Below are 72,089 nucleotides of genomic sequence, written 5' to 3'. Positions count from 1 at the left end.
TAAGAATAGGCTAGGTTAGGCCGTGGTAATATACATCCCCCCAAATCTTCAGGCATTAACACAACAAAAATTTTGTTCACACTAAATCCATTGCAGGTCCAGGTGGCTCTTCAGGACATTTGTCCTCCATGTAGTGGCTCACTATTCCAGGCTTCAATCTTGGGTTTCTCCATCTCAACGTGATACTTCTTAGTCTACCAGGAGAAAGATGGAAAATAACACACCAGCATTTAATTGCTTTCCCCAAAAGGGATACATATCATTTTTATTCCTAGCCTATTGGCTAAAACTAGTCACATTGTTTCACCCAACAAATGGAGGGGCAGGAAAACATAGTCTTTCATATGTCTGAGGAGGGGAAGAAAATTGGAAATATTAGTGAGCATTAGTGATGTCTATCACAACCAGTAAGTACACAATGATGGTTTAGTTTGGTACCAGGGCAGCAGAATCTTCTCTAAACCTCAAAAACAACACGATTGAACATTGGACAAGAATGTTATCACACAGAGGTCCGTTTGCCTTGCCTCATGCTCTCATGCTCCGTGGGCATGATCAGTCTAAAGGTAAATAAATCCTCAACATGATACAGCCCAGATATAGCTAGGAATGGCTTTGTGTTTTATTCCTGCACTGATCTTTCTTCCAAAAATTATTCCTCTCATGCTTTTCTCTCTTATTTTTACCCAGTCATAAAGAAAGGTCTGAGTTAACATATTTCTCCTTACTCAACCCCAAATTTCCTTTACACAAAGAGTGTTTGTTCTCTGACTACAAAAACAGCATGTGAAGGGAAGAATCCATTGAGCCAATATTTCCATGCTCTCTAAGAAAGTTCTGTCCCCTCTCCTTCTTGAAATTCAAGAAAGGATGATCATTACACTGACTTATGCAATATTCATTCTTGATTACCCACCAATGCATTATCCATATTGCTTCCTAATCAATGTTGACATTATTAGGTTAGGAAGATATTTTTCACATTAACTCACTATCTCTTCTTTAAAAGAAGAGATTTCTCTCTCTTTTTTTTTTTTTTAAGGTTTTATTTATCAGAGAGAGAGAGAGAGAGGACAAAGCAGACTCCCCGCTGAGCAGGGAGCCCGATGCAGGGCTGGATCCCAGGATCTTGAGATCATGACCTGAGCCAAAGGCAGATGCTTAACTGACTGAGCCACCCAGGCATCCCAGAAGAGACTTTTCTTATAGAAAGTTTTTCTTAAACCAAAACAGATTTCATGTTCTCCATATCAGAAAGCGTAAGAAACACAAATGTACTAACTCCCTTTCTCCCACCCCTTTTGGGCCCCATCAAGCCTTCATTCTCACCTGGAAGCTCATTCAGAGCAAAGTCTACTGTGTCAGAAAAATGCCAAGGTGAAGAGAAAGAAAAGGAGAACTCCTCCTGTCACAACTGATTTCCCAGCAACCTTTCATTTGAATTCTTCCTAATGGTAGACAGAATGGATTTGACAGGTACAAGACTAAAAAGGCAGGGGACAGTTCCCATACTACTTCTCATCTATGTGACTTTGGGGAACTTAATCTTTTGGTTAATCTGTTTACATATCTGTAGAAATGAAAGAATAATAAGAATAATACTGCTGACATAATATTGTCATAAGGAATAAATGAAATTATATATATATATATATATATATATATATATATATACGTGTGTGTATATATGTATGTGTGTGTGTATATATATATATGAGATGGAACAAAGAAGGTAATAAAATTTATCTTCCCTTCCTGAAAAGTTTGCTCCATCTACCCCTCCATCTCCTTTTCTCAATTTCTCTGTCTCTGTCTCTCTCTCTCTCCATTCCTAACCTTTCCTGAGGCAAATATTGAAACACCCATAATGAATTTCCTTTCCCCAAGGCCTAATCCCACTAGGCCTTTAAGACAAATCTCCATTAGACCTTGGCCAGGTGAAATTCCATTAGGCCTTAAGCAAAGGAACACATCTCTCATTATATATATTAGGAGGCGTCAAGAGAGGAGAACTGCTGATAACAAATCTATATATGTACTATTCATTATTCCTCAATACAAGCACATGTGCAGTGGCCCTTTAGCATATCTTCCTGAAGAAAAATGGTATTAATATTAATGTTCTTTCAACTTGAAGGAAAAAGATTGTATAATAGACAGCTAAGGGGGTTCAGGTGCCACATACAGAGGGTAACAAGTTAAATCCTTTTTGAGGAACTCCTATCCTCAGATTTACACACTCTTATTAAAGTACCTCCCTCGTGCTTCCTCCTCATGAATCTCAACCTATCTTTTGGGAAACCTCAGCTCTCCTTTTGGAGTTTGTCCTCAGTTGCAAATCAGTCTCCTCCCACACCCCAATCCAAGGTATGTTTCTCCAAGTCTGAGTAGTTAAGTGTATAACAACACCCTGACCAGGGTTTCAGCCGGAGGGTTAGTAGGGACAGGCTCCCAGCTGCATAGCCCTGCTCAGCATCGGGAGGACACAGACCTGCCAAAGTCAATCAATTCCTTACTTCCCGCTCCATCAGTGTAAACTGAGGTCACATCTATTTATTCTCCCCAATTTTATAGCTAATAATAGTTGGGCTAAACAGACACATCCTCCAAAGGCAGAGAATTCTCATTCATTCATTCTACAAATATTTACTGGGCACCTATGTGTGCCAGGAACTCTCCTAGACTTAGAGAACAGTCGCTTCTCCCATGAAGCTTGTGTTCTAGTAGAGAGGTGTGGTGGATAACTTCTGTTTGCCCTACTAGATCCTCTCTCCCCTCTTTCCAAGCCAACTTTATGCCTTGGAGACTGACCTTTATGGATTGCATCAATTGGTAGTCTTGCCCTTCAGCTTCTGGTTAAATTAGGCCAATGAGGAGGAGCACCAGCAGAAGTCTGGATGGAAGCAGGAAAGTAAGGTCTAAGTGTTTCTTTCCCCTGACACCCTGTCTGCTGGGCCAAAGTCCTGCCAAATGGCCTCTCCAGTAAACGACAGCTCCTCTGTCCAGGTTCAAGGAGCTAGTCCCAGCCCCTACCCCATTCAGGTCTTGGGGTGTTAACAGTTTTCTATTATTTTTGCTATAAGATAGGAGTGCTACCATCACTTGTTCGTTTCCCTTTACTTAAATCTTTGTAAATGATCCTTTTATTCACCTCTCTTCAACTGTTCCATGTGAACGGGATGTTTTCTGTGGGACCTCACAGATGCAGAGAAACACACAATCAAAATGATTCCTGATACTGGCTTATACAACCTAGATGATTGTAAAAAGAGATAGGGTGGGGGTGGAAAGGCATTATACAGAGTAGTCAGGAAGGGCTCTGTGAGTAGGTGACCTGACTAATGAACAGAGTTCAGCAGTGCTCTGGGACAGAGACTTCCAGACAAAGGGAAAAGCATGTGCAAAAGATCCAAAGCAGGAATGTGCTCTGTATATTCAAGGAAGGAAAATGAGGCCAGTGTAGTGAAGGTGGAGGAGTGTGATCATGATGGGATGGAGAAGCAGGCAAGGGCCAGATCAGGTGGAGCCCCGAGCCATGGTAAGTTTAGATTCCATTGTAAGTACAATCAAATGACATTAAAGGGGTTTAAATAGGAGGGTGGCATAATCGGAGTTACATCTTTGACAGAATTCCCTCAGCCTGATCTGTGAGAACAGGTTCTTGGGGACATGGGAGAAAGCAAGAAGATCCACTTGAAGTCTCCAGCAGCAGTTCAGAGGGGAGGTGATGGTGAACCTGGAGTAGAGTGATGGTGGTGGAGATGAACAGTGAACAGTGTTGGGATGTAATACGTTTTGGAGGAAGAACTCACAGGACTTACCAGTGAATGAGATGTCAACAGTGAAGAAAAAGGGAATCAAGGATGACCAGGAGGTTTGGGGCCGAAGCCACTTTGTACGTGATAGTGCCATTTACGGAGATGGTGAAGACTGGGGGCCGAGGGAGAGGGGCGATTTAGATAAGACATGCAAATAGAGATGTCAGGCTAAGAGATGTAAGTGTTGGTGTCATCAGCATATAGAGGGGGATTTAGCGCAGAGGGGCTGGACAGGCTGACTGAGGGAGGGGATGCAGTTCATCAGCACCATCTGAACCTGGAGAGATGAAGAGAAATCATTTTCTAACTGCTCATAAATTTCAAGGTGCTGCTCTCTCAATAGCATCACTGTGTTACATTAATATGCAGAACAATGTTTAGTTTCTTCCCTTCATTTTCTATTTCCAAATTGTGTATGTTCAGGCCTGCAGAAAATCAGAGGCCCAGCTATGAGCCCTATATTTTCAATAACTGTCCCTTAGAAATGCAAAGAGGTCTTGAGCTCATAGGGATGACCTGATTAATTTTTTTTCTATGGACTCTCTCTCTCCACAGTTTCTGTCTGGGGGAAAGGGAGGGATGGCTCTATTCATTCTTGTATTTGGCAAACATTTACTGATTGCCTATGATGGGTCAGTGTCTAAGGGCTGAGGTTAGCAGAAAACAGGGAAGAAAACAAAAAATTCTCTGCCTTTACAGCACTTACCTTCTAGTGGGAGTAGACAGAAAATAAACAATGAATATAATTTTTAAATTAAATGATAGAACATCTTACAAACTGGTAACAGCTATGGAAAAACTAGATCAGAATAAGGGTCATTCAGAGCATGGAGGTGGGTTCTGATTCTAAATAGGGAGGTTGGGGGGTCTCCTTGGGTAGGTGATATTAGAGCAGTGACTTGGAGGTGAAGAATTAGCTAAGCAGATTAGGGGATAGCGTTCCAGGTAGAGGAAACAGTAAAGGTCTAAGCCAGCAATGAGGCTAGCATGTGGGAGGAACACCAAAGAGGCCCGTGTGACTTAGGTAGTCATGCCTAGAATGCCCTTCCTTTCCAACACCCAGTGGGTACCGCTTGTCCTTCAAAATGCTATTCAAATCCTATCTCCTCCACAAAGCTCTCCCCAGAGCCCACAGTTCACACTAATCATCTCCTCTCCAGAAGACCTCAGTACCCACAATTGAGATCACACAGCTTAGAAGTTGTTTGCAAACAGCTTTATTAATTTTGCTTCCACAAGTAAACTCTGGAGCTTTCTGAATTCAGGGGACCATTCTTTGTACTCTTTAAGTCATTCATGGCACATGATAAGTAAATAATAAATATGTTTTGATTTATTGACTAAATGAGCAATTCTTAAATCATTTATATTTGATTCTGAAATGCAGGCACATAAATATGCATACACATATGCCTAGAATCTTCTCCCTGTCTAGTACTGACCCCTTTCCAGGATCTGGCTTTAATATCAAAAGGTTGGGAACCAAGATAGACAGGAGGGATGGAAGAGTGAGGAAGCTTCAGGCAATAATGACTTGTCTGAAAAATGAATGCTTGAGCTACAGAATTCAAGAATAGATTTTAAAAACAGTACAGGGCAGGGACGCCTGGGTGGCTCAGTCGGTTAAGTGTCTGCCTTTGGCTCAGGTCATGATCCCAGGGTCCTAGGATCAAGTCCCGCATCGGGCTCCCTGCTCCGTGGGGAGCCTGCTTCTCCCTCTGCCTCTGTCTCTCTGTCTCTCATGAATAAATAAATAAAATCTTTAAAAAAATAAAAATAAAAATAGTACAAGACAAGAAGCAATAATCCTGGTGTCTGAAAGAAGAACTGAACAGTAGAGGGAAAAGGTGAAAGGGAGATTTCTGTAAATTTTCAAACTTTAAAACTTTTAACCATGTGAATGTATTATTTCTTCCAAATAAAGAGAAAAAAGAAACCGTGTAGGAGAGACTATCTTAGTAACAGTCTAGGTTGGCAAAGCTGACAAATGTTGCGCTCTTCAATGGGTTTTCCAAAGTTGAAAAGGAAAGTTGACATCCCTGGCAGTCTGCAGCATTAATTAGAAAGATGCGATTTCACTTTGCAATTAGACGTCACATTTTCCACTCGACTTGGTGCAACCCAAGAAATAACTGTGGGCAATGTTATAGGAAGAGCCCTCTTCCATCCAACCCCATGTTGTCACCCTATGCTATGGACAAGACTTCATCTCTTGTCCTCTAGGGGAGTGTTAGGGAGAACACCTGTACTTCCTCTCTGTCCTCTATCACTGGTTCCTCTCCACAGAAGAGGATAAGACTGGAAAAAGCAGAGTAGTCATGGGCACACTATCCAGGAGCCGGAGTCATTCTGGGCCGTGGGGGCCAGCTATGGCCCACCCCTTTCCATTTGCACTTGGCCTCTCAGATCTGCATGTGCTCAACAACATGGATAGCTGTTTCCTCTCCCAACCAGTTTCTGGCAGGCCTAGCCAGTTCTCAACCTTTCCAAATGTGGGCTGAGAATGGTTAGGTCAGGACTGGGAAAGTCGAAGGTTCTGCTTTGGAGGAGGAGGAAAAAGGCTTTGCCACATCCTCCAGCTCCTAGTAATAAAGCTGATCATCATTTTGTTCCTTGTGTTCTCAGTTGGTTCTTAACCAATTGAAAGGGAAGGGGGATTAATTAGCACCCTCAGACTTCCAATGTAATTGAATTCTCCTGATGACAAGGCATCTTAGAGAAGTCCCTGAGATATTTCAACATTCAAACACATAAGCACCATTCTATCGAGTGATAAAGACTAGAAAGATGACTCCACAACCATTCTTCCAAGAAATGGTGGCAAATCTTATGGCTCTAATGTTTCATGTAGTAAGATTTTCAAGGAGATTTTTCCAACTAAATACTCCAGAGTCTTCATTTTAACAAATAAGAAGACTATTAAACATATATTTTAGTGCAGATGAAAATTTTCGAATTGGCATTGCATATCACCTGTGTTGAGGCCCTGAGAAGGACACAATATCACATCAGTGGTATTCCTAACAAAAATGCAGAACTTGAAATAGGTCATAAGGAAACAATCAGACAAACCCAAATTGGGGGATGTTTTACAAAACAAGGGGCCAATATTTTTCAAAAATGTCAATGTCAAGAAATAGAAAGAAAAACCAAGGAATAAAGAAACATGGCACCTCAATACAATGAGCGATCCTGGAGTGGAAAAAACAGGTGTCAGAAAGGACACTTTTGGGACAATGGACAAGATTTGAATATGTACTGTATGTTAGATAATGGCCTTGTATCAATGTGAAACTTTCTAGATTTGGTAAGTTCATGATGTTGATGCACTTAATGTTCTGGGATAATGTTCACTGATCTCTATCATGATCTCTACAATTTACTCCCAAAGGTTCAGCAACAGATAAATAAAAGGTATTATATATCATACATCATATCATAGATATGGGTAGCTAGAGTAAAAGTGACAAAATAGTAGTAATAGGTGGATCTAGATGAACATGTCTGGCAAATCATTGTATCGGTCTTGTAACTTTTCCATAGATAGGAAACTTTTCAAATTAAAAGGTGAAATTTAAAAAAAAGATACTCCCAACAGATACCATAATTCTTACATATTCTTCAAACTTTGAGAAAGGATTAAATAAGTCTTGAGGATACCATAAGAGACAGAAAATCATTTTGTAACAAATCCCCCGTGTCTCAGTGTACTGAGCCTGTAATTCAGGTCACCTCACATGGGGATCTAACCGTCTGAGCCACTGCTTTCCAATCTGCATGTCAAAAACAGACCCAGGGTAGAAAGTGGTGGCCCATAAATTGAGACCTGCTCCAACTTTTTCCATCTGTCAGCCCTCTTCATTTCCATCCTTCTGGGCTTGCTTCCTTCCATCTTCCCCAGCCCTACTTCAGTCTGTCACTAAATTAAACACCACAACTGTGCCTTCATAAGGGCATTAAAAAAAAAATTTAAAAATTACCCTACACTCAGACTCAGCAATATCGCAGATTGTGTTTTTTAAAATATATTCACACTGCCCTCAGGCCTTTGCCAAGGAAATAGATGTGAATAAATGCACTTTATGGCAGGCCTTTTTGTAATACCATTTTTTATAAATTTCCTTGCAAAGGGTCCAAGACAAACATGCCTTATGCCAAATAGTGTTAAGGTGAGGTTTCAATGTATGATTATGACTATTTCATATAATTCATTTCCATCATAAATATCAGGTAATTTGCAATTTCTATACTGGTCACACAGCTGGGATATCTCCCCCTCCTCTTCATCAGCCCTTCCCCAAGGCGATGCAACATTTATGGGCCCTCAATATGTGTCAGGCACTGTGCTCCATAAATTATCTTATTGGATATTCATTACATTATTAAGTATATGATATTATCTCTATCTTAAAAACAAGAAAATTGAGGCTCAAGTGTAAGTCCCTTGCCCAAAGACTCACAACCTGTTAATAGAAGAGCAGAGCCAGAACCCAAGGCTAGAGCTACCTGACTCCATATTCCAAGATCTTAACACTATTACATACCTATCTCCCAGCCTCTGCAAAGCACCACCTTGGATTCATCAGACCTCAGACCAATATAAGGCCATGCAGAGACTCCAGAATCTTGTGAAAATTTTAGGAGATGCCAAATAGGAAAACAAGGACATTCCCTACCATAGGAGGAATAAAAGACTTTTCTGTATAAATCTTCATTTTTTTTCTGAATTGCTTGAACTTCACACTCCTAGGGAAAAGAAAAGCCAATATTGCCATTTGTGGTCTTACTGAGATCTTTCTGGACAATTCAGGATGGTCTTTTGAACCAGAATCAAGTTCTTCTGCCACCCATCCAAAACTTCAAAATGCCTGTTTTGCACAGACTACACCAAAAGCTTCAGGACATAATTCACACATAAAAAGTACAATACTGAATGTGAAAATCTGAAATACACACTGCATAAGTAATGGCAGTAAAAAGCCAATGATATTTTAAAGATATTTTAAAGATTTAGTATTTATCATTGTAACATAGCTTTTATGTTTGATGTTATACAAAGCTATGAGCTCACTTCTGAATCAATGCTATTTTATTGCTTGCTGTTATATTTATGGAATGTTACTGTGAACAAAGCAGAAGAGGCCAAGTCTATTCCCAACATAACCTATAAATAATGTAAGTAAATAAACTAAGCAAATCTTCATGAAGCAATGCATTATTTACTATTCCTTGTTGCTGAAATATGAGTTTAAATTTTGGTTACATATTAATGTAAGATCTTAGCCATTTCTAGGTCTCCCTAGGGAGTCGAATCCTAAAGTTTAACTCAGAATTAACCTTGCATGCCTTCCCAACTCTGTAACTAAAAGCCACACTCCTCTCCAGAGCCAGAAGCTAGCCTATAGAAGCCATATCACCATCATAGGCTAATGATCTACAATAAGACCAACAAAATCTACATCAGCCTCATAGTGTAACTAACCCAACCGGGTGTTCTTGAGTCTTTGGCCAGTGGGGTTTTGCAAGACAAAAATCACAAGGACTTTATATCTCCAACTGTGGCCATTTTACTTTCACATATTATACTCCGAATGAGGGTAACTCAAAATTTCTTCAAGTTTCAGAGTGTTTTTAAAGATTCATTCATTTGGGGCGCCTGGGTGGCTCAGTCCTTAAGGGTCTGCCTTCAGCTCAGGTCATGATCCCAGGCTCCTGGGATCGAGCCCCGCATCGGGGGATTGCTTCTCCCTCTCCCACTCCCCCTGCTTGTGTTCCCTCTCTCGCTGTGTCTCTGTCAAATAAATAAATCTTTAAAAAAAAAAAGATTCATTCATTCATTCAAAAAATATGAGTTGAGTCCTACTGCAGTGCTAGGATATCACAGTGAACAAGACAGGTAAGGGACTCTACAGAGATCACAGTCATAAGGAAGTAGAGAATTAGCTAGCAAACAAGTACACAAAGGAACAAGATAATTTCAGGAGTAAGGAAGAAAATAAAAGAATAATATAGAAAATGATGGGGTCACTTTAGAAAGGGAGGTTTAGAAAGGGAGATTAGAGAATGTTTCTATAAGGAACTGAACTGAAGCATCCTAAAGACTAGCAACTTTTATCAGAGTTTCTCCTTCTTCCTCCTCTCACCCCCTTGTTTTTGTATGTTCAGTGCCAGCTAAGGGCCACTGATCCATGAGCAAGGGGCAGTTCAAGCCGTGGAGAGAAAACATCCCAAGGTAAGCTCAGGTGGAGTCCCCTTGCAGAAAGGAGGGGAGAATAATGGTAGGCAAGTGCCAACGAGTGGACACCCATCCCTCACAGAGAGGAATGGTGCCTGGGAACATCATCCAGTGGTGAGAGATGGGTCGGTACCAGGGGGTCACAACAGAAGTAGGGGTGGAACAGCAGAGTTGCAAACCAAAGGTGCGTGCAACCATGGGCAGCTTGGGAGGACTCAGGAGGAAGGGTCTGGAGGATAGACACTATTGAGCTGAAGGCAGGATGTTCTGACCTAGAGGCCAACCAGATTCCATCACCTTCTTCCTTCATTCCTCCTTCCTTCAGACCCTTGCTTGGGATCACTCGCAACACACGTGGTCTCACTTACAGCCCCAGGATGCTGGAGGTCTTACTTTCCTGACAGCATTGTCCTCATCTCCTACCATGCTTCCTGATAGACTTAATTATCTGAAATGAAAAGATCAGAAAATATCTCCAGAGGTTTCCCAATTCTGCCTCTAGACAGAATAAATGAACAAACTACCCAGGACAGAGATTAAAAGCTTAGTTAGATGACCAGGCCCTAAGCAAATTTGTGAACGGGGTGAAAGTTGCCTTTCTACCTACAATTACAGTACCCTTCACTGTGTGAGGGTAATGGGTCATCTTTTCCTCATGCCTAACACTTATTTCAAGCTGTCTGCACCTGTTTTATTAGGCTGCCCCCCCACCTCAGTAAAGTATCAGGTGAAAAAGACTCTAATAAATGAACTCATTCTAAATAGTCAAGGACTCAAAAACAGTTTAATGCTAACCAATTGTAATCCCTTATTAAAGACTTACCCGGAGGATGAAAGTGAGATGGGGGAGGAAGAATGGATGCCATCTACCAAGGACACTAAATAAGCCAATTAACGAAAAGGCAGGTAAGAAAAGCATGAGAAATTGATTATTTTTATTTTTTATTGACATATACATAAGAAAAGTATGCTTATCATAATTATACAGGTCAATGAAATTTTTGAAAACTGAACATGCTCATGTACTCCACACTTAGATCAAGACATTGAGCATGACAAGCACCTCCCCTCATACTCCTTCCTGTCACTCCTGCCCCCAGGGGCAACCACCTTCCTGACTTCCAACACTATTGATGAGTTTTGCCTCTGTTTTTGAAATTTATGTAAATGGAATCATGGAGTGCACTCTTTGGTGTCTGATTTCTTGTGCTTAACATTATGTTGTGAGATTCATTCATAATGTTTCATGTACTTACAATTCTTCATTATTATCGCTGTATAGTATAAGAAGTCGTCTTATAAATGTCAATATTTGACCCTCAGGACTGAATTCTAAGCATACTTAAAGGGAAAAAATATAAACTCATCCCCAGAGTAAAATTAGCTCCCTTGGCTGAAATCATTTTTATTTTGTTCATTGAGCCCTGAGCTCATAATGCATTCTCTTAGACTTTCTTATTTAATTTGAAATTTACATCTGAGCTACTCTTAACATCAGGATACAGACAAATGACTTCAAGTCACAACCCTTTCTCACTACCAGAGAAATGAAGCCAAGCTGTTCTCTTGCTCCAATTTTATTTCTTCTCTCACAAGTAACTACGCTTGAAGATACACCAAGAACGGCTGCCAACAACCCATCCTCTGGGACGCTCATCCAGCTCAGCCAGTCAGTCAATTAGTTGGCATGTGTGCATAGGTTGCAAATATCAAAAAGTGCTTGTGATCATTATTGAGGGAATTCTAAGCTTTGCAAACACACATACACACAAAGACCTGGGCTACAATGCTCTCTAATTCCCGAGAGTGTGCTTTGTCCATGCCATCAGCTTGGGTCCCCTAAGTAATTCAACCCACATCAGACACCTGGGGAATAGCAGCATTGCACCAAGAGATGCCCAGTTCTCAATGGACTGCACACCAGCTCTGGTTTTCACTAGGACAGCAGTAAAATGAAAAATGAGACAGATAGAAGTTGGTGTCAATTTGACTTTCGGTGTCATGCCAGGTCTGGCAGGAAATGGTCATGGCCGGCCAATGAAAATTTCTATTTACTCAGTATCTCAAAAACCAGAATTCCAAACAGCAGAACGTTTTGATACTTATGGCTATATGATAATGATGGTTCAGTACAAAAGCCTGTAAAGTCCTCAAAGATCTTCTAAATTGGAGGGGGGGATTCCCATTTGGAATAGGTTTAGTGCCCTTTGCCCATATTGAGAGGCAGTGTGGGGCAGTAGCAAGAACACCAGATGCCAAGTCAGATATGAGAGTCAGAGCTTAGCATTACCGGCGGTGAGCCTGGTGTCCTTGGAGAACTTCCAGGTCCTAGGCCTCTTCCTTTTGGAGGCTGACCCCATATAATTTCCCAGCCAAAGTGCTTTTTATTTATTTATTTTTTTTTTTTAAAGATTTTATTTATTTATTTGAGAGAGAGAATGAGAGAGAGCACATGAGAGGGGGGAGGGTCAGAGGGAGAAGCAGACTCCCTGCCGAGCAGGGAGCCCGATGCGGGACTCGATCCCGGGACTCCAGGACCATGACCTGAGCCGAAGGCAGTCGCTTAACCAACTGAGCCACCCAGGCGCCCGCCAAAGTGCTTTTTAATTGAACTTTTATAAATTGTTCTTACTGTCCAATGTATTTTTTTTTTTTTTGGAACCCAGGTAATTTGAGTATAAAGGAAAGAAAGTGCTTGGGATTTGGGGATCTGGGATTTTAGGGTTCTTTGGGAAGGTATATTTCCTACAGTATATTTGGAAAAATATTACCTAATTACATGAGAATTGGCCCATTCTCGGGGCGCCTGGGTGGCTCAGTTGTTAAGTGTCTGCCTTCGGCTCAGGTCATGATCCCAGGGTCCTGGGATTGAGCCCCACATCGGGCTCTCTGCTCGGCGGGAAGCCTGCTTCTCCCTCTCCCACTCCCCCTGCTTGTGTTCCCTCTCTCTCTGTGTCTCTCTCTGTCAAATAAATAAAATCTTTAAAAAAAAAAAAAAAAAGAATTGGCCCATTCTCAATAAGCGAGTTTTCTATTCTCAGGCAAGAAGTAACGCCTATCAGACAGTTCACCTTGTGTCCACTAACTCATTTGGTCATTTTAACATTCTTAATGATTTTTAATTTTGAAGGGAACGTGTGCTCATTTTAAACAAGTGACAAAATCTAACAATATACAAACAAAAAAATATGTACCTCCCTCTTCATTTCCCTCCATCCTTGCCTTCTTCCCAGAGAAAACCAATATTAAACAGCCAGCTGAGCACTTTAAAACCTTTTTTGGTATATATAAAATATAGATACAGAAATTGGATCATATTTGTCACATAATTTTGCAGTTTCCTTTTCTTTCCTGAATTACCAACAGAGGTGGAATTCATTCTTTCAAATGGCTGCATAAAATTCCAATGTATGGATCTCTTTATTCAATAATTCTGTTGATGAAAAGTGAGGTTGTTTCTAGTTTTCTTGTTTGTTTGCCAATAAAAGCAATGCTGTAATAAATATTAGTATACATGTCCTTACATACCAGTGCTTTATGTCTATTGGCTAGAATCCCACTCACTTTGCAAGGTCAGAGCTTAAGTATATTACTCATTTTAATAAAGACTGACATATTACTTTCTTTAATCCATCCAGACTTTATTTTTTATATGATGAGGTAGGGATTATAAATTTTGTTTTCTTCCACATGGGTAGCCACTTTTGCCAGCACCTTTTATTAAATAAACCAGCCTTTTAATAAGTTGCAATACCACTTTTTTTTTTTAAAGTAGGCTCCACACCCAGCATGGAGCCCAACCTGGGGCTTGAACCCATGACCCAGAGAGATCAAGACCTGAGCTGAGATCAAGAATCAGACACTTAACCAGCTGAGGCACACGGGCACCCCACAATACCACTTTTGATACATGGTAAGTTCTCATAAACACCTGGCTGTTTTTCTGGAGTTTTTAATCTGCTTCTCTGATCTATTTATCCGATTTGATGCTGATAGCAAACAATTTTTATTACCATGGCTCTGAAGTTAGTTTTAATATCTAGTAAGTTGTCTTATTATTCCTTTGCATAATTTTCTTGACTATTTTAAGATACTTATTCTAACATTTGAACTTAATTATTTCCTTTTTTAAAAAATCCCATTAAGATTTTGAATGAAATTGCAAATATGTGTTTACTGATTTTGAAAGAACCGAAAATTTTAGTTTTAAGTCTTCCATATAGATCATTGTGTGTCTGTCCATTTATTCAATAAGTTTTTTTCGTTTTTTTTAAGGAAGAGAATCTATAAAAGTATTCCTATGTATTTTAAATTTTTGTTTTATTATAAATGGAATGTTTTCTCAAAATCTATTTTAGTTGACTAACAGTAGTAAAAAGAAAAACTACAGGGGTGCCTGAGTGGCTCAGTCAGTTGAGCATCCGACTCTTGATTTCAGCTCAGGTCATGATCTCAGGGTCCTGAGATCGAGCCCTGTGTTGGGCTCCAGGCTCAGCGCAGAGTCTGCCAGTCCCTCTTCCTCTGCTCTTCCCCCTGCTCACTCGCTCTCTCAAATAAATACATAATCTTTTTTTAAAAAATTACAGATTTTATATATTTATCAAATAACCAAACACCTTACCAAAAGCTCTTATCAAATCTAGTATTTTTTTTTTTTAGTCTCATGGGTTTGCTAAGCATCCAGCCATACTATCTCCAAACATGGCAATTTTATCTCTTCTAATATTTATACCTATTATTTACTTCTCTCATTTCATTTGCTACCACCTCCAAATCAATGTAAATAATTGTGGTCTTAGAGGGGAGCCCTATTTTGTTCCTGATTTTATGTTTTTTATAAAGATTCTGTTTATTTTACACAGAAAGAGAGTGAGAGAGCACAAGCAGGGGGAAGGGCAGAGGGAGAGGGAGAAGCAGGCTTCCCTCTGAGCAGGGAGCCCGACGGAAGGACGTGGGGCTTGATCCCAGGACCTTTGGATCATGACCTGAGCTGAAGGCAGATGCTTAACCGAATGATCCACCCAGGCATCCCTTGTTCCTGATTTTAAGCAAAATAACTTTATCATTGGATCATTTATTATATTTGCTAAAAGAATGTGATAATCTTTTCATACTTGAGTAAATTTCCCTATATTCCTATTTTGCTTGTAGTCTTATCAAGAATGGCTGTTTAATCTTATAAAATTACATTATAGTATCTAATGATTTAATTCCATGATTTTTCAGTTTGTTGAAGAACTATCATGTAGATTTTCTGATATTAAAACACCTTTACATTACAGAAATAAATCCTACTTAGTCACGGTGCATTATTCATTTTATATAGGGCTAGATTTATTAAACTAAGGTTTTAGTTAGACCTTTTGCATCCATATTTATAAGTGAAATCAATACATAATTATCAGATTACATTGGCTTTGTAAAATGAACTAAGGAACAATCCACTTTTTTCCTATGGCCTGAAATTGTTAAATAACAGAAATTTTCATTTTGCTTTATGATAACATGGAAAGGTGTTGTTAGGTATTATTAGGGAGGGTATTATTGTTATACAGTTTTTAAACACGACAAGAAGTAGATGTTCAGCAAAGTCAAGCAACCATTAAGGGGTAACGCTAGGAATGGAACATCAGGCTTCTGATTTCAGGCCTGAATCTTGATCTACCATGTACCATTTTATCTCTCCAGGTAGGAGCCTCAAATTCAGCCCTAAACAGAGGTTAGCAGAAATCCCATAGCAGAACCAACAAAAGAAAGCTGCCCTTTGGAGAACACCCAATAGAGTAAGCATAAGACTTGCAAAGAAGAGCTAGGAACTGCTGAGAAGCCAAAACCACAGAGTGATCTTGGTATTTGGTCCTTTGAAATGGGATCACCCAGATGGAGCTAATGGACCACTAACAGTGACTCAAGATGACAGATTCACAAGAGGCAACCATGTAGAACTGTACATAGCTGTGTAAAGTAATGATAACTCACGTATATATAGTCCTTCATAATTTACAAAGAGTAAATTCAGAAAGGTTAAATCATTTGTCAAAGATTATCTCTACCACCCGATAACTCCTTAAATCATGCTCCTTGTATGTTTCCTTCATAGCATTTATCACTCTTATTGCAATTATTTATTTGTGTTATTCTTTGCCTACCCACTCCTCCCCAACCACAATGGAGGTAATATAAAAGCAGAGGCCATATTGTATTACTGCTTTATCCACAGGTCTGAACACAGCAAAAAGACATTTAAAACATATTTGTTATGTGATTGGGAAAATAAACACCATACACCATTTATACCTAAAGTGATCCCTGTTTGAATCCTATATAGAAAGAACACCAGCTTCCTGTCCAGATATGGTGGTACCCCTACACACGGTTTGGAATAACACTGCCGCTGCCTCTCTAAATATAAATTGTGCTATACATCCAAGTGAGAGCTCTCCATATCAATCTTATACAATCACCTTATTTGACAGTGACATTCTTTTTAAAGGCAAATCAGTGTGAACTCTCAATATCCCAAATTAGATCAAGCACACAAGTTCAAATGAGTTGGCCATTAATTACTCACCACCACTGGCCTAAGTTTGAAACCACCAGATCTCATTTTTCACTGGGCTGACATCCTGAAAGGCACCATTTATCAGAAGACCTCCCTTGTATTTTTTTCTTTTTCCTCCATTGTTTCACTGAATTAACCAAAGCAATATTAAATAAGTTGCTAAATACAGATATTAGCTCATTTGTAGCTAATTATTATAAGTAAACGGTGCAGTAAATGAAGTACCCTAACACCCTCCCCGGTCCCCCCACCCTTTTTTTGAAGCTTTTGTGATGTTCTCCAGGTAAATCCCATGCATAATGTAAGAGTGGCAATGTTGTTTGCATAATAAGCTATTTTCTACCACAGAAGCAGAAACATTTTATCGCTATAGAGAAAGCTCAAATTATGAATACATTTTCATATAAGTTGATTTATGTGAAAATTACAAATAAATGCAGAGCTGAGCTGCAAGTGAATTGTTTGTTCCCAGTTCAAGGAGTGGTGTTATTTGAAATTAAAAAAGAAAACAACTCCACCACATCCTGCTAAGAGAAATATTTTTAATGTTATTCAGACTGAAGCACATACCATATGATCCAAGAAGAAAAGCATTACCTGGTCTGGCAATGGGCTTGAGGCTGCAAAACTAAGATAAATGTGTCCACTGATTTTGGAAGCCATCTTTTCATGGATAAAAATATACATGATATATGATATATATACAGATACAGATCCATGATATATGTATTTTTACTTGCACTTGGGGCTGCAAAGATTCATAGCAAATTCTGTAACTACTTCTTTCAATAGTCAAAGGAAGTTGAAGGAATAAAACCATTATCACCTCCGCACAAGTAAAAGCTAAACGTGTGCTGAAGACATGAAAATGGTTTTGTGTAAGACCCAAAGCTTCTAAGACACCTGCAGGGCTCTCAAAGTGGGAAGCACATTTCTAATTCCAGGCAAATCGTTGGAGGGAGAGAGCTTACCTTGCTAGAAGCCCCCCTTAACTACTACACCAGCACATTGTCTGGCATCCAGGCGGTTGATCTGTAATAGGGATATAGAGCTGGCCACAAAGCTTTGGCAAGTGTCTAAGATGTGGAGGAGGTGGGTTTTCTGGGAAAGGGACATCAACATGGCACCTTGGTTATGTCTGCACAGTAAAATAAACGTGACCTGTTTAGCAATTTAGGCAAAATTTCCCAGCCCTTTAAACTTGTCTACATGATCCTCATGATGGGCCATGGTCACAGAAAACACCTTGTCCCAGCTATTGCCCCAGACCTCAACCCACTTATGCTTTACATGTTGAGTAATTTTTTTTTTAAGATTTTTTTATCTTATCTTTCAATTTCTTAGTTCTGATAATGGCCCCTGACTCCCTTCACATTTTGCACCCCTTCCTACCTCCTAAATGGGCTTACTGGACTTTGGTGTCTTATTCAGCTCTTGGCTCTGTGTGCTCCCCAAATTTGGGGGAGCCTCGAGAGAGAATCCTATTTCCAGCCTCAGCCATGTTGCTGAGCACCCACCAAACACCACTTCCTCTCGCCCTCCTCCTCCCCGTGCCACAGGAAGGCCAATCTGAGTAGTAGAGGTAGCTAAACTAAACACAGAGCACAAAAGTCTCCTCTTGCTATTTGTTGTCAAGTCACTTGCTGGTCAAGAGATGTTGCATGTGTAGATGTGACTTTTTGCAAGCCTTCTCTGTCATCTCTAAACCATCGATCTCTGTGTGTGTGTGTGTGTGTGTGTGTGTGTGTGTGTGTGTGTGTGTGGTAAGTGTATTCCAGTCAAAGCACAGACAGGCATCATATAACTTGCTCAGCCTTGTTAGATCAAAGAGGCCAGAGCCGGTCTCTTCTCCATGCCCCAGATTCAGGTATTGAATTACTACACAAGGATCTCTGCCACATCCATTCTGTTTTTCTTTCTTATCTGCATTTCTGCCTTCTCTTCAATACTACGCTAGGAGTCTGGGTGAGATGTGAAAATAAGTAATGTTGGCGAAACGCTTTCTTAATCCCATTGCCTTGGATTCCCACATTCAATAGGTCACACCCTGGAATTTTAGTCCAGCAACTAACCTTATACTTGAAGCTTAACAGTAAGAAGCCTGGAGAAAATGATCTATCCACTTCTCTTCCTCTCCTACTTGTTTCTCACTCTTTCAATGTGACTAGGCCAAGAATAAGCATATTTCTTTTCCAATCGGATGAAGAAAAGACTCACTCCAACAGACACTACCACATAGTCTTGTGTCTCTTGCTAGTTCAGAAGGATAAAAGTAAAAAAGTCTTTAAAGGACAAATACTGTATGAGCCCACTTGTATGGAGTGCCTAGAGTAGTCAAATGCACAGAGGCAGAAAGGATAATGGTGGTTGCCAGGGGCAGGGAGGAAGAGAAAACAGGGAGTTAGTGTTAACAGGTACAGACTTTCATCTTTGCATCCATCTGTGGATGTATAGTAATGATGGTTGTATAACAATGTGAATGTACTTTATACCACTGAACTGTATGTTTAAAATGGTCAGGATGGTAAATTTATGTTATAAGTATTTCACCCCATACACACAAAAAAATAAAGGATATTTATTGAGCCACATTTTTAAAAGTAAAAGGACTTTTAAAAATATTGGCTTTTCAAATTTTAATAGAACAACTATTGAGTCATTGATTTATCACCTACTATGTGCCTTGCACTCTGCTAGATCCTGGGGATACAGTATTTATTGCAAGGGACAAATGGTCTACCCTCAAGGAGCTGAGAACTAGGGAGAAGAGGTGGATATTAAAAAAAAAAAAAAAAATTACAGGGGCGCCTGGGTGGCTCAGTCGGTTAAGTGTCTGCCTTCGGCTCAGGTCATGATCTCAGGGTCCTGGGATGGAGCCCTTCGTCGGGCTCCCTGCTTGGCAGGGAGCCTGCTTCTCCCTCTCCCCACACCCCACTCATGCTCTCTCTTGTGCTCTCTCTCTCTCAAATAAATAAATAGAATCTTTAAGAAAAATTACAGTATGATGAGGACTTTAAAGGAAAAGGGAAAGCTGTGCAGGACCCTTTGGCAGACACCATCCTCCTAACCCAGTCTGCAGGATCAGAAACTTGAGGGATAAAGGACAGTTCACTAGGAGAAAAGCTTCTGAGGGATGCTTGGCCCCATATGTCTCAATGTACCACCTCCCCACTAAGAACTCTTGGATTCTAGATTCCTATGATGCTTGTCACCCAGCAGTTTTCTGGAGACCAGACTCACAAGAAAGACAAACATCTTTCCCTTACTTCAATCTCAAATACTAAAAGGGAGCAGGACCTAGACACTGGGCCAAAGATAGTGAAGAAAGAGATGGTATTTTAGTCTCTTCCTTCACCTCTCCTTTCCAAAGTTCTCATTAGCATCCACTGAATAATGGAATTCTCCAAGGGCCCAGTAAGTTCTTTCCAAAGTTGGAAGAAATTCTTAAAAAGCAAAGTGGTTATCTAAGAGTTTGTCATTAAGAGGTTGATAGTGTGTTACATATTTTAAGCTGTTTCCACATCCTCATGTTTACCAATCACCCATCGTTCTTGATATCTGCATCATCCCAACAAATGCACAATTTTGGAAGCAGTATCCCTCGTACTCGTCCCACTTCAAAACACACACACACACACACACACACTTTCCCATCTCTACTAGATTGTAAACTTCACAAAGGCAGGGCCCAGGTCTGTTTTATTCCTTAATGAATAATCTCAGTGGTTCCTACAACATCACAGATGCTCAATAAATTTTTTTTTTTTTAGAGTAAAGACTCTTCTTTTTTTCTTTCTCTCTTTTTTGGGGAGAGGGGGAGCAAAGGAAGAGGGAGAATCTTTTATTTTTACAAACTTTTTAAAAAGATTTTATTTATTTGACAGAGGAAGCACAAGCAGGGGGAGCGGCAGGCAGAGGGAGAGGGAGAAGCAGGCTTCCCGCTAAGCGGGGAGGCCAATGTAGGGCTCGATCCCAGGACCCTGGGATCATGACCTGAGCCGAAGGCAGACGCTTAACCGACTGAGCCATCCAGGCGCCCTGGGAGAGGGAATCTTAAGCAGACTCCACACCCAGCACGGAGCCTGACTCAGGGCTCGTGATCTCACTACCCTGAGATCATGACCTGAGCTGAAATCAAGAATCAGATACTTAACTGACTGAGCCACCCAGGTGCCCCTTCAATAAATATTTCTTCAGTGAATCCCTCTCTCTGTGCCAGCTTCTGAAATCCCTGTCACATACAGCCGTGACACAGCCCCTGTCATACACAGATACAAAATAGCAAGGCTTTGGGAGTCAGACAGACCTAGGTTTAAATCCTGGCTCTGGCTCTGCCATTTACTAGAAATATGAATTTAGGCCAATTATATTAACACTCCAAACATCACAGTCCACATCAGTGAAATGAGAACAGTGACAGCTCTCAGGGATGTTAAAGGACACAAGGAGATGGCATACACGTGGTACATAAAAACACGGTGAGGAGGCACAGGTGGCTAGTTCCTCTTTACAGAAGAAGCCGTGGGAGCCACTGAAATCACTGCCCCCAGGACGCAACTTCATCAGCTGATTTACTTTCAAGCAAAGTAAAAAGGGTAAATAGTGGAATCACCGAGACTGGGGCTTAGTCCCCATTTATTAGGTCAGTGCAATGTCTCGCACCTCTGAGAAGGGTCTAAAAATCAAATCATATAGAACAATATGAAATAAGCCCAGCAGTGCTTCTCAAACCAAAACACGTGCAAATATCACCTGGGGATCTTTGTAAAAATGCAGATTTGGATTCACTGGGGTGGGAACTGAGATTCTACATTTCTTTCTTTCTTTTTTTTAATTAATTTATTTATTTGACAGAGAGAGAGACAGCGAGAGAGGGAACACAAGCTGGGGGAGTGGGAGAGGGAGAAGCAGGCTTCCCGCTGAGCAGGAGTCCAATGCGGGGCTCCATCCCAGGACCCTGGGACCATGACCTGAGCCTAACGACTGAGCCACCCAGGTGCCCCAAGATTCTACATTTCTAACAAGCTCCCAGATCCTGACAGCTCCCCAGTCTCCTGCAGTCTATAGACCACACTTTGAGTAGCAAGTGTTTAAAGCACTATGCAAAATATTGGGTATTATCACTCCAAGGGCCATACCATTATAATGATAATAGAGAACCATCTCATTTCTGTGCTCTGTGCAATGACTTCCCCCAAGTACTGTGATTTTCTCTCAATGTCTTTTAAATGCCACAAAATCATACTTTGACCCCTGATAATGATCATGATAAACACATCTGAATAAAAAGACCCCCAAGCTCCTGTTAAGCAGTATCTTTAAGCTTAGCGCCATATTGTTTGTAGTCGCCTTAGCTTTTCTCCTTTTCAATCTGCTGTCAAGTCAGTGAACCAGACTCACATCAAAGTCAATTTGAATTCATTTTGTACAATTTCAACAGATACTATTTCAAAGGGTTCTGCTAACTTCAAAAATAATATTCATTACCTGGTCGTTGAAGGAAACTGCTCTCAGGATATTGTACCCTGCCATCCCCTAATTTGGTAATTCTATCAGGAAAAGCAATTAAGTTTGTCTGACATGACTTGTTTTTATAAATCCATGATGCTTACTGCTCTTAATTTAATTCTCCTCTTACCACTTATAATTTCATTCTCATCTGACAGTTCGTATTTTCTCTCTGAGTGATTTTTCCCCCTTTATATTACTAATCATAGAAAACTCCGTGAATAACACCAGCCTTTGGGTAGGAGGGAAATGAAAATGGTGGACACGCACAGGCTTCCCTCAGGGATGGCAGGACTTTTGTTCCTTACAATTTCCACAGCCCTTAAGAGCCGTGTTTGGCACACAGATGGTGCTCAATAAATGTCTGGTGTCACGCACCATGCCAGGCACTGCAAAGGAAAAGGAGACTGTGACCCAGGCCTTTCCCCATGTCTTACATTAGTCAGGGGGCAGACATTTAAAAAATAATAATAATAATTACAAAGCAACTGGGGAAGAAATGATACCGTTAGAGGATTTCCAGTGGAGACTAGACCTCAAAATTTTATTTTATTTTCAATGCTAGTAAAACTTCCATCTAAGATGCTGTCAGCAGTTTCTGCCATATTCATTGGAGACATGAATTACCTGTGATAATGTACAAGTTACAGGAGCACAAACAAGAGGATGGCCATCCATCCTGGAAGACCTGAGCTCAGGGAAAACAACAGGTAAGAGAAGTCCCTTGGTGAGGTCTCAAAGGATGGACTGGGGTTGGAGGACAAGGAGGCAGGAACATGTTTCGTACACAGGGAAGAGTGTGTGCAAAGCCAAAACTTGTGCAGCTATGTGGTGTGTTCAGAGAAGCATAGGCATTTGCTCTGGCCAGAACATAGGGTTCCATGGTGAAGCAGCCAAAGATGGATTCAACTTTAGCCAGGAGCCACATGCTGGAGGACCTTATGTGCTGAGCTTAGAAACTGAATTGCATTAGGGAGCCACTAAAGCATTTTTAAGCAGGGAAGTGAGATGATACGATGTGTGCTATGAAAAAAATTAAACATGACTGGAAGAATTTAAGGGATGGATTTGATAGGGATAAGACTGGAAGCAGGAGAAGAGGTGACAATTGCAACAGCCTAGGTGAATGGTAACAAGGGTCTGAAGCAACCACTACTAATAGGAAATGTTACCATGAATGGCACGCTTATGGTGTGCAGGGCACAGAGCCAACACATTGCAAGCATTATCTTACTGAATTCAGAGACCTTGGGCAAGAGAGGAGGAGGGAATTGAAAAACATATAGAAGGGAGGATCAGCAGGGACCTACTGGACGTGGGGAGCGAAGGGAGAGAGGGAAGAAAGGCATCATTTATTCATCATTCATTCAATGGGGTTTACTTGCACACTGCTGTAATTCCTACTGAAACCTTCCTTGCCCATCAGAATAAGGAACAGATGGATGAAAAACACCCCCTAAAACTGATGGTAAAAAAGATCAATGTCTAGCATTTAAGATTAGCCATCTATTGCAAGTAGCTCACCCTACAATAGTCCAGCAATGTGCTGACTTGGAGGATACTGAAGTATCATGAAAATATGAAACAACCACCTACAATAAATATTGTTATGGTGACTTGCCTAGCATGAATTGATGGACTGTTAGAGTTGAGTGGGAGCATGTGTTTTTCATAGAGAATAAAAATGGATATTGGAGAAAAAATGGCCAATAAGCACATGAAAAGATGAGTAACATTACCAACCATTAGGAAAATTCAAATCAAAACCACAATGATAAAAGACAAACAAAAAAACCCACATGAGATATCACTTCACACCCATTAGGATGGCTGTTATTAAAACAAAAACAAAACCAAATAGAACCTAAGAAGTGTTAGTAAAGGGGCACCTGGGTGGCTCAGTCATTAAGTGTCTGCCTTCGGCTCAGGTCATGATCCCAGGGTCCTGGGATCGAGCTCCGCATCGGGCTCCCTGCTCAGTGGGAAGCCTGCTTCTCCCTCTCCCACTCCCCCTGCTTGTGTTCCTGCTGTCGCTATCTCTCTCTGTCAAATAAATAAATAAAATCTTTAAAAAAAAAAAAAAAAGAAGTGTTAGTAAAGATGTGGAGAAACTGGGACCCTAGTGCATTGCTGGTGGTATATAAAATGGTACAGTCACTGAGAAAACAGTATGGCAGTTCCTCAAAAAATTAAACATGGAATTAACTTGAATTCAACAATTCTACTTCTAGGTATATACCAAAATAACTGAAAGCAGGGACTCAAACAGATATTTGTATATTCATAATCTTAGCAGTATTGACAACAGCCAAAAGGTGGAAGCAACCAATTGATAAATGAATGGATAAAGAAACTGTGATATATACATATTATTCAGCCTTAAAAAAGGAATGACATGCAGGCATATGCTATAACATGGATGAACCTTGAAAACACTCTGCTAAATGAAATAAGCCAGTCACAAAAAGACAAATATTGTATGATTCCACTTACACCAGGCTCCTAGGGTAGTCAAATTCATAGAGAGAGAAAATAGAACAGTGGTTCCCAGGAGCAAGGGGCAAGGAAGAATGGGGAGTTATTGTCTAATGGGTACTGAGTTTCTGTTTGGGAAGATGAAAAGGTTCTAGAGATGGATGGTGGTGATGTCTGCACAACACTTTAAGTGTATTTCCTACCAGAGCACTGTACATTAAAAAATGGTTAAAATAGTAAATTTTATGTTGTGTATATTTTGCCACAACACAACAATGAGTATTGGAGAAGATGGAGTCTATTTTCTACTAAGATTGCCTGAGAGAGAAAAGGTTGTGATTGTAGAGGGCTAGAGATGGACAGGTTTTCAGAAAAGAAACATCCCTAGAAAGAAAAGACCCTTTGTCATGCCACAGCTAATAATACTAATAGAAATACTAACACTACCAGTAATATTACTACCATTTATAATTATTTTTTTAGTAATGCTAAGTATTTTATATATTTTTTTCATTAAAAAAAAAAATTAAAAGTGACTGTCCCTAATTTGTAGACAAGAAAACTGGAGCTCCAAAATGTTATGTAAATTGTCACAAGGAATAAGAGGCAGAGTGAGGATTCAAATCCATGGCATCTGTCCCCAGGGCCCATGCTCTCACCCACTGCACCATGCGTTGAGATTCTGTACCCAACTACCACGCAAGGCTTCCATTTGGAAAATTTTGAATTTATCCAGAGAACTATTAACATAGGAAATTGTTTTCTTCCTTAAAGAGGGAATAATCTCCACCAAAAACTAATCAATAGATATTTGTCCTATGCATCTCTTGGTAGACACAGCATAGAGGAATAGCTGTAATATGGGCTCCACAGTCAGACAGCCTGGGTTCCCATCCTGTTTTTGCCCTTCTGGTTGGATGGCTTTAAGTTACTTAACCTGCTGGAGCCTTAACTTCCTCACCTGAAAACAGGGGTGATTTGCCAGGATTAAATGTGCTAATAAATGTAAAACACATAGAATGGTGCCTGGTCACTAGAAAGATTCAATTAGCATTAACTATGTGTTTTTTATTATTTTAAGCCATTCTGTGCCTCTGGGTGCTAATACTGGATCATCAACCCTAAGGAACAAATTTGAAAAAATCTGGAGGTGCTTGAAGAGTTCTGATGTATTCTCAGGGCCAATCTCCAGCCTCCTCTCTGCAGCTGTCCAGTGGTAACCCTGAGGAACGAATTCAAGCAGAGAATCTACCATGTGCAAGCACTGTGCTAGGAGCTAAAAAAGATGAAGAAGATTTCATCTGGATCCTTGAAGAGATCCTAGGGGGCCAGAGAGATGAGCATAAACAAACAACTGGGATACAATATGCTACAGAGTAAGAAAGGGCTGTGCTTCAATCACCATGGAGACGGAGAGGAAGATAAAGTTGCCTGGGTTCTTATTCCTTCTTTTAAAATATTTCATTGCTTTGTAGGTCTCAGAGTAGGAAAGAACCTCCAACGTCACCAACTGAGTCCAACCTTTACTTTGTGGAAGCCCATAGGCTGTCCCTTAAGAAACGGTCTCACAACTCAGTCTTTTGTTTTCTTCTCTTGCAAGGATGTGGATTGCACATTTGGAATTCAAAGAGAGGAAAGCACCTTAAAAAATAGAAAGGGATTAAGAGTTCACGTATCTTGATGAGCACTGAGTGATATACAGAACTGTCGAATCACTCCATTGTACCCCTGAAACTAATATAACACTGTATGCTAACTACACTGGAAATAAAATACACACATACATACTTCGTCAAGCAAAAAAAATAGAAATGCAAAGTTATTATTTCACAGAGGACAACTTCAGGATATCTATCAGGAAGAATAGCTTCGTGGTTTGAGAAGGAATCTCTACTTGCCTTGTGCCCAGGGAGAATGCCTAGGCTCTCCTCCAGGGCAGATCAGTTCCAAGTGGCAACAAAGCGTGATAATCCCTTAAAATCATAAATATGGGTCACTGACATGTACACAAATGTTCTTAGCAGAATTATTCATGAGAGCCAAACACTGGAAGCAACCCAAATATCCAGATAACAATGGAATGATAAAAGAAATACTACAGAGTAATGAAAAAGAACAAACTATGGCTACACTCAACAATACACATGAACCTCATGGACACAATATTGAACAACATTGGCCAAACACAAAAGAATATATATTATATAAGCCCATTCATGAAGTCCCAAACAGGCAAAACTAATCTATGTATTAGAAGTAAGGAGAGTAGCTACCTCTGGGCAAGGAGGAGGGGAAGTGGTTGGTAAGCAGAAGTAAGAAATCTTCTAGGTTCCTGGGAATGTTCTATTTCTTGAGTTGTGTTTATTTTGTAATAGTTCATTACGGTGTACATGTATGATTGGTGCACTTTTCTTTATATGTATTTCAATATAACTGGCTTATTTAAAAAGAGGAAGAGAAATTACAAGGAAAAAAAAAAAAAAAACCTTAACCCAAAGCAAAGTAAAAGTGCACAAATAAATTAGGCTACTTGCCATCTCAAACACAAGGACCTCCACTGCCTATGGAAAAATGTCCATGCTCTTTGTCATGGAGTATCAGAAAGTCCTTTAAATTCACCAAGAGTAACGTGCCTTCTCCTCATTTAACTAGCATTTGTAGTCACCCTCCTTTACCAAAGCAAGGAGACATGCCACCATCTATGTGGCAGAGGCAGCTGGTCTACCTGTATTCAACCAAGGTTTGCCTTTAACTCACACAAAAATTACTGGCCTAATCATTTGTGGCCAGGGGAGCAGGCTTTTTTTTTTATTTTTGCAGACAAATTTAGCCACTTAAAGGCTGAAATATTCAAGAAGTTTAATACAAGAGGGCATGATGTAGATGCCAGAAATGTGTCTTAGAAGCACTGTATCTATGTCTAGAGAGGTGAAGATCCCTGGGGGGTCTCCTTTGCTGATTAGATTGCACCTGGCGTTCAGGTATGGGCATCAGGCTGTGAAAAGGATAGAAATCAATCAGATATGACCTCAGGGAAAGACCATGATGATGAAAGAACTTGAATGCACATCATGGAAGCAATGACCAAAAGATCTTCCCAGTCCATGTGCCTTGGCATCATGGCGTGCTCAGAATTGTTTAAAAGCTGTGCCTGGAGCTGGATCACTCAGCTCTCGAGCAGGACCTGGAGAACTGAAGACCCCATGCCAGCCAGCTCTGGCCCAGGCAGCCCTGGGAGGTGCCGTGCAAGCACCGTCCAAGCACAGTGGGGCAGGGATGCCTTTCCCAGTCCCCCAGGGGAACACATGAAAAGTGACACTTGGCACTCGCTCCCCAGCCTGAATAAACTGAGCATAACCAAGAAGATCTAGTGTCTCTCCATCGACCTTGGCGGCCAGAGGCAGAGCACAGCTGTCCATCCTGAAAGTGGGGCAGAGATACTGCTGCTGAAGTTCCTGTTCTAGGTGCCCAGAGAGCACCGTTAGCCTGAGTGCTGCGGGTAACAAGTAGGGGGTAGGAGAAGGAACCTGGCAGGTGCTCCAGGGCATATGCCTCGTGCTGTCCAGAGTCTCCTTCTTCACACAGAACAGCTACTTCCCTCTGTGTGTACTGATGCACCCCTCCAGGAAGCATCCATACTGCTGCGAGTCCGCTCTGACAATGTGCGTGCATTCAGCAAAATAGAGCTTCAGCATATTTTGAAATACTTCACATGAAAAAGTTCAGTTGGATGAGAAGTCCTTTCTCACCAACATGAGGAATATCAACATTCTATTTGTCAATGAAAGTAAAGAGACAGCTATTAGAGTTTTTAATTATAATTTTAACTACTATATGTTTTTTATAGGTTGGAAGAAATGGTATTAAATTTTTAATCACGGCTTCCTGTCCATCAAGACTACTGAGAATTCGAATAATTCATCATTAACAAGTTTTCTTTTAAAGATTTTATTTATTTGAGAGAGAGAGAGAAGAGTACAGAGGGAGAGTGAGAAGGAGAAGCAGACTCCCTGCTGAGCAGAGAGCCGAATGCAGGGCTCCATCCCCGGACAGATCCCAGGACCCTGAGATCATGACCTGAGCCGAAAGCAAATGCTTAACTGACTGAACCACCCAGGTGCCCCATCATTTAATATTTTATTTATTTATTTGACAGAGAGAAAAACAGCAACAAGCAAGGGGAGTGGGAGAAGCAGGCTTCCTGCCAAGCAGGGAGCCAGACGCCGGGATCAATCCCAGGACCCTGGGATCATGACCTGAGCCGAAGGCAGACAGACACTTAACGACTGAACCACCCAAGAGCCCCAACAAGTCTTGACCAGGAATCATAAGTAGCCTTTCAAACATAAAACCTGGTATTAAAAGTTATGTTCATGGAATCAAGCTGTTTCATTTTCAAACCTTTGAAAAGATTTTACTTGGAAGCTTTCTACAATTTCAATATTTAACATGTTTCCTAATATTTTATTTTCTTCTCATAATTGTATACCATAATGAAAAAACGTAATGATTTTTTCACCACTCCTCAGACAGACATCCCTAATTCTCGGGTTCACCCCAGGATGCTATGCAAATATCATCTTTAGTACCTGCCTTGGATTTCAAAAGAATGGGAAATACTGGTGGGGAAAAAAGTGTTAACGTAGAAAGAGGAACATCATGGAGAACCAAATTGGAAGAACTGCCATGGGGATCAGAAATTCAGTTGTTCTGAGGGTCCCCAAAGGGGTGGACTTGGTCCTCAAGTGAAGGCTCCAGGAAGATGGCTTTAGGTCAATTCCCAAGAGTCATCTCTGCCCAAAAAGAGAGGCTAGGAATGTTCTGACAGAGTCTGGCTGACCGCTTGTCAGAATGTTGTAGATGGAGATTCAAACTTTGGAGCATGACTCATCTAGGGAACCTATACCACCTCTTCTGACCTTAAGATTCTAGGATTCTATAACAGCCAGTTCAGGAAGTCTTCCAACTTCTCCTTCCCTGACATTTCTTAAATCCCTGGTATAGAAAGACATGAAATCATCAAGAAATGTAAATAAAAAACCATTGGCATGCCATGCCTGGCAGAAAGATACTGAAATTAAGATTAGTATGTTGGGGCACCTGGGTGACTCAGTCGGGTAAACATCTACCTTCAGCTCAGGTCATGATCTCAGGGTCCTGGGATCCAGTACCATGTCAGGCTCTCTGCTCAGAGGAGTCTGCTTCTCCTTCTCACTCTCCCTCTGTGCCCTCCCTCTTCCTCTCTCTCTCTCCCCCCTCTCAAATAAATAAATAAAATCTTTTTAAAAAAAGATCAATATGATACACATAGGATTATCTCTATGTTTACTGTCTTTAACTTTGAGAAACACAAATGGGGACACAGACGTTAACCATGGCTCAGGGTTCTAGCCTTTACTAAACCACCCACTAACTACTAGATACTGGGAAAGTCAATTTCTTTCTAACTTAATTTTCTTACCAAACAAGCAATGGGGATGATGTGGAGAAGCTTAGTTGATTTCTAACGGTCTCCTCAACTGTAAATTTTCATCTAAGATTGTAGATACGATTTCTCTTGGTTTAACTGTTCTCATATATACAATGAATAAATATAGAAGGGCCTCTTTCATGGAGGGTAGTTCAATTCATTTCAATATCTACTAAATAAGCGTACACTGTATGTCAGGCTCTGTGCTGAACACATATCAAACTTCAATAGGAGAGATGACAAAAAGGCAGGTTAAAGGCCAGCATACCCAACGAGGCCCTTGGAAGACTGAAATAACTCAGGTTATATGGAAAATGAGGATGTGGAAGAAAAGAAATCCAAGATGGTGACCATCCAGGAAACGAAATAAGTTCTCCCACCCATCATGCCCCCCATAGCAACACAGCAACCATCGTGTGTGCCTTGAACAAAAAGCAGGCCATTGCTACTTTAGGACCGAGGGCTTTGCTAGAGGTTCAGGAGATAAAAGGCTGGAGGTTGAGTAATAAATAAGCATGGGTGGCACCAGAGGAGAGGCGCCAGTTGGTTCACCCGAGACAACATGGAGACAAATTCCTAAAAAGTTACTGACGGGGCTCTTGGAAGCCAGGAGGTTCTATAATGAGCACACATGCTCATCAAAACCTTGTTAGCCTGCCTGGGAAAGAGAATACACCTGCAGCAGGTGTGGATGAGTTTTGCAGACTGAGATTATCCAAGAATTCCTCCCATGCAAATGCAAGTCACCCACGTTAATGGTACATGGTGTCTTCTGTTCATTCATCAACTTAATGTCTTTATGTAATATAATTTTGCCGTAATAGCATTTGTTCTATATGTCAGATAATCCCGGAAATGCTGGCAAAGGGAGATTTTTCACCTGGCAGTGTTCTTTGAAACAAATTACTTTGGAGGATTCATGAACAATGAAATGGAAAAGAGGAGAAGCTTCACAAAAAGAGTAAGATCCAGTTCCTGCAGTCATGGACTTCAAAAGCTAACGGGGTGCACAGACATGTATTCAACTATCAGTGTGCAAACTTCGTGAGGACAGAACAGGATAACAAATGTTAAGAGCGTCATCAGCCATAAATCACAATACATGTCGCACAGAAGGTGTACCAGGATTAAGGGTGATGGTAGTGGTATCGTCACAGAGCAGTTCCTCATTCAGACCAACTTCCCTACGACAAAAAGGCATAATTTTTCTCTCTGATCATTTGAGCAGCATCTAAACAGTGTCTGTTTCTAAAAATCATTATTCTAGGCGAGGCTATGTTTGTCACTCAGCTGTGCTCTGTCATTTTAACCAAGCGTTCTAACACCACTTCAGCCCGTTATATAATCCCCAGTTTTCCCCCATTTTGAATGTCTCTTTGTTGTTTATTGCTGCTCTCGCACAGAACCTGTCTGAAAGGTCTGGGTGCTTTCAATCGGGCCTTATCAGAGACCACGGTTATTGGAACTCTCTGTATTTTACCGCCTCCATCTCATTAATGCCAGCACTAATTTGTGGTCCAATCCAATACCACCCCCATAAGATCTGCATGAATACACACTGGATTTCAATCTGCCATTCAACAAGCATGAAGTCCTTTATGTTCATTATTAGCCAATCAAACGGCTCCAGTTTTTCTTCTCTGCATTTTTTCCATAGTGAAATCATTTTATTATTATCCCAAAGCAGTTGCTTGGTAGGAAATATTAGGAAAAAAAAACAATGACAACGGTAGCAGCCCTTCTTCCTCTTCCTTTTCTCCAGCAAATGCAACTGTTTTAACCGGTTACTGAAGCCTTTAACTGAGACTCCAGTTCAAATGGAGTCGCCAATGTGTTTGTGAAAATCCTCCTTCCCTAAAATAGCTCCTACCCTGAGATACCTTGCAGTATATTATAAAATGGGCCTATTTTTTACCCTCCAAGAAGCAGGACTGTTGAGATGAAAACGAATTCATGCTCCAGTACAGAACGAAACCAGGTTCCCAACCCAAGTAGACTGATGGACCCAATGCCACATGCGCCAGGGTGAACTCATTCCGATACCCGCCATTTTCTTTTCCTTAAAACTGGGGCCTGGAGTCATTCTCATGGGATGCTCCTTCATTCAATTTACATGGTTAAATGATTTCCCTTTCACATCATTTTCATCCCATGCATCATTATCAGAAGTACTCCATTCTGCTATAATGTTCTGCATTTCCTGTTCCAACAAATGCCTTGTCCTTCCAGTTCCTCAAGTAATTTTCTGTTCTGCAACAAATTTCACTTGCAAAATGGGTTCGAGTAGGTTTGGCTATTCGTATTTTTTTTTAAGGATTTTATTTATTTATTTGACAGATAGAGACATAGCGAGAGAGGGAACACAAGCAGGGGAAGTGGGAAAGGGAGAAGCAGGCTTCCCGCTGAGCAGGGAGACCGATGTGGGGCTCGATCCCAAGACCCTGGGACCATGACCTGAGCTGAAGGCAGACACTCAACGACTGAGCCACCTATGCGCCCCAGGCTATTCGTATTTTGAGATAAATTAAAACCAGGATGGAAGTTAGTAAAGAAAGGGAAACAATACACAGCAGAGTGTCTAGTTCAGCAGAAAGACCTAGCGAATTTCGAAAAGGGTCATTTTTTTTTCTTTCCTTTTTAATGATCAAAGGCAGAAAATCTCAAAAGTGAGTATTTTCTCACACGATAAGGATCTGAGAACTATTTTTTTTCACCTCCCACTGAGACCTGGTTTCACAGGTTGTGTTCCCCAGGAAGCGAACTTTGAGATGCTGATTTAGGTAGAGAGGCATATTTGGGACTGCCCTTAGTTCAATACGCATGGAAGAAAAGGAAGGAAGCAGGATAGGGCAGAGGGAGAAGCTGGGCTATGGAGCAGGTACAACAAGATCTCAGCCAATCCCACAGGGAAGTCTAGAGCAAGAATGGCCCTTCCGAGTTCTCCCCAGCCAGGAGAGGGGGGAGGGGTATTTATATTTCAGCATCACAAGTTGAGGGCTCTCCCCAATGGGGGTGTGATCCGGGCAAGAAGGCTCTTTCTCCACCAGGCGACAATTTCCAGAGAGAGACATTAGCCAACAATCTTCTCAGTAGCTAGAGGACTAAGCCCTTTAATCCTCAAGCAGGGATCTGGGCGATGCTGCACAGCCTCCAAAGAAGGGTAAGGCCTTATAAAATTTGTGATTAACTACCTTAAGCTGCAAGAGGTGAAAGGAGGCATATTTGCTTGTCTGAAAGCAGTGGCATGAGGGGCAGGCAACTAATCTAATATACGAGGGGTCTGCTGAAATACTCTCCGGGATGGCCACAGGCAGCACCATCTTCCTGCTCTCCCTTTGCCTCTTCCAGCTCACCAGGATCACCAGGAAGGGACTCAGACCCTCCTCTGGCACCCTGATTTTTGCGCCGGCCCGAGAGGCACCCCTAGACCGCCTGCCGCAGGTGGCCGGTGGAGCTTACATCTACGGGCCTTGCAGGACTGTAACCAATGGAGAAACACTTCCTTACCAGCTACTACCACCAGGGTACAGCAAGAAGGGCCGTCTTTCTGTGAACAAACTGTAGCCGTGCACACTCAGAAAAGTTCAACTGCAAGTTAAACTGGGACACAAATCATCTGAAGCATCTGGAACTGGCCACTCATGAGCATTCTGTGGAAGCAGGGCCCCGTGCTGAAGAACAAGATTCTAACTCTCCATTTCTTCCCAACCACTTTCCCCACCAGGGATGTCTTTTGTGGCTTGATACCTAAGTAATCTTCCACAAAGACCATCTATGTTGACGGATGCCGACTATAGAATGAACAGAATCCTGCCTCTGAAACAATGTTGTATCTGTAACCTACAAATGAGGGACAGAACACCCCAAAATACAAAAAGGCTACATACGCTAGCATTCAGACTGAAGATTGGGGCCAGTTCATGCACATGTGTGACATAAATCACACTGCCCGTGGTGGACAAAAAGATGCAATGAAATCTTTGAAGTAAAGGATTTCCAAAAAACTACAGTCATAAAGAAATCCAACTTGTCTTGTCACTTATTTTTTTTTTAATTCTTATTTATTCATTTATTTGACACAGAGAGAGAGAGAGACAGCGAGAGAGGGAACACAAGCAGGGGGAGTGGGAGAGGGAGAAGCAGGCTCCTGGCTGAGCAGGGAGCCCGATGCGGGGCTCGATCCCAGGACCCTGGGATCATGACCTGAGCCGAAGGCAGACGCTTAACGACCGAGCCACCCAGGCGCCCTGTCTTGTCACTTATTGACATGTGCACACAAGACTGTAGCCCAAATTTCCAATCTCTGATTGTGAAGAAGGAATTCATTAAAGATAATCTAGTTAAGCTGCTGAATCCCAGATACATTCTGCCATTAGACATTCATAATAGAATCTTAAATTTCATTAAGATTTGGTCACAGCGTTTCCCAGGAGGTATGGATGTCAGTGAAGTGAAAGAAGTGTACCTTGACCTTCTTAAGGAAGGTGTCCAGGTTCCTCCCTCAGATGCTGAGGCTGAATCGGCAAGACAAGAGACTGCTCGGGTCTCATTGACTCCTATTGCACCAGCTCCTCTTTTGGTAATTATTCTCCAGAGCTCTACTATTACACTGGTCCCAAACCAGACTGGACAATTACACAGTGAATTGGATACAGTAAAAATGAATGTGAGGGTGCTGTCCACCATACTGATGCAGACCCACTGTATTCCTGGGTCTGAAAATCATGAAGACAAAGACAGTTTGGGATGAGCACTTTGTAAGATGGGTCAGGAGATGCAGGACAGGATCATGGACCTGCTACTCATGGTAGTGGAGACTGAAGATCTAACTGGAGCTAATTCAAGAGAACGAGGATTTAAATAATGCTATCCTTGGATGAGAGCTTTACTCAAAAACAACAAAGGATTCTGGAGCAAAATAAGAACCAGAGGGAAGATGCCAGTAGCACCAGCGAACATTCTGTCCCATCCTGTGATCTCCTTGACCTAAGTCCCAGCCTTTCAATGCATGGGGCCACTCTGGGAATGCTCAGCACCATGAATGCTCAGCTTTCAGACTTAAAGTCCTGCTGTAACCAACAACTTGAAACCTAGTCTTCATCCACAGGTGGATTTGTCAGCCTCGGTAAATACAGAAACACCCACGTTTACTCAAAGGACCAGCCAAAACCTCACCTGAAGTCCTACATATGAGAGTTTTCCAGAACATTCAAATACAGTGTTACTACTATAGCCAGTTATTCTACAGACCATTCCAGAAACACCGTCAAGCCAGAGACTATCATCCTTGCCCAGCAATCACTCAACAATGACAAAGAATGATCTCCAGCCACCCAATTACTACAAGGTAATGGAGTTTGATCCCTCAGCTCCTGCTGTCACTATAGAAGCTATGTATAAAAAAATTGATGTTTATCACCACAAAAGAGCTGTAAGTCATAGTGACTGTTGAGGTGAAAGTGGATGACTGGCACATTAGCTACATTAGAGGTGCCAATTCTCTAAAAGGTAGACCCTGGGGCACCTGGATGGCTCTGTCGGTTAAGCATCGGCCTTTGGCTCAGGTCATGATCCCAGAGTCCCGGGATCGAGTCCCGCATCGGGCTCCCTGCTCAGCAGGGAGTTTGCTTCTCCCTCTGCCCCTCACCCAACTCATGCACGCTCTCTCTCTTTCTCCCTCTCTCAAATAAATAAAGTAAAATCTTAAAAAAAAAAAAAAAAATGTAGATCCTGGGCAGCTTTGAAGCTCAGAAGACAAGACCTACCTGTGCATCAAAACCACAGTGGAACATTTCTCCTCTGCAATAATGAGAATAGTAACCGTTCCAGAGTAACATTAATGGCTGCTGAGCACAGCACCAGCTTTACCTCAAAAGACCTTGGTTTAACATATACTCACTTAAAACTTCAGCAGAAGAAAAATTCATTGTACTAATGCAAACCAGTTTAGTTATAGCATCTTACGGTTCACAGGCCTTCCTACATTTAGAAGAGAAGACATCACAGCTGTGAGAAGAGTAGAGGAAGATTATTTTATTACAAAATAATAAAACTATGGAGTGCCTTCATTTAACTAAAGTTGAATGTAAAAGTCAATTTGTACTTCTTAACAGATGAACATAGGGGAAGGGAAGGAAAAAGAAAATAAGATAAGAACAGAGAGGGAGGCAAACCATAAGAGACTCTTAACTACAGAGAACAATCTGAGAGTTGCTGGAGGGGCGAGGGGCAGGGGGATGGGCTAAGTGGGTGCGGGCATCAAGGAGGGCACTTGTTGGGATGAGCACTGGGTATTGTATGTAAGTGATGAATCACTAAATTCTACTCCTGAAACCATCACTACACTATATGTTAACTAACTTGAACTTAAATAAAACCTTGGAAGAAAAAAAGTCAATTTGTACTTCTTTATAAACACTCTTGCTTAGAATTATCACTTGTAAAAAGCTTGATGATTGTAGTTTAAGCATATTTCAGGCACCCTGAAGAGGTCATTGGACTCTATATCAGGTTGCCTTTGATTCTTTGTGATTCTCTGTTATTCTTTAAAATGTTAAATGTTCCTTTCTTTCCCCCTTTTTACTGCAATTTAATATTTCTATTTGGTACAAAGACTAACCGGGAAACACCCAGAATAAATTGTGTTTGTTTATGTCACAAATTACAATGACAAATAAATTACCGTTAAAACAAAAAAAAAATGTAGATTCGGCCCATGTTCATGAAGTACAAACTTCTACTACTCCTGGTGTAAAAGAAAGTGAAGAACTGGGTTTATGTCTCAGTTCAGTTACCTCTGCGCCTTAGAGCGACACTGCAACTTCCGAGACTGCTTCTTCGCGGCACGATGAGGCTCGCCGTATCAACTCCCTCTTCCTCGACGGGTTTCTAAAAGAGGCAACGAATGTGAACACACTTTATAAACCACACAGTGCTCCACAGACAGCTTCTAATATTTGGCACGGAGGAAGTGCTCAAAAGATCTCTGTTGAACGGATAAAAGAGTAGGATTCTACTTCCCTCACATCCACCTGGGAGCCCCACGGCTGGCTTCCTTCCAGCACGCTGCCAGGCTGGGGCTCAGTCTAGCAGTCTGAGTAAGAAACAGGAGGACTGAGTGTGAAGCGGAGGCACACTCCGCTGTGACAAACAGCACCGCAGAAAGACAAGAATTCTGTCTCCCGCGGTCAGGGCTTTCCGCTCGCACGCCGGGAGAAGTCTCCGGAAGCAACTGCGCTCATTGCCTGGTGGCGTCTGAAAAATTGCTCTTTATCAGCGATGCCTCAACAGACATGATCCGTATGGTGACATGCTCCAACGCTCCAGTGAGCTCTCACACGTGCTCTCCCTGCAAGCCGACTGGTCTTCAGGTATCCCGGAAACACTCTCAGAGGAGGGGGGTGCGCGGTCCCCTCCTCACCGATCTAAAATCCAAAAAGCTCTGGAAACCAAGTTTCCTCCCTACCCCATTTGGTGGTAAAACCTGACCTGAACTGACAATGCAGCTGTTTATGGTCTGTGCTTAGTCCTCCTGGTGCATTTCACTCAGTAGAAACATGACGGCGTTTGATGATCGGGTGCTACCGAGACCCCGCTGGTGGTGTTTCACAGCAGACAGTGCATGCGCTGAAGGGCCCAGCCGAGGCTCCGCTCTGGGACTACTGCAGATCTGTAAGGTTTGTCAAAATCTATTAAGGAGTTTCTGTGTGTCAGAAACTATTCTAAATCCTTGGCACGGATTATCTGAATCAATCTTCACATAATCTAAACATCTGTCTCATTTTACAAATGAGGAAACTGAGGCACGTGTAATTGCCCAAGTCACACAGCAAGTAAGTAGTGGAGCTGGGGATTGAAACCAGGCAGCCTGACTCCAGAGTCTGCCTCCGACCTTGGCAGCAAACTCATCTTGGCAAATCCTACAGGAGTCAGCAACTTGAGCTGCCCCTTAGGAGACATATTCAAAATCTGTGGTGACCGTGGTATTCAGTAATTTCTACTTGTACTAATTAGGGTCCTCCAGAGAAACAGAACCAGTAGGGTATGGCTGTGTGTGTGTGTGTGTATGTGTGTGTGTGTGTAGAGAGAGAGATTTGAAGGAAGCGACTCACATATTTATGGAGGTTGGCAAGTCCAAAATCCTGAAATCTGTAGGGCAGGCTGGCAGGCTAGGGAAGAGCTGATCTTGCAGCTTGAGTCTAAAGGCAGTCTGGAGGCAGAATTCCCTCTTCCTGGCAGGACCTCTGTCTTTTTCTCTGAAGGCCTTCAACTGATTGCATGAGGCCCATTATGGAGGGTGATCTGCTTTACTCAAAGTCTACGGACTTAAATGTTAATCACATCTAAAAAATACCTTCACAGGGGCGCCTGGGTGGCTCAGTTGGTTAAGCGTCTGCCTTCGGTTCAGGTCATGATCTCCAGGTCCTGGGATCGAGCCCCATGTTGGGCTCCCTGCTCAGTGGGGAGTCTGCTCCTCCCTTGCCCTCTGCCTCTCCCCCCTGCTTGTACTCTCTCTGTCTCTCTCTCGCAAATGAATAAATAAAATCTTTAAAATAAATAAATGAATACCTTCACAGCAACATCTAGAGTGGTATTTGACCAAATATTTGGGCCTAGCCAAGTTGATGCATAATATTAACCATCATGCTGCTCTTAACATTATCCAGTCTGAACTGGGTGGGTTTATGCTTAACATTATCATTTTATGAGATTGAAAAATGAGCAACTTAGCAGATAATTCAATTTTGCCCCTGAAGAAAGAGATGCTTCTGATTGCAGGCTCCCTCTGACCCACCTCTGTGCAGACAGGGTACGGGAGTCGGTAAGATACAAGTTGGGCCCTTCACTTTCACTGGAAAAAGCTGCCTCCTGCATCTACGACATTGCATCTGTTAAGTACTGCTCAGTTCACAAATGACAGAAATCCAACTTGAACCAGATTAAGCAAGTAGAGGCTTATTATCAGGATGCTGGGACCAATGAAGATAAACAGAGCCTCTCCGTCCTCCAATGCTTAGAGTCAAGCAACTAGCAGACATTTCATTAATATCAAACAAGGAAAGGGGCAGCTAAGGAATGAAGCAGAAATTTCTGGCCTCACACAGCTCCTGAATGTGACCTTCAGCCCCCATGCCCTCCAGCCATTCACCACCAACCACCCCTGGCCCATCGGATGCGGGATCAGGGAGTCAAAAAAGTCCTACACAGTAACTACTTTTTCCAAATTAGGACAGAAGTGAATTGAGGGTAGATCTTTATATATCCCATCTTCCAACTGGCGGAAAAACAGAAATGGCTCCTAGGAAGGGATGGATGAGATAGGTGACACCCGTGGCCCATTCTCTCTGCCAGAAATGAAGGTTTCAGGGCCCTTCAATGACTCTAGGGCCTTGGGTGGGGGGTGGGGGGTATATAATCTGGAGTGTAGGGACCCCAGCCCATGAGAATATAATCTACCCTCAGTAGGTGGAGTGAATTCTCATAAACAACATTTGACAAAATCAGATTATAGAACAGAAGATGGGTGTTCTGATAAAGATTTCTCACAGCTTCAACCACGTTTTTTCCCCATTCCCAAGGGTACAAAAAAAGAGAAAAAAAGGCTGAAAGAAAACTAAATATCTAGCCTTCAAATAACTGAGAGTGGGAAATGATGGAGTTTCAGATCCAGTAGAAGAGGCAAGGGGAATTCATTCACAACACACGAAGATAGATAAACATTTTGGAAAAGCTTCTCAGATTAAGGATAATCAAGATGAAATAAGAGGACAAGACACCATTCAAACACAGGACAGCAAAAGAGGAGGAAGAAATGCAAGGGAAGAAGGAGGGAAAGGAGGGAGACAAGGAGGGAGAGAGGGTCTGGCAGGGGAGTCCAGGGATGTTTCCTAACCAGCTGCTCACACAGCAGGACCTGGGCTGGGTTTTCTCAATGCTCTGTCTCCCTCGATTCCTACCCAACTTCTGGCCAGGATTCCCTCTAGTCTTCCCACCTGTGAGGCACCCAACATCCATCTGACCAATTTCTTTCCTGCTTATGTGAACCAAAATTGAATTTCGTTGTTTAAAACCAAGAACCTAAAATAATACAGATGGTGAGCAATTAATCTATTTCAATAGAAAACTAAGATGAAGTAACTGAGGGAACCAGAGATACAAAACAGGTAGAGATGTTACAAACTCTGCCAATATATAATAAAATAATACAATGAAAACAGGAGGCGGGCGAGCAGAGTGGGAATGGGAGTACTAATTTCCTCGACCTTTCCTAGCAGGGAATTAAGAGATACTAATTAAAATGGAAACATGTAGTTTTAAGAACCATAATGACTCATAATGTTTCTTGTAATCATTTCATAAATCCTAGAGTGAAACTTCAGGGATGCAGGTGAGGAAGCTTAAGTTGGGGATAACAGACTTTACCCAAAACCTCGCAGCTGCTGCCTCCAATCACAAATTCAGCCAATGTGTCTACAAGGTGCCACGCAGGACACTAAGTGCTGGGCTTATCCTGGAGGACAACCCAACATGGTCCCTGCCTTCATCAGGCTGACGGTCTGGTGGGAGAGCCGGGCTGAAACAAGTGGACAAAGAAATAAATATGAAATTCTAACTGTGAAAAGCGTGTGAAGGAAAAGAACATACTTGACAAAGGGTGGAGAAGACCCTCTTGACAAGGGGAGTGAGACATTTAAAAAGAGACTTCAGGGGCACCTGGGTGGCTCAGTCATTAAGCGTCTGCCTTCGGCTCAGGTCACGATCCCAGGGTTCTGGGATCGAGCCCCACGTCAGGCTCCCTGCTCCGTGGGAAGCCTGCTTCTCCCTCTCCCACTCCCTCTGCTTGTGTTCCCTCTCTCACTGTGTCTCTCTGTCAAATAAATAAATAAAATCTTTTAAAAAAATAAAAAAATAAAAAGAGACTTCAAAGTTGGGGGGGGAAACAGCCTCACAAAGATGGAAGGGGGAGATAATACCAGACAGAGGGGACCACATGTACGGCAATCCCAAGGAAGGTGTCTTAGTCCACTTGGGATACGATAACAAAAATACCACAGACTGGATGGCTTATAAATAACAGAAACTTATTTCTCACGGTTCTGGAGGTGGGGAAGCCCAAGATCAAGGTGCCAGCAGATTCGATGTCTAGCGAGTACCTGTTGGCTGGTGCAGAAGGACAGACCTTGGCATGCTGGAGAAAACTGAGATGTGATGTAAGTAAAGGGAAAGGGGGCGTGGAATGACAGTGATAAAGACGGCAGGAGTAAACAGTGCAGGGCAGGCTTGTGTGCACATGGAATGGCATCCAGCTTTTATTCCAAGAGCAGCGGAAAGTCTCTGAATAGTCTTCATCAGGGGAATGACAGGATGACATGTGTATGTGTAGCATCCGCTGTGCTGTGGTCGGAAAGTGGTCTGGTGGGCTACGAGCACAGAATGGGGAAGACAGGTTGGAGCAGTGGTCCAGGGGAGAACTGATGTCGGTTGCACTGGGTTGATGGTAGTAGAAATAGAGATGAAGACCGACTGGAACGCCATTTTGGAAGTAAAGTACAAAATCTTAGGTGATGCATTAGATGTGGGAGGTAGGGGGGAGAGAGAGAAAAATCAAGAATGCCTCCCAGGTTTCCAGGGTAGGCTACTGGGTGATAACTATTTACTACAGTAAAAGCTTTGTGATACATGTTTTAAGGAGGGACTCTTAAGAATCTCAGACATTTCAGGGGTGCCTGGGTGGCTCAGTCGGTTAAGCGTCTGACTTGGGCTCAGGTCACGATCCCAGGGTCCTGGGATCAAGCCCCGTATCGGGCTCCTCACTCGGTGAGGAGGAGCCTGCTTCTCCCTCTCCCTCTGCCTGCCACTCCCCATCTTGTGCTCTTACTCTCACTCTCCCTCTGTCAAATAAATAAATAAAATCTTAAAAAAAAAAAAAGAATCTCAGACCTTTCATTACTAAGATACTTGTAAAACATCCAAGTGGAGATGTCAGATATGCCATTAGATCTGAAGCTCAGAAGAGAGGCTGGGGATGGAATCATCATCACACAGATGCTATTTAAACACATGAGAATGGAGAGGATCCCCAAAAAAGAGAGTGTGGAGAAAAGGGGGGACCTATGACCAATTCCTGAGACAACAGGTAGAACAGAGGAGAAGGATCTATGGGGGTAGATACAAAACAAGAAGAGAGTGGTGCCCCAGTGTGAAAGAGGAGGGGGTTTTTAACTCTGTTGACTGCTATTCCTAAGCCAAATAAAGTGAGGACTGAAGAGGGTCCATCATACTGGGCAATCAATAAAAATGATAGTATTTTTGGTGGAGATACAAAAACAAGATACAGGCAGCTCTTTTGAGAAGTCTGACAATGATGAGAAGCAGAGAAATGGAGTAATTACAAGAAAAAGATGGGATCAGGGGAGAAGTCTGAGGATGCTGTGTGGCCCAACAGAAATGGGGGAGAGGAAGGGAAGGGAAGAAGAGAAGGCACAAAGGTGACACGTGCAGGGAGGGCATGACAGGAGAGAGGGCCAGGGGATGGACGCAGACACAGGACGATCTATCTGCAGACGGGGTGATGGCAAGACAAAAGCGTTCCCACGTAACAGCTTCTATGTCCCAAGGAAGACAAGTTCCTCAGCTGCAAGCTAGTTGGGAGAAATGAAGAAGGGGAGGGAGGTCTGAAACACCAAGCAAGTCATAAAATGGTCGCTGGGAGAGTGGAAAGCAAGTCTATCTCAAGGCTGAGGTAGGACTGCCACACAGACAATGTGGCAATGCCCAGGGGCTCAGGTGCCAGATCAGAGAAGGCCCGTGCTTGGGGTCAAGGTCAGAGCTTTGCCAGATAAACGGGACAAAAAAATGAAAGAATCGAGGGAATTCAGGATATCTCCACGACGTTGATTGCAATGATCACGGAATCTGAGTGGGACCATGAGCAGAGAAGGGGCAGGAGGGAGCTGTAAGATACAGACAAAGGAGTTTGATCAGTGCACCTGAGGTCTCAGGGACACAAAGAACTGTCAGAGCAGGGAACTGAGCAAGACAACCACAAGCACAGGAGGTTTCAGGTGAAGGGGGTGCCAGACTTGTGTAAGGCTCTGCGGGTTGCAGACTGCACAAAGGCACCACATTCAAAGTATAGATACCAGAAATGTATACATTCTGACAATTCTCTGGCAGATAGCACCGTTACGGAGTGAATTGTGTCCCCCTTAAATGCAAATGCTGAAGCCGTATGTCCAAATATAGTCACACTGGGGGTTAGAGCTTCAACATATGCATTTGAGGGGGACACAATTAGAGTAAAATGAAATCAAAAGGTGGGCCCTAATCCAATAGGACTGGTATACTTACAAGAGGAGGAAGAGACACCATTGATGTGTGCACAGAGAAAAGGCCATGTGAGGACAGGTAGAAGGTGGCCATCTGCAAGCCAGGAAGAGAGGCCTCAGGAGAAACCAACCCTGCCAGCACCTTGATCTTGACCTTCCAGAGTCGAGAACTATGAGAAATTAATTTCTGTTATTTAAGCCACCCAGCTTGTGGCATTTTGTTTGCCAGCTCCAGCAAACTAATATAAACAGCAAAGTGTTCTTTGTTCTCATCATCAGTATATTAGGAAAATTCTCTGATAGGGAGATGTGAAACCATTCGAGGAAGGGGTTGATATTTTGTAATTTACAGGAAAATGCTATATAGGCCAGCAGTGACCCTGAGAGCCACAGTGCCAGATGGTTTCTTTCATGCTACTTCATTTAATCCATACACAACTTTATAAGATAAAGGGTATTAAGATGAAGAAAAAGCAGCTCAGAGAACTTCAGTAACTTGATCAAATTAAACCACACACTGATGAGAACCTGAGCTGAAATTTGTATCCAAGTAAGCCTATGCCAAAACTCACGTTTCATGATCTATCACACTGCCTCCAATGGTAAGTTCTAGTATAAAAAAGATGCCGCTAACATCAGTTGTGTCTTTACTCTGCCTCAGATACTCTGCTAGATGCTTTGGCCTCCAGTAGTGAAGTAGGTCTTATTGACACTATGTTAGAGATGAAGAAACTGAAGCCCAGACAGGTTAAGTGACTTGCCCAAGGCCACACAGCTTAGCAACTTGCAACTCGTCTGTTTATTGCCCCTTTCTCGCCCTCTTCACCTCATACTCCACCACTGAATGTTCCCTCTTCTCATACGCAGCTTTTCCTAGGCGATCCATAAACACAAAAGAGCCCTTCTCCTGTTTGACACATTATTTATATCCTTTTAGTACAATCAACATTATCAAAAGTCATTTACAAAGTAAATAAGGTAGCGATTGTCTGACAATGCATCTGCTCCCCAAAAATAAATAAATGAAGATCATGTTAGAATTAAACAGCAGTTGCATTCATTGAATAAATTTCTAGCTCTTCTGGATGCATATAGTTTTTCTTTGGCTGACTTATGAATTTCACCCTAAAGATTAATTTGGCTCTCTATAAAGAGCATAAGAATTAATATTCAGCCAAGATAGGAATCTTTTTTTCATTTTCATTTTAGTGGAAATCAATCTGTTAAGATATTGTTGAGTGCAATTTGTTACTTATTCACTCCCACTTTTCTGCTCAAGTCGGGGTACTTAGAAATATCTATATAAACACTTTTTGTCAATACTATCAAGATTTATATTGCCAAGTGACTGTAACCGTTATCTCTGAGAACACTATGAATTACGCTATGTGATGTTAGATTTTATTGAACTTATGTAATAGAGAAGTGATCAATTAAAAAAAACAAACCTCACAATGATTTTTACCTCCAGCAGGCAGTATGTAGAAATGACTTCTGGATTGAAGAGATACAACCAAAAAACCAGATGTGGCCCTCTTCATGTTACCTAGTCTGGCTTGGAGACATTCCCATGTCTTCTTTAACACATTTCCTATGGTGGTCACTAAGCAGAATGCTGCACTTACAATACCATTTAGCCAGATCCTTAGAACTGGGATTTATGCTGGTGTCTCTCTGTGTGTCTGTCTGCCAGTCTCTCTTCTATAGTTTCCATAATAAAGTACCACAGAGTAGCTTAAACAACAGAAATGTACTGTCTCACAGTTCTAGAGGTTAGAAGTGGGAAATCAAGTTGGTGCCAGGACCATGTACCCTCTGAAGGTGCTAGAGACGAATCCACCCCCTGCCTCTCTCCTAGCTTCTAGAGGATTACTGGCAATCTTTGGCATCCCCCAGCTTGTAAATACATCACCTAAATTCTGCCTTCGTGTTCATATGGCTTTCTCTCTGTTTGCATATCTGTGTCCAAATTTTCCTTTTCTATAAAGACACCCATCTTGTTGGATTAGGGGCCCACTCCACTTCAGTATGACATCATCTTAACTAATTACATCTGCAAAGACCCTATTTCCAAATAAGTCATGTTCTGAGGCACTAGGGGTTAGGACTTCAACACACGCATTTTGGGTAACACAATCCAACCCATAACACTCATACTTGCTCAGTTTGTAAGCATGCTCTACTATCTTGTTATAAATAAAACTAAAAACTAATAATAATAATATATACTATGACCTTAATTCTTTCTTCCCTTTCCTAGCCAAAAGAGTAATCTCTCTATTTCTCCATCCACTTAACCCTCAAACCCACTTTACTCTGGCCTGGCACCAAACATCCTCAGCAACATCACCAATAACTGCCTAACTTTTAAATCACCTTGTTTTTTTATATTTTATTATTAAGTAGGCTAAATGCCCAGCATGGAGCCCAATGCGGGGCTTGAACTCATGACCCTAAGATCAAGAGTCAGACGTTTAGCCGACTGAGCCACCCAGGAGCCCCTAAATCATCTTACTTTTTAAATCCTGATCCTGCTAAACCTCGCTGCAGCTTTTGAAATTGTGAATCCTGTCCTCCTTTGGGAACTGCATCCTCTCTTGGTATCAATGTTACTATCTTGAGATTTTCTTCTTTCCCGCTCCCAGGTGCCCTCTGCTGCATCCTCTGGAAACATCCTGGAATTCTGTTTTGATGCCACCTGTCTTCTCCCAGTCATCCATCCTTGCTCCCATCATCACCCACCTCTCATCGGCTGATGGCTCCACCCCTGTCATCTAGGAGACGGCTCCCCTCTGAGTTCTAGGACATCCCCAAGGACTTTACTTTCCACCTCCTCCTGTGTGTCCCAAGTCACCTAAAATTCAACATACCTAAACAGAAATCCTCCTCCTCCTCCTGTGACCTGTATCGCACCTCCTCTGAGCCAGATGCCCTGGGCAGAAATCTGGGAGCCAACCTGCCTCTTGTTAACCACTCTTACCCCCAAACAGAAATTCACATAGGATTCCAGCACACCTTCCCCAAGAAGGCCTTGGTAATGTAATGCACAATTCAGAGCAGAGTTTAAAGCAGACTCCCTCATAGCCTGAAAATTTGGGCTGTTCTCACAAGGACACAGGGTACACTTGAGCTGCTCAAGGCCACTCAGTGGTGTACACGGCATTGTTCCACCTGCTTTTTAGGAACCTACTCCTCCATCTGGCTCACCCCCCCCAATTTCTAGCTCTCACCCCTCTGTGCTGCCTACCTGGGCTCTGGGGCCGGCTCCTCCATTAGGCACACTTCACACAGTGCCTAGGGCCACAATCCCTTCAGGAACCCACAAAAATGTTTTAATTGACATTCTTTTCAAGTCAGAAGAAAAAAATGAATGCAATCCACCAGGGTGGATTATATTCATCTATATGCCAATGCAATCATAATGTATGATTTTTCACATTATTTTATGGAGGAAGGAGCCCACAAAGCAAAAGTCCTCAGGAGACAAAGCAGCCCGCTTGGGTCTGCCTTCCCTCTCTGACTACCTTGCCAAGGGCCCTTCTTTTGGCTAAAAAGGAAAAGATAGATATTAATTCACACCAAAGCCCTAAAGCTTGGTAATTTACTGGGTAGCCATCTAAGGAAGATTTGCTTCAAACTTGTCCGAAGCCAAAAAGAAGGAAACTTTTCTTAACATTTAATGTTCTTTTTTTCTTTTAAGTATAGAAGAAATACATAAACTTTGTAGGAATTTCAGAGAATTCACAAAAGTTTAAAGACAGAAATAAAATCATCTATAATGCCAGAAATAACCACTATTAACAAGTTGATGTATTTTCTCTTGATATTCACAGGCATGTATATATATTTGTTCTTAATCAAGTGGAATTCCTTTTTTTAACTTATAATTTTGTCCTGAGCAATTTCCTATAGCACTAAATATTTATGATTTTTAATGCCATAATTAATATATTTGTACAAACATTTTTGTCCATATTTCTAATTATTTCCTTAAGACAAATACTTTAAGAGAGATTACTGCATCCAAAGCTGTAAACATTTTTAAAGTTTCTGAGGCATATTGTCAGTTTTTTTTACCAGAAATGTTACATAACTTTCTCATCCTTGGTGCCAATTTCCCTATACCCCAAGCAAGACTGGACATTATGCTTTATAATCTCTGGGAGTCTGATATGCAAAAACTGGAATTTCTTTGTTTCAAAATGCATATATTTGATTACTTGTGACATTAAAGTATTTTTTAAAACACTTACCAAACAGTTGTTTCTTCAGTGAAATTTTGTTCAAGAACTTAAATTATGATATTAGGGTAATGATCTTTTCTACTTATAAAGGCTCTCTATTTGATAAAGATGTTAACTTTTATATGATTGTACATTTTGGTCCAAGTTTATATGCTTTTCAATTGGGTATTATATTTTTAATTATATAGAAGTTCTTAATTAAAATTTAATAAAATAGATCAGCTGTGTTTACTTCTGTTTTCAGAATTATGCTTTAAAAGCCTTTTGCCATCCCAAGGTATTTATTTTCGTTCTAACATTTTATGGAGTTTTGCTTTTACATTAAACTCCAAATTGAATGTATTTTTGATGTAAGCAGTAAGAAAACACAGTCATTCTTTTTTCCTAAGGAATTAGAAAATTATTCAAAAATTATTTTTGAATAAAATCCATCCAGTCACTCCCTGCTTCTGTTTTCCTTTATTAAACTGGAAGCAAGTCTGCATCTTGACCTTCTCATCTGATTCATCATCTCCTGCCTCATTCCTGGCCAAGTACTGTTTTAGTATTTGTAAACTTACAATGTGTTTTAAAAATCTACTGGGCTGGGACCCCATTTTTTGAAATCTTGTTGGTTACCCTTGTACTTTTTTTTCTTTCAGATGAAGGGAGAGGAACAGAGTGATGGAGAGAGACAGAGAGAGAACAAGAAGGTAGAGAGTGGGCATGGAAGATGATCTGAGGCTATTTTAGTTACTCCTCAGCCTGACTGACCCCCCCCCCACGAAGAAATTCAGTTTCCATCAACATTCAATGAATACATTATGACCTAGGCACAGTCACATAAACTGTCAGTTCCCTCCTCTTTAGTGTCAATATCTAACTTTAATCAATTTCATTTTTTTTTAACCTTTAAGACCCAAATAATATAGACAAGGCTTTCCTATCTTCCAGACTAAGAAATAAGGTGATTAGAGCAGTGAACATCCTAATGACCAATATTCCAAGATTTCTTGATTTCTTGAGGAGAAAGACTTAGACAAACCTATCTCCATAACAGGGATTCACATCCCAGGATTTACTATGCTAACAAGCACCACTAATATTATTTCATGGATATCAAAGTTCTGAGGTTCTATTATGTCATGTTTTCGACAGTCTATTTCAGATGGTAAATACCCATCCGCCCCCAAACCACACAAATGCTGATAAGTTCAAGTACCATAACCCAGAGCATTAGGAACAGTTTCTATGTGATCACCAGATGATGGGCTCAAGTAAAGATAGGTTTTCACAGAAGGCACAGAGAATGTCAAATTTCTCTCTCTACCACCTAGGTCTGGACTCCATCTTAAACATCCCAGATAAAGTGCCTCTCCCATCCTGGCAGTTGGCTCTGTACAGCAGTAAAAGGGCCGGCCTCGTGGCCAACAGATCCACCTCCCAAGATCACCTCTACTATCCCTTTGCTTTACGATGCCAGGTCGATCACTTTACTTTCTGTGATTCAGTTTCCTTATCTATTAAATGGATAAAATAATGCCAGGTTTTGGGTGGGTTGTGGGGATCAAAGGGGTTAATGCATGCAAAATACTCAAAATGGAGCCTAGCAGGGGGCAGGCTTCCTATAAATAATGATATATTTTACCGGGGTTTTGAAGTTTAAAGGATTTGTCTTTTTAAATCAATCATATTAAATCACAGGCCCTAGAACATTGTTGTCGCTCAATAAATGTCACGCAACAAGTTAATAAGGAAGTATCTCTCCAGGATAATGAATTTAAAAATTCCTGAAAACTTCTTAGAATATCATTTTTTTTAATTTAAACATTATATATATTTTCCTACTCGCCAATGTAATATAAAGGGAAAGAAGAAAAAATGACCAATTCCATTATGTATGATATTAATTTACAGTGTATGTTTTTAAATCTGTTTTGCACTATACAGACATTCGCCACCTTGACTACACATGTTCCTGAAGATGGATGTGAACAATCCACCCATTCTGAACAGACTTCTATTCCCACACATCTACAAGGTATTATAAATTCTCTAAATCATCCTTACTTTTGGGGCACCTGGCAGTCTCAGTCAGTAGTGCAAGCGACTCTTGAGCTTGGGGTCATGAGTTCAAGCCCCATGTAGGGCACGGAGCCTACTAAAAAATAATAATAGGGGCGTCTGGGTGGCTCAGTCGTTAAGCGTCTGCCTTCGGCTCAGGTCATGATCCCAGGGTCCTGGGATCGAGCCCCGCATTGGGCTCCCTGCTCGGCGGGAAGCCTGCTTCTCCCTCTCCCGCTCCCCCTGCTTGTGTTCCCTCTCTCACTGTCTCTCTGTCAAATAAATAAATAAAATCTTTAAAAATAATAATAAAAATAAATACATAAAATATTTTTAAAATTTAAAAAAAAAAATTTTTTTTAATCTATCCAGAAGCCAAATATGTAAAATAGGTCAAAGTGAAGTTGGCCTGGATGAAAGGAGGTAGGAGACCTAGAGCCCTTCTAGGAGCAATCATTCCCAGCCCAACCACCAAGGTCTTTGCCACCCCCAAAGTCTCTTGAATAAAACCTAAGTCAGATCATGTCATAGATGATGTTCCAGACCCTCCAATGGCTGCCATTCACACAGAGAAAACCTAAAGTCTACACGTTGCCCAACTTGTTCTGGTCTCTGATCCACTCGGTCTTTTATGCCCTACGACATTTTCCTTCTCTGCTCAACCCGCATCCCTCCCCCACCACCATCTTGTTGCCCCACTCCACCACTGCCACGGTCCTTACTAATCCTTGGACAAGCCAAACATACTTGCTCCACAGCTCCTTAGCATTTGCCGTTCCCTCCGTGGAAGATGCCGCAAAGCCACGTGGTCCCTCCCCTTCTTTCTTGCAGATCTTTTCTCAAATGTTATCTGCTCAGAGAAGTCTTGCTGGCCGCCCTGTGCAAACCAGCACGCCCCCACCCACGTCACTCTCTATCTCCTGTCATTTTTCCTTCTTGGCACCGATATTATTAACACGGTCCTCTATTTAGGTATGTACTTTTTTATTGCCTGTGTCTCTCAATTAAACGCGAGCCCACTAGGATAGGAAATTCATTCGGTTCACCACCAGTTCATGAAACAGCACCTGACACATGGTAGGTGCTCCGTAAACAGGCGCTGATTGAAGGAACGGATGAGATACGTACGCACGGTTCACGAGGCAGCTTTAAACCTCTCCAGCGTGCAAGTCAATATGCTCCTAAGCAAAAACGGGAACACTGTCACACTGGCATAAATAAGGGGCACTGGCGGCGCCGCATACATGATACCAAAAGTACCAGCTGTTTGGACATCCATATTCTGTGTCTTAGGCTTAGATTCCAAAGAAACAGAGATGGGCTTGTGAACAGTAGAAAAGAGTCCCCTGAAAGCAGACCATTGTCCCCCACAAGCTCGTGGCCCATGATGTGTGAACAATGAACTAGGTCCCAAGGTCTCCACACAAAGGGGATCCCCCGCTTCTTGCTTTTACCCACTCCCTGCCAGAAAAATCATGTCCGTTTCGGCCTTAATTCTGCCTCTCATCAAGCCCCATCAGCAAGGCCTAATGTCCGAGGTCTCAATACTGAAATCCTTGTTGCACCTTTTGGAGGCACTATTTTTGTCTTCAGCTGTGCCTCAGGATCCAGGGATTTCCCTTACATGTGCTTCTAGGGGCTTTCCATGGGCTGACTCAGCCTACCGAAGCACCAAGCTGATGACTACTTTGAAAACACACCTAGAAACCATGAAACTCCATGGCTTAAGCACAGGACTAGCTTCAGGAACGATTTAAATAAACAAAATTGGACCCAAAAAATTGCTCAACCAAAGATTCCTGGTATTCTCATTAATATCCACTTAACACTGGTATTATCAGAGTAGAGGCAGATGCAAAGAAATGTGGCCCAAGTCACAGGGAATAAGAAGGGTAGTTTTGGACATTACTACAACCCATGTTTAAACTGGAGTTAACATGCCACAGGCAGCCATTTTATTATTGATAAATTAAAACTTTATGTATGTACAGATCCCTGAAACCTTGATCTTAAGAAATTTTGGGTTGTTTTTTTTCCCCTCTGCCTGGAACATTCTTCTCCTCTTTACTCCTAAATAACTCCTACCCACATCTCACCTCTCAGCTTCCCTCACTATTAGTCCCTTGGAGAGGCTGTCCCTGACTCCTTTCCCACACCCCTGCAGGCCATCCCACTGCCCCCCTCTCATAAAGTCTCAGAAAACCTGGACTTTTCCTTTAATGCTTTTAACGTATCTGTAATCAATGTGCATTTACCTGTTTAATATCTGCCTCTCTTACCAGACTACAGGTGAGCAACATGTGGGCAGGAGTCATGTTTGTATTGCTCACTGATGTGTCCCCAACACCTAGCATGGACTAAGTGCTTGGTGCGTCTGGGGAATAAAGGAATGAAACACAACCTGAACTATGTGTTGAAATAGCCACGGATACTTGCAGCAGGCCTGCTTTATTAAAGCAACAAGTTTCCCTATGCAAAACAAACAAACAAACAAACAAACAAAAAGCGCAGTGATCCTTTGGAGCAAGATATGGATCATTTTCTCAAGGCTCGCATTCCCAAACCTCCCTAATGAGATCATTCAAATCCTTTCAGGTACACCTACAGGGTCAGGAAGCTCATGGAAACTTGGACTTGAGTTCTGATCAAAACTTGACCTTAAAATTTCCTGAAACATTAGTAGGAATGGTAGAAGTCGGGTCAACCATCATTCCGAAGCGTCAAGCAGACATTAAGCAAACAGCAACCAAAAAGAAAAACCCAGGCAGTGGTTTTCAATGCCAAATGCAGCAGCATCCTTGGCACTGGGCCATTCCTCCCCCTCTCAGAGGTGAGAACCCCCTGGGCGCCCCGAGAACTAGCAGCCGTCAGAACCTCAGGAGGCAGCAGCTCCCGGGGGGACATCAGCGCCACCGATGAAGGGGAGAGTCCCCCGAGCGGTGTCTTTGGCACTGTGTATCAACTAAGAAGAGCCACAGCAGGGCAAAGTGTGATGGACACCAAGTAGTGTCTATATCTGATCTCTACGTTGTGGGCCTCACCTTTGAGGACTCCAAGCAATATTTACTAGGTGAGGTGTTTTCAGGGCAAGACACTCTACAGCATCAGAGTAAGAGCAGGAAATCTAAATTGATGCTGCTTTGACTTCATTTGTATCTGCAAGGTGCTCTGCTCTGTAACCTTTGAGTAATACCACTGCACCTCAGGCAGAAGGAAAAGAGAAGAAAGTTCAGAACACTATGAGTAGGAGGTGAGGGGATCCTGGCATTAAAAAAAAAAAAAAAATCCCCTCCTCGGAGAGAGAGACAGCATTAGAATCACCACCATGGGCTGCCAATGTTACAAAGGAGAAGAAACTGATGGGTGAATGCCAAGGCAGCAAGCAAACACAGCATGACAATGATGCCCAGAATGTCAAAAGCTTGGAAGTTTTCCTAATCCTTGTTTAATCTCCATGGGAGGTTTTTTTTTCATAGAAACGCATCTTTAATTTCATAATGAAAATCAAGAGGCAAATAGATTTGAGTTTATAGCCAACTTACAAAAATGTATCTATTCCATTAATGACTGGACAACGTACTTATAAAAAGAAGGGGGTTCCAGACGATGATCATTCAGCCTCTGAGGAAACTGCCTTCAATTCATTCATTCAACAAATATTTAGTGAGCCAGGCATCGTTATAGGGGCTGGGAATATTGCAGTGAACAAAACTTTGCCTTCATGGAGTTTGCATCCTAGTAGGGAGAAGCAGACCATAAACAAAGGAAGTAAGTGGGAAAAAGTATTAGTTCGAAAGACTTGGGAGAGAAAACAGAGAGAAGGCTAGTGAGCATGGGAGCCGGGCAGGGCCTGTCTCACGAGAAGGTGAGATTGTGGTCTCACTCAGGGCATGCTTACTCAAGCTGAGAATATGATCACAGACTTGAGAAAGCTGAAGGGGCAGGTCGTGTGGATGGGGGCGGGGAGGGGGAGGGGAAGTTCCAGGCAGAGGGAACAGCAAGCAGAAAGACCCCGGGATGGGGCTGCTCCTCAAGTGTCCCAGAAACAGCAAGGCTGGTGTGGACGGAGTGTGCTGGTGCTGGGAGGTGCGATCAAGAGGCATGGCACAAGAGGGGCAGATAAGAAGGCCTTTGCAGGCCTGGCGTGGACTTTGGTGTGAGCGAGAGGGGAAAGCACAGCAGATCTGAGCAAAGCAATGACATGACCCGACTTCCCTTTAAAAAGCATGACTCTGGCAGCAACATTCAGGTACTAGACATATTTGACCTGAAGCCCCCCAAAAAGATTAAGACTTAAGCTTCAAGGGTTCCACCCACCAACTCAACTCCAATATTCCCACTGAAATGTCCAAAACTGGGCTGAGGGGTTATTTTGCAAAAATGCAGAAAACAGCAATCCTGTCCTTTTAAACCTAGCACAGAGATGCACAGGGTAGTACAGGATGGAACAGAGTTGCCTCTCCACACCAAGTCAGGTCATACACATGCCCACGTCCACAGCTCCTGGACCACACTTAGAACTCCGTTCCAGCCCAGTCAGACACTTGGGGGTACCATGGATGAAGGAAACATGAGGAGAGGAAAAAAGGAAGAAACCAAAGGACTCTATCTGACCCAAAGCCTAAATTCAGTCTTGAGGAAAGAACCACATGCTTTGATGTAGACGGGCCTGGTCCAAAGATGCAGAGGAGATCCCGCAGGACCAGTCAAGAGGGTCCTTGGCTTCCTGTAGGATAGAACTCACCAAAAGGAAGTAAAATCAGAGTTTACTGAATGGCATTAAGTGAAAGATTATAACATACCGAGTGTCTGAGAGACTAAGAAAGGAGAGGAGAGTAAGTCTTGCCGTTGCTTGGGGCTAAGGGTTTATATTAGAAAGGGGTCCACGGTATGTGTTTCTTCAGGAATCCAGGGCAGGGTCTGATCAAAGGTGAGTGACAGGTAAATAATGTGTTATTTCATAAATCATCGAAAGTAGGGGGTATTGATGCTGTGTTGGCCAAGGTTTGTTCGAAGCTAATGTCCTGGACCATGTTTGGGATCCAGTTCTTCTTAGATGTCATCAGGGGCTTGGGGGCCTAGGACAAAACTCAGGGAATGATTCACTTTTTTTCTTCCCGCTCGGGGTGGGAACATAGCTGCTTTAGTTTACTGAGATGCAGGGTAAAATACAGAACATGGGTAAATGGTGCCTAGCAGGGAAACAGCAGAGACGGAGTCTTTCTAAAAATGGAGTCTCTTCAGTTTCCCTATCTCAGTTTGAGGGTGACCTCTGGTCCTAGAGATTCCAGGATAATCATGGTTTCACATATGGTATCCCACTGGCCCCACAAACCAGTCCCTGGAGAACTGGAAGGCCCTGGAGAACTTCCCACAAAACTGCAAACAGAAAACATCAGGTGTCTCTGTCACAGAGAGAAGAAAGGAAGGCTGTAAGAAAGGAGCTCTACCCAGGGGAACTAAGTCTCAGGAGTGAGGAGGAAGGCAAGGGGGAGGTTCAGGATGTGCACAGTGGCTGAGTCCTCGGCTGGGGCCACTAATCTCTGCTTGGCTCCTGGGTTCATAATCCTGATTAAATGAGATGCTGGCCATATACCAGGGTACCCAGAGAGGCCAATCCTCTTCCCTCTCCCCTGAGTCATCCTGTCACTTTCTAGGAAGGCAGGAGGAGAAAAGCAGGCAGGCTTTAGACAAGTTGCATGATGGGATTCCATTTCTGCTCAACATGCACACAAACACACAGGCACAAACTGACACAGAACATCCAGAAGAATGTAAGTCAAGCATTGACAGTCATCTCTGGACCGCGGTATTATGGGCTGTACTTTTGTTGTTGTTCATCTGTATTTTTTCCCTTTTCCACAATGAACGCGGATTACTCATATTTGTCTAGAGGCAGAGAAGGGCATATTAGATTGTAGGAAGGCTTCCAACACAAATGGTTCACATGAAAAAGAAAGTCTCTGACACACGTGAAGCTAATGTAACATTGTGGGTCAACTACTCTCAAATAAAGAAAAAAATTTTTTTAAAGAAAAGTCAGTCCCTAAAAAGTGAATGTTTTGTCATCTAACCTACATCCTCCTGGGCATGCCTGGAAGTAGCTCCTGAATCACTGGTCCATGGAGCCCAGTATGGGTTTTGGGATATATGGCCAGCACATCATGCCACCATAAAAAGACTGGCCTGAGGATGGCACAGACACGACACATCAGAGTAGGACATCCAAGCCTCCTCAAAGAAATGTGCCCCACCCCTGCTCTTGTTTAATTTTAAGCTTGCCAGTCAAGCCACTTCGTATCAACTGACTGCGTTTTGGATGGGACTCACTACCGGAGAAAGAATTCCTTGCTATCCCTGTCAAGCAGGATATGAAAAAAGGCTGAGGACTGTGATTGGTGCATTTTGGTTTCCTTTTCCTTTTTACAAACTGGGAGCTTTTACCTGCGTTTATCCTTTTACCTCCATTTAATAACGGAGGGTATTTTGGAGACTGTTAGTCGTAGGTTGCCAGACCGTAAAGAGCCATACTTGAACCTGACCCAGAGGAAAAGGGATTACCCAGAAATGCTACCCTTGGAGCTAGATGTAATAATTGGCTGTGACATTAAGTTGTTTCTCTTGATAGGGAGTTTATGAGCGTATTTTGGTTGAACACAGGATAGTTATGATAAATGAAGACATTCTTGGGATTTTATGATATGCATGTCACAGGTAGCTAAAGGATTGACTGTCTTGGACTCCAGTGACAATGATCTCATCCCTCTCCTCCTCCTGAGAACACACACTCTGCCTCTGGCCACAGTAGTAAGCAGCCAGACCCAGATCAACCAATTGTAATATCCATTCTTTGGCAACAGAGACTGATTGGTCCAAGGGGTGGGCATATATCCCAAAGCAGAGTGGATCAATGTCCCAGCCTGGGATTTATACACAAGCACCAGATGAAAGAAGTTCTTTTCGCTACTACACCGGGTACTACACTGAGGCTGAGGGTGGCGGGCAGATGGGGCATCTTCAGTCGGGATGAATGAGGACAACTCACAAAGAGAAACTGAGACATGCAGGGATGAGCAGGGGATGGGGAGGGAAGAGTCCTGCCAGCACCAAGTCCTTGGTTCCAGCCACTACAACCTTGTTGCTTTGGTGAACCTGTTATCCCCATAACCTTCACGCCTGCATCAGTCAACAAGGCCCTTCGCTTCTTCTGCGGGCCTGAGCTGGGTTTACTGATAACACTTCTACCCTGGGATTCAGTTACAATAACTGCTATCAAAGAAGCACTGGATGATGTTTTTTGGTCATACATAAAAGAAACCTTAACTAGTTTATTTTTCACTCAAATCCATGCTGATCTTCCATAGTCTCTTGTTCTTAGTCTACTTTCAATTGGTGTTAAAAGGCTTCAGGATTACAAGGAGACATCAAATAAAGGACGTAAACATCTTGTCACTGGCCACCCATTTCAACATTTCTCACAGCAACACCTGTTGGTAAGATAGACTATGTTTCCTCTATGGAATCCCCTAGCAACTGAACGTGAAACAAGAAACCAGCCACAGGAAGGGGGTCCTTGGCATCATGGGGCAGCTGGGGTGGTGAGCCAGGACGCTCAAGGCTCAGATGCGAACAGTGTTTCCTGCACTACCTCAAAGACCCAGCACCTAACAGGAGTGCAACCCTGACAAATATGCAGAGTGTAGTCTCTCACCATAGGAATTACCAAAGAAGCTAAAAACAGAAACACACACTGCATAATCTCTAACCTCAGGCGACAAGAAAAACAGAGAATTGCTGTGTCAATCTCATTTCCTTGTTAGGCGCATTATCATAAGTGAGGGCCTTTCGTTCTGAATGCTACACTTCACTAACATTTACCCGACTCCGGCTTCTGAAATATTGAATTCCATAGTAATTCTATTTTTTGCTTTTGATCTTTACTGTTTTGCTCATTTATCCATAAACATGAGCTACTGAACTGAGTTGAAATTAAATAGCTAAGGTTAGAACCTGAGGCCATCCAGATAGGACTAAACCAGTAGCCCAAGACAGGAGACCTCACTGTTGAAGTGAGTAAGAATAATAAATTTAAAATTTCTATCTTTGGATACCTCCATGTAAAGTGACTTGATGATGGTCCATCTCTTGATTTATCTTGATGCTCTGGTTTAGGAAGGGAAGAGATTTATAGGACACAGGGATTTTCCTGAGTTCTCATAATGTGAATTTTCTAAATCCTACCCTTTTGTCAAAACACTCTCTTACACAGTGGTTCCGTGATGGGGAATTGCTAGAACCACCCTGAAAACAGTACTTTGTATCACTTGACTAATTTTGAAAGTAGCTCATTCAACCAGTTTTGGCAACCGAACTATTTCCTGAAATCCAGAATAACAAAGATTTGAGAACGAGACAGGGACCAAATGGAAGACTTAAAAACAAGTCACAGTGCATTGTAGGGTGTCTTCCATTTACTGAAACATTACCAGTGGACGGAAAGGAGAGCTAGAGTACATCTGAGCCGGGGGCCGCCCACTGATGCAGGGCCTCGGGCTTGGGGCTGCTGGGAAATATGGCCTCCTCCATCTGCCCAGCCACCCGACCAGGGAGTTCAGTGTGGTTTTCCAGGTTCAGAATTGAGGAAATGGGACTCAGAGGCGTGCCTAATCTGCCCAGAGGCACACAACTTGACCACCCTCTCAGAGCCAATAAGTGGTGGAACCTAAACTTGGGTCCAGCGGTGCTGGTTTGAACGTCTAGGCTCTCCACACAGTTTTAGAGTGAGGCCAGCAGACTAGCCTAAGCCACAAAGATCCCTCCCACAGGCAGCTGTCTGGGATTAAGATCTACACAAAGGATTTCATTTGATTTTATCTAATGATGATGAAGACAATGATAAGAACTAAGATTTACTGAGTGTTTTCTCCATGCCAGATTCTATTTATGTGCCATGTATTTATTCCTTGAACAATGTTGCCAAGTGGGTACTATTATTATCCCCATTTTATAAACAGGGAAACCAAGATACTGAAGGCTAACTGGTACAAGGACAGAGAACTGTTAAATGGAAGAGCCAACATAAAGCCCAAGTGACTAGCTCCAGAGTTCATACTCCTAACTTCTACGTTCTCCTGCTTCTAAGACACACGGATAATGGAGAGTTAGCACAGCCTACAACTTCCTAATTCTACATTGTGCCACTCAGACTTCTTTTTCAGAATAACACTCGTGCTACCCTTTTATTGGCGAAAATGAGACCCTTGGAACACGGAGCAGCTTACAAGTTTCTCAGGAAAAAAAAACTGGATCTCTTTCAACTTGACCCCATTTAAAAAAAAAAAAATCAGGGCGGCTGGGTGGCTCAGTCGTTAAGCGTCTGCCTTCGGCTCAGGTCATGATCCCAGGGTCCTGGGATCGAGCCCCGCATCGGGTTCCCTGCTCAGCGGGAAGCCTGCTTCTCCCTCTCCCACTCCCCCTGCTTGTGTTCCCTCTCTCTCTGTGTCTCTCTCTGTCAAATAAATAAATAAAATCTTTAAAAAAAAAAAAAAAATCTACACTTGAAACCGTATCTATGTTCTTGGAAATCCCAAACACCTATGATCGTGTCAATGGACTGAAAACAAATGCCCCCAGAGGTTCAACACGGGTGGTCTGCTGGGCAGGAGTCACACCCCTGCATCTGCTCTTATCTTCTGGATTCGTAAATGACCTTTTTCTTGAGAAGCCTGGAATCCCAGTTGGAGGAGAAAAAAAAAAAATACAGAACAAAACCACTGAGCTCTTTCATTAAAGGGAAAGTAACAGCTAAGTAACAGCTGCTGTCATGCATATTACAGAAAATACATTACTTGCTTTACCGAGCAGACTGTGTCGCAAGTCAAGTCAACTCATTGTTTGCACACGTGTATCTGCCCGTGAACAAACAAGTCCAGATCAATCCTCCTAAATTTCATCAACTAGAAAAGAGAGATAGTAAAGTATAAAACTGACTTTTGACGTTCGAGATTGTCTTCCTTTGTCATTTCGTTTTTCCCTTACAATTCCAAAGAAGGCTTTTTCCTTGATTTAGGGGAACATTTTTATCCCACAGAAATGGTTTTTATCAAAAGTTGAAAGAGGGCTATTAGTTTGCTCTCCAAGAGAGCAGTTGCTCTAGTCTACTCAGCATCCCTTCCTTAGGGAAGCACTTCCTGATGTACGGTTCCAGGGGGGGCCCTGTGACCCAGACCCAGAATATAACAGAACTCTCTCTCCCAAGCAATAAAAGACAAGTCCAGGGATAGCATGTGACAGCTTTTCCTGTTGTGGATTTCAAGCTGAGAAGATGATACTTTGTGTGTGCTGGATGCCATCTTTCCAGCAACGTGGAGAGATGAGTAGGGTGGAGAGAGAGAAAATTCTGGAATCAGTGAGCCCTTTTCTAATCTCAAAGACTCTAATTCCTATAGTCTTTTCTTCCTTCCTGTGAGATACCTTAGCATCCTTCTGAGTTGAATGAGCCAATAAATTTCCCCTTTGTGCTCATCTGGTTTGAGTGGATTTCTGTCTCTTGCAACCAAAAGAGTCATAATATAAAAGACTAAAAGTTTAAGTCACTGCCTTGACCTCTCCCAGAAGGTGCCTGCCTGAGCTGAATGTATTTCCCTCTCTTACAGAGTACTAAGTTTCTGTTATACCCGATAAACCTGTCGTCTTGCTAGTTTGAATCATCTCCTGATTTTAATCCATTTCTTTCTTTTTCACGCCCCACTTAGCCCGGACTTCAGGCCAATGTGATTACCCTCTAACTGCAGTAACTTAGTCTGTCTTTGGGAAGACAGCGACATACCCTGCTTGCTCATAAAGAGACTTTTAAAGAAGAGATTTTTAAAACACCAAGGCCAAGGTCTTGCCCCAGAGATTCTGTTTTAATTGGTCTGGGGAAGGGCCTGGGCATCAGTATTTTTCTCAAAATTCTCCCAACCAAGGTTAAGTCAGCCAAGATTAAATTTGGCTGACTAAAAATATATTTATACATGTTTTTGATGATTTTTATGTTTGATTCAACTAGAATAACTTGTGCTCTGACTATGCCGGGGAGTTGGAAAAGGCACGGATGTTTTAGCCCTGTGTAACTCTCCCTCAGTATCTCCTGCGCTGTGCTTAAATTCATTAAAGCACAGTGGACATCTCCAAGGATAGGATGGGAATGATCAAGACCCTGTTCTTTTTCTTTTTCTTAAGATTTTATTTTATTTATTTATTTGACAGAGAGAGCACAAGCAGGGGGAGCTGCAGGCAGAGGGAGAGGGAGAAGCAGACTGTCCGCTGAGCAGGGAGCCTGATGCAGGGCTCGATCCCAAGACCCTGGGATCATGACCTGAGCCAAAGGCAGACAACGACCAAGCCACCCAGGTGCCCCATCAAAGGCAAATGTTCTTAACATTACTTACACATTGGCCCTATGTTCTGTGGCCTCATGGGAACCCACTGTTTGTGCAAGTGTGCATATCTATTGTGTGCATTGGTCTTCTGTCTATATATATACATATATATATATAATCATTCAAGTTCTAATAGACTTGTTTAAAAAAAAATCAAACACTTGGGGCACCTTGGTGGCGCAGTCGGTTACACATCTGACTCTCAGTTTCGGCTCAGGTCTTGATCTCAGGGTGGTGAGACCGAGCCCTGTGTCAGGCTCCACACTCAGCGCGGAGTCTGTTTAAGACTCTCTCTCCCTCTGCTTCTGCCCACCCCCACTCTAAAGTAAATAAATAAATCTTTTTTTAAAAAAAAGGTTAAAAAAAAAATCAAACACTTGACCCTTCTGACAAAAGTCAGTTTGGTTAACAGAGATGATCATATAACCCACCTATGTGGCATATGTATTAGTTTCCTAGGGCTGTGGTGAGAAAGGACCACAAACCGGACCTGGCACACGCACACACAGGCATACATAGAGAGCGCCATGTGCACATGAAGGCAGAGGCGGGGTGATGCTTCTACAAGCCAGGGAATACCAGAGATTACCAGCAAACCAGCCACCAGAAGCAAAGGGGGACAGACTCTTCTTCCCAGCCCTCAGAAGAAACTCATCTGGCTGACACCGTGCTCTTGGACTTCTTGCCTCCAGAACTGTGAGACAATAACTTCCTGTGGTTTAAGCCACCCAGGTGGTGGTACTTGGTTATGATAACCCTAGGAAACAAACATCATCCCTTGCAGAAAAGAAAAGTCTATGATTCTGTAATCATTCACCTTTGATGCTGTCTGGGGGGCGGGGGAGGGGGGGAGACCAGAAGCTTGAATAACCTGAAAAGAGTAGGTTAAAGGGTCATTGCTGATCTTTATGCAACACCAGCTGCCTTTTGAAGACAAAAGAAGAGCAATAAAAACTCAAACTTTCCTTTCTCCTAGCCTAGAAAAGAAATCCCAAAAGCCCAGCTGCCTGGATATTATAGAAGTCAGTTAGAAAATTATCATAATTTTTATAGCAAAAACATATTTCTATTGTTTTTCAGAAATGGGTACTTACAGGAGCTTTGTTAGCAAACCACGGAATACTCCAAACAACCAGGACATCAGTCAAATCCACCTGCTTTCTTGGTTGCAGACATTTGGCATGGATTAACTTGTAGAAATCCCAGTAAATTGTCTAATGTGTGATGTCAGAAAACCTCAAATTGCCCATGTCTAAGACTGTATGTCACTGGCTCATTTCAGAACCTTCTTCATGGAAGCTGGTCCTCCTGTGGTACTCTGGAGTCAGAGTATGAACCCATCCTGTCTTGTTGCAGTACAATACTCATACAAAGAAATGAAGAGAGGGTAGAATGCATCTTGCTGGAGGATCCTGCCGACTCTTCTCAGAAACTGAACCCACCATCTGACTTGCTTGTTACCACATTTCCTCAACTTTCACTTAATGACTTTTTTCTTTCCACCATTTTCCCTCCTGGCTTTAATATCCAACTTTGTTCTCATAAATATCTCAAGCTCATACTTCTGTCCAGGGTGCTTTCGGTTCTTTGAGGGAAATATTCTTTTAGAAATTGGCCCAAAGTGAAGAATGGAGAATAAAAGATAAAATTTACTAAGCTTTACAAGGTATATTTGCTACTTCGATTCAACAGAAGAACCTTGACTTGAGTTAAATCCTCCAGTGATTTGCTTTGTGACTTTGGGGAAATTTCGTCAATTCCTTGTTCTTCAGTTCCCTTCACTTTAAGGGAAACAGGCCCAACAGCTCGTAACAGTGGAAGGGTCAATGAACAAATGAACTAACCCATTATCCTGACCCAATTAGACAATGATGGCCAATTCTGGTACTTTTGCTGGAGCCGATGGGAAAGTGGTGGTCTCTTTCCACACAGGTGACAACTGCTGATGGCCAGGTGAACACTACGAAGGAAGAGCCTGCCAGAGAACAAAAAAACACAAGGAAAATCAGAGGCGAGAAATGGAGAGAGGTAGATTCCTAATAACACCATAGGAGCATCCATGCCTGCTCTATCCCGGATATTCTTCTAGTCTTCAAGATCATGAGAGCCAAAAGCATCTTAATCCCTACTCCATTTGCATTGCGTTTCTGTCACTGGCTACTAAAAGAGTTCTAATAAATATATGGAATCCTACTAGGGAGAAAAATAGTAATTAAATCAAAGATGACTGTTCTTTTCTAGTCTTTAAAACGCCGTGTCCACTCTAAAAAGGTCCTAGAAGCTGTCACAGGAAGGAAAGGGAGGGGATTAAACTTCCTCTGAATAGCTCAAGGGCCAGCAGCTGGAAGAAGCAAATTTGGGTTCAAGGTAAAGAACACCTTTCCGCCGTTCGGAGCTGTATAAAACGGAATGGGCCCCTTCCTGAATATGTTCTGCATATGTCTAAATTTCTTCCAAACTCAGGGCCACTGCACCAGCCCCACTCATCTCAGCTCCCATCTAAACTACTACCAGAGCCTCCTAAAGTCATCTGTGCACTAAGCAGATGTTCATCAAGCCTCTATTCTGTGCTAGTTCTGGATGCTGAGGACTCGGCAGGGAGCAGAATGGACAAAAATCCGCCCCCCCCCAAAGGAGTCCCCATTCAGGACACAGGAAACAAACAACATATAAGTACGATATACGACATGACAGATGGTGCTAGGTACTAGTGGAAAAGGAGATGCGGAGCGTGGAGGGGGCCTGGGTGGCGATAGAAATAGAGTGATCAGTGAGGACCTCACTGAAAAAGAGATGCCAGAGCTAAGACTGGAAGGAGATAAGGTAGGGAATGATGCAGACATGCGGAGAAAGAACACTTGAAGCAGAAGAAAGATGGAGAGTAAGAATCTGGAGGCAGGACATTAGGGCCTCTTCAAGACCAGTGAGGCTCGAGTAGAGTGAGGGAGGGGGAGAGTAGAAGGAATGAGGTCCAACAGGCAGGGGATGGTTATAGATCATGAGGGGCCTTAAGTAGGCAATTACATAGATTGGATTTTACCCTATGGAGGAGAAAGAAAATAAAGGGCAGTGGAGAGACACGATTATATTTTAAAAGGGTCACTCAGTCACTGTTTGGAAAATAGATTGTCTTCCTGCTGCCAATCTGATTCTCTATAGTCCATTGTCCACAATGCAGAATAAATCTTTTAAAACATCATATAGTGACCCAGCAATCCACTCCTGGACATTTACTCCCCCCAAAATAAAATTTACATCCACACAAACACCTGTACATGACTTTTCAGAGCAGCCCTGTTTGTAATAGTCCCAAACTGAAAACAAGCAGAAGGTCCTACCATCGGTGAATGGTTAAACAAACTGTGGGACATTCATAGTATGAAATACAGCTCAGCAATAAAAAGGAACAAACTATTGATATACACAACATGGAGAGAGCTCAAGGGCACTAAACTAAGTGGAAAATCTCAAAAAATCACATATTGCATGATCCCACTTCTGTAACTACAGTTACATAAAATGTACCCATTGGAAGAAATGAATGAAGGCTACCCAGGACCTTTCTGTAGGATCTTTGCAATGTCCTGCAAATCTGCAATTACTAGAAAACAAAGCTTTTTCTTAAAAAAGCATTGTAGAAAAAGAAATTGTCTTTTGGTGGAAAATTATGCATTGTCTCCACATAGCACACCCTTCCAAGTTATCGGATTCTATTCTTTCATTGTCTTCGAACGATTTTTACAACTTTGAAAGTGTAGATAACTGACAGACATGCAAACTGTCCTGTCCGGTAAAGGCTCCCTTCCCCCCTCACCTGTACCTCCCCATGGAAAAAACCAGTTTGTGCATAGAAAAACCATTTGCACTTTCAATTCAACATTCCTCGATTCCATTTCAATTTGTGCTTTTTTGACTTTTCCTTTGAATATTATGAGGGCGTCGAACATGTTAAATAAAGTCATTAACATCTGTTCATTTTTTGTGTGTACATATGAGAGTCATAATTTTACCTTTTCTGAAAATTATCTTTTAAGAGCGTCAATCAAGTCACGTCACTCCCCAGCTTCACCACCTCCAAGCTTCCTATGGCATTTCAAATGAATGCCAGACATTTCCCAAGGTATACATAACAGCACACGCTGGGCCCAGCCTGCCCCAGGGCCTCATCTCCTCACTCTGCCCCTTGCCCGGACACTCCAACTTCTTGCCCTTGCTTCAGCTCCCTGAGAACATCCAACGTCTTCCCACCTGCTGGCTCCTGCACTTGCTGTCCCTCAGCCTTGAGTGATCTTCTCACGGATGGCTCACTCTTTTTCACCAGTAAACTCCCAGCTCAACTGGTCCACCTCAGAGAGGTCGTCTCAAACCATTTATCAAAAGTAACATCCCCATCCTATTTTTTCCATCATAGTTATTTCTATCGGAAATATGATCAATAATAGTATTATGTATTAGATATGTTTTATATATTATATTTACTGCATTAGTATGTTAACTATATAAGTATGTAATATATTTACTTATTATATTATGCAAATGTAATATATTGTTTGGTTAGTTTCCAGCTTATTTATTACCTGTCCACCCCAATTCTATAATAGTGGGATCTTGGCATCTGCTTCCATTATATCCTCCAATGCTTAGAAAGGTACCTAGCACATAGTAGGCACTCAATAAATATTAGGTGAATAAATCCTTGGGAGAGCAGTATCTGGCCGGCTCAGTTGGTAGAGCATGCCATCTTGGGGTCATGAGTTCAAGCCCCACATTGGGCATAAAGCTGACTTAAAAAAACCAACCAACCAACCAACAAATCCTTGGGTGAATGATGCTTCCGGAAGTAGTGAGATCCCCAGGACAGGAAGTATTTAGGCATGGTTTGTACAACCACTTAGCAATGTCATAGAAAAGCTATAGGCATAGGATCAGTCACAAGAATAAAAGACCATGAAGGTCTCTTCTAGTACTACGAGTCTATGATTCTGTGGCCACTCCACCCTCTCTGCCATGCAGTGGGAAAAGCAAAGGAGTATTCCTCAGCTCTTTCCCACCAAATGATGGTACGCACACTCCTGTTCCTGCCGCAATATCATCTCAGCATTAAAATGTTGAAGCTAATCAGACATTTAATTTCAAAGTGGAAGGTCATTATCTTGTCACAAAATTTTATTCCAATTACTTTTTTTTCTATTATACGAAATGAATTAAAAGTAGCACAAAACATTGGGAGATCAAACAGTCAATCAGAAGCTCATTAAATATCATTGAAATTGGTGCAATAAAAAGCATTTCCCATGGCTGACTTATTATTTAAAAGCTATATTCTGGATGGCTCAAGGAATTGACATGCTGCCAATCAAAAATCACCCTGTCCATAAATAGCCACTTGGTTTTAAAAAGCTCACTACCTTTTTTTTTTTTTGAGATAAGAGTAAATATCTAAGGAGATTTAAAGCATGGGTGTAATTACCATCCTAACAGCCCCCATGAGACCGTAAAGAGAAGATATCAGCAAAGTCACCATCTGATAATTTAGACTATAACTTAGAGAAAGATGCTTACAAAGTGCTACCAGTGATTTTATAAACACTTCTATACATTACATTTATGTACAATACTCAGCTAAGTACAATCCCAGGCAGGGATTAGTGGTCAGTTACAAGTTTAAAATTGAGTCCAACTCCACACTTGGAATAAATGCCCATTTTATTTTCTCAAGAGTGATTACTAAGCACTTCATTTTTCTATGGGCCCAGACGTAGGTGACCGTTAGCATGAGGATCTGTAAGTTGATTGTTTCTAAATTTCTAATATTTTTTCTACTAGGAGCCCTCCCCCCACCTTTTCTTTTAAAGCTAAACCACTAGTTTTAACATTCAGTTTTATAGAAATGACTACTTTTTGATGTATAGGATGACAGGTCCTTTTAGTTGGTAAAATATAACAACAGAAGTACTGTTCCCAGTCTCTTAAGGTGTTTAAGTGGTGAGGATGATACAAACTAAAAATACATAACCAAAAAGAGAAAGCTCTCAGGTATAGGAAATTACTTCTTCACTAGAAGGACTCAAGAATTTCTCTCCTCTAAGCCACCCCACACAAACACTGCCACCACCCCAATTTCTTTTCAAACGCCAGGACTTACTGGCAAATTATTTGGGAGTAAAGTGGGAGGGAAACATTTCAATGCAAAATTCAGAACTGCTTTATAGAAAGAAAAGTGTGGGGAGGTTTGTTATCATTTATTTCCTCCACTATATCATTCAATTTCAGGTGTCTCACGTCTCAGAAGAAGCTCCCCCATTTCTCACTTATGTGCCTAAGAAACATCTCTCTGGCATCTCAATCCCTCTCCCTTTTACCAGCATTTCATTATTTCTTAACTGTCCCTCTCATGCTTGTCTCCCTTTTTCCTAGTGATCCACGTGTCCTCATTTAGCAGTTTTCAGAAGCCAGGGAGAAACGTTGCAAATAATGTTAAATATGATTAATATCTTGAATTCCTTGAAATATGACATGCATGAGTTACAATGAAACCTCTTTTATTTCCCCATGAAATGCTTTTGCATAATGAGAAAGAAAATGTCCTCTATGCCCTAATCAGCTCTGACAGTTCCTGGACTCCCAAATACTTTTATTTATGGCATTATTTATTTCATCTCTAATAAATGGAAGGGGGCTACCCACAGCATGATCTGAGGAAGCTGCAGGAGAGAGAGAGACTATCCTGGGTGGAAGAACACAGAAGCTGAACCAGCAGAGAGAGGATTCCAAGGTAAGGGAGATATGGGAAATAAGAGGCAAAGGACCTGAACCCCCAGAAGAAAATGGGTCACTTTCCCAAGACTGAAAGGAAAACTCCGAAAAGGAAAGTAACTTCAGAGTGGTGAGAGGAGACTCATACATTAAGGAGGAGATGCACCCAGATTCCTAACCTGGGGAATGAAGACGGACAGGCTGGAAACCAATCCTGGGAGGGGGGAGTATGCTGGCATTGGCGCCAGCCTAGGAGAGGGATGATTTACTCCAAGGAGCCTCTGGAAGAAGCCAGGGCACTCCTGTTGATTTGAAGACATCTCTACTCCATGGGGATCCTCCTCCAAACCACAGAAGCTCTTCTCTCATTCAGACAATTACTGGAATTTTGTGTCCTCCAGAAACACTGTCCTGGTGGCCCCAGATGCAGTGAGAAGCTCGCTGGGCAATACAGGGAACGAGCAATCGGGCCACCTTGGTTCTCACATTTACCTATATATCAAATGACACTGTTGAAAGTATTTAATCACCATCCCAAAGGGAGGTATCAGGTCAGATTTTTCCCTCAATTGCACAGAGTCTACGTGCTATGAGAAGTGAGGATATGAATTCAAATGATCTGGATGCATGTCTGCACTCAGCCACACACTCCTGAGTGTCTGGCTTTGGGCAATTACCTCGCGGAGCCTCTGTTTACTCATCTGTAGAATGGGGTAAATGATTTTGCTACATTCTCGGGGCCCCTACGGGAAATTAATAAAATAATGTGAAAGTCCGAGAGCCCGTATGCTCGTGGGATCTGCAAGAGCTCAAAGGTCACATGCTGGGTGTGGGCGGACCCCCAGACGCGCAAACAACGCGCAGCGACCCTAGGTCAAGACCTTCAAGGTGTTCTTTTCCAAAGGTTGGGGGAGCAATTCCCGAGGGGCAGAACTGGCTGCAATACCTTCCCAAGGCACACACGCCCCGCCCCAACTACTACCAGCCCCTCTGTGCAACCCCGAGAGTTTGGGGTCACGTAGGGGGCGCCAGGAGCTCATTTCCGAAGCTGAACCCCGCCCGCAACGGCAAAAGCTTCAAGTCCGCACCTGGGGCTCCAAAGTCTCGCGCTGGCCGGGACCTCGCCCTGTTTACCCGCGCGCCCTCGGGATCCGGCTTTTCCCTTCCCTCCCCCCGTCGGAGGCGCACACCCGGCGCGCGGACCCCACGGGCGGCGGCGGCGACGCCAGGCCCCGCCCCCGCCCCCATTATCATTAGCAGATATTACCCTAAACACTTGCTCTTTACCTCCTTTCTCCCTCCAGGCATTGGCGAGGCGGCCTGTCAATCAGCGCTCGGGCGGCAGCCCCCCGCGCGGGGGCTCAGCGATGCCAGCCTCAGCGACAGGCGGCAGTGGCGGCGGCGGCGGCGGCCCAGGCACAGGCACACACCCTCCCACACGCGCGCACTCGGGCAGAGCCGGCGGGCGGGAGGCGGAGGCACCCTCGGAGCCCGGCGCCCGGCGGGGAGGGGGCGTGCGACCGGGGACCAGCCCCGAGGCGCAGGATGGAGGAGGAGATGCAGCCGGCGGAGGAGGGGCCCAGCGTCCCCAAAATCTACAAGCAGCGCAGCCCCTACAGCGTCCTCAAGACGTTCCCCAGCAAGAGACCGGCGCTGGCCAAGCGCTACGACAGACCCACCCTGGTGGAGCTGCCGCACGTCCGGCCGCCGCCGCCGCCGCCCCCGCCGCCCTTCGCGCCGCACGCCGCGGTCTCCATCAGCAGCAGCGAGCCGCCGCCGCAGCAGCAGCAGTTCCAGACGCAGAGCTCCTACCCCCCCGGGCCCGGCCGGGCCGCCGCCGCCGCCTCATCGTCGTCTCCATCCTGCACGCCCGCCGCGTCCCAGGGCCACCTGAGGACTCCGGCGCCGCCGCCGGCGTCCCCCGCCGCCTCTTCATCCTCGTCCTTCGCCGCCGTCGTCAGGTATGGCCCGGGCCCGGCGGCCGCAACGGGCAGCAGCAGCGCAGGCAGCGACGGCGCCAGCCTGGAGCTCAGTGCAGGTACCAACTCCTGGGTGCAACTTTCCTTCCCGCCCGGCCGCGGGGAGGGGTGGGGGCCCCGGGAACCAGAAGCTGGGTATGGCGGACACCCTTTCGCGCGCCGGGCCTGGCGGGAGGGGCGCGGGGGGAGAGGGGCCGGCGAGGTCCGGGCTGAGAGAGAGTCGGGGCGTCGGAGCGCAACCCTGAGGCCTCCACGCACGGGCAGCAACTTCTAGAGGATTCCCCGCCGCCACCGCCGCCGCGTGCGGAGCTTCCGACGGCGAGCGCGCCTCCTAACAGGTGGCTCCGCGCTCGGATCCGGCTCGGCGCCCAGGAAGCGGGGCGGCGGCGGTCGGCGGCCGGGGTCCTTCGGGCGGGGGGTCGGGGAGGCAGCCTCGGCGCCGAGGTCGCGTGCCGGACACCCCAGGGTGGCGGCCGCGGCCGCTCGGGGAGAGGCTGGCGCTGCTCTGGCGGCGCTCGGGGACGCCCTCCCTTTACTCGGGGCTGCTGCACTTTTTCCTTCCACTTCTTCCTTTATCTCTCTTCTCCGCTTGTTTTTCCTTCTCTCTCTCCCTCCTTATCTTCCGGTCCTCTCTTTCACCACCTCTTTGAGGCGTTCCTACTCTGTCGCGGTCCACTCGGCTGGCTCTTGGGCTCGCTCTTCTTTTTCTGTGCGCTCCTGTTTCTCGTGCGCCCGCTGTCTCTGCTCTCTCTGGCCCTCTTTCCCCACCGACCCCAGAGTCCCGGCCCGTGGGTGTAAGAGAGCGGGGCCTCTGCACCAGCCCGGCGGGTGCACCTGGCGCTCGGCCCTGCGGCGGACTTTAGGGAGAGGGACGTCCCGCCCCCTCCCCCGGGCGCTCGGGGCCCGCCGCCCACGCCCCCCGCGCGGAGGGACGGGGCTGCACCGCGCCTCGCGAGCATCTGAGCCCCAGCCCTGAGGAAAGGCCTGGTGGGGAGCGCCCACCCCAGGGAACTAGGCTCCTCTCCCCTGGGAGCCTGCAGGAGGCCCCCTGGGAAAAGCCAGCTCTCGTTCGGGTTAGGCTTCGGGGAGTGGGCTGGTAGAAAGGCCACAGCCTGGGGCCTGCGCCCGAGGGCACTCTGCGCTCCCTCAGGGCGCGGAGCCGCGTTCATCTCGCTCCTGAGAACTAAAAGTTCCTGCTCAGGCCTTTCGTGGCATTTTAGAGCCCCCCCTCCCCCCAATTCTGCGTATCCGTGGATCCAAGGCTTTTGTCCCAGTGAAAATATGAGCATTGTCTCTAAATGAGTTATAGATGCCTGTGCTGTTACGTTGTTTGTCAATATTTTGACGCACGAAGGATTGGTTTTGAGAAAGAAAATCTAATTACAGGTAATAGTGAAGACTTGTTCTGTCATATCTCTCACTGATTTGGAGATGTTTGACGGCTTTGAGTGGGGTTCTTATGTAGGTGTTCTTATTGTTTGTGGGGTGGTTTGTTGGTTTTTGGTTTTTTGGTGGTTGTTTTTTTTTCTTCAGTTGCTCTTGACCCGATACTCTGTTGTGTTTTATATTCATTGTGAGGCTACTCACCCACTTCCATTTTGTCCGTTATTTTTCTTGTGTTCTCCCCTTCTTAGTAAGGTTTGTGTTCTTTTCTCTCTGGATTTGGAGTCTTATTTTCTTCTAATTCATGCCCATGTTTATTCCCTTGTTCTGCTTTATCTTTGTTTTATATGTTGTTTCTCCCCAGTTTGGGTCTTTTTCCCATTTTCTATGTTTTGCCTACCCCTTTGCATAACCTTAGTTCCACCATGTTCCCTGGGGGTTCCCCCCCTTTTAATCTGCCTGTTCAGTCTTTAATCTCATCTTGCTTTCTCCTTTCAGTCTTTGTTGACTGTCTTTCAATCTTTTACTTCCTTTTATACACTATAAATCTGCCCCCTCCTTTCCATTTTCATCCATAGTTTTAACCTTGCTTTTTCCTGCTCTTTTTCCTGCATTCTTTTTTCTACACCAGCCACTTGCTGTCCTTTCCGTGCTCCCTCCTACTCTGACAGTGTCCTTGCTGTCTTTCGTCCACAAGGAGTTTGTGTGGTTTTCCTTTTCACCTTGTTGTAAATGTTCTCTTTCAGTGTTTCGTCCTAGTTAATTTCGTCTCTGTCCCCAGGTGGAAATCACAACATCACTGCATCTAAAAGAGTGAAGGGGGGCTTTGTTTGGTGCCCCCTCAAACACCCTATATTTTTTATTT

The 72,089-nt window shown here is 43.1% G+C and overlaps 1 protein-coding gene and 1 pseudogene across 2 annotated transcripts in view; both read left to right on the top strand.

Moving 5' to 3' along the window:
* The first annotated feature begins 34,320 nt into the window (after positions 1–34,320).
* LOC116628944 lies at positions 34,321–37,076 on the top strand (annotated as a pseudogene).
* Positions 37,077–69,154: 32,078 nt separating this feature from the next.
* Positions 69,155–72,089, top strand: part of BEND4 (BEN domain containing 4) — a 31,426-nt gene continuing 28,491 nt past the window's right edge. For both annotated transcript variants that reach the window (XM_032400270.1, XM_032400271.1), the window contains exon 1: positions 69,155–69,900. In XM_032400270.1, the coding sequence (XP_032256161.1) occupies positions 69,408–69,900 (493 nt within the window). In that variant the 5' untranslated portion in view covers positions 69,155–69,407. The remainder of the gene's footprint in view (positions 69,901–72,089) is intronic.

Source organism: Phoca vitulina, unplaced genomic scaffold (genome assembly GCF_004348235.1).
Source record: "Phoca vitulina isolate PV1807 unplaced genomic scaffold, GSC_HSeal_1.0 scaffold3, whole genome shotgun sequence".
Classification (NCBI taxonomy): Eukaryota; Metazoa; Chordata; class Mammalia; order Carnivora; family Phocidae; genus Phoca; species Phoca vitulina.
Note: the sequence above shows the minus strand (reverse complement) of the source record. Positions and strands in the feature narration are given on the sequence as shown.